The sequence below is a fragment of the Bufo bufo genome, chromosome 5 (genome assembly GCF_905171765.1).
Source record: "Bufo bufo chromosome 5, aBufBuf1.1, whole genome shotgun sequence".
NCBI classification, from domain to species: Eukaryota; Metazoa; Chordata; class Amphibia; order Anura; family Bufonidae; genus Bufo; species Bufo bufo.
This window is the reverse complement of record NC_053393.1, coordinates 191,452,254-191,524,342: the sequence shown is the minus strand read 5'-3', so window position 1 is coordinate 191,524,342 and position 72,089 is coordinate 191,452,254. Positions and strand designations below refer to the sequence as shown.

General features: G+C 45.3%; 1 protein-coding gene across 1 annotated transcript; it reads left to right on the top strand.

The window, feature by feature from the left end:
- Positions 1-62,576: 62,576 nt before the first annotated feature.
- Positions 62,577-67,103, top strand: CBLN2 (cerebellin 2 precursor). The gene is made up of 4 exons (XM_040432396.1): positions 62,577-62,654; positions 63,118-63,575; positions 64,928-65,047; positions 65,368-67,103. Exons 2-4 carry the CDS (start codon positions 63,234-63,236, stop codon positions 65,563-65,565), a joined length of 660 nt encoding a protein of 219 aa, XP_040288330.1. The 5' UTR covers positions 62,577-62,654; positions 63,118-63,233; the 3' UTR covers positions 65,566-67,103.
- Positions 67,104-72,089: the final 4,986 nt, after the last annotated feature.

The window sequence follows — 72,089 nt, the reverse complement described above, 5'->3', positions numbered from 1 at the left end:
GGCCTACAGAGTGTACTGTGCCCACTGCCAGTGCCCACCACTCATATCTGGTGGCACAGTAGCTTGCAGATAAAACAGTAAAACAATTTTTTCTCTGTAATATAATTGCAGTTGCCTGCCAGTGTGTGTCAGGCCCACAGAGTGTACTGTGCCCACTGCCAGTGCCCACCACTCATATCTGGTGGCACAGTAGCTTGCAGATAAAACAGTAAGACATTTTTTCTCTGTAATATAATTGCAGTTGCCTGCCAGTGTGTGTCAGGCTCACAGAGTGTACTGTGCCCACTGCCAGTGCCCACCACTCATATCTGGTGGCACAGTAGCTTACAGATAAAACAGTAAAACAATTTTTTCTCTGTAATATAATTGCAGTTGCCTGCCAGTGTGTGTCAGGTCCACACACTGTACTGTGCCCACTGCCCACCACTCATATCGGGTGGCACAGTACCTTGCACGCATAGTACCACTAATCTAAAAAAAAAATGACAGGCAGAGGCAGGCCACCCCGCAGGGGCCGTCGTGGTGCTGTGATTTCCTTTGGCCCTAGAATAATGCCCAGTGTTCAGAGGCCACCCACCCTGAACTCGAAAAGTTCTGAGGACATAGTTGACTGGCTAACACAGGACACCCAATCTTCTACAGTTTCCGCTCGGAACCTTGATGCACCATCCTCCTCCAGCTCAGCTTCGGGCACCTCTCAAGTTACGACTCGCCAGCCTGCCGCCACCACCAACACTAGCACCACAGCCATTTCACTTGATCTGTCAGAGGAGTTATTTACACATCAGTTGGAAGAAATGAGTGATGCGCAACCATTATTGCCAGAGGATGTAGATAACAGGGATATGTCTCAGTCAGGCAGCATTACACACATGGACGTACGGTGTGATGATGATGATGATGTTGTACCCGCTGCTGCTTCCTTTGCTGAGTTGTCAGATACAAGTGAAGCGGTTGATGATGACGATGTGTCCGTGGATGTCACGTGGGTGCCCGCTCGAAGAGAAGAAGAACAGGGGGAAAGTTCAGATGGGGAGACAAAGAAGAGGAGATAACGAGTTGGAAGCAGGGGGTGGTCGTCGCAAGGAGCTAGTGCCACAGTCAGACAGCATGTATCGGCACCCGGGGTAAGCCAGACAGCACGCCAATCAACGCATGCTGTTGCCACCACCAGAATGCCGTCATTGCAAATCTCAGCAGTGTGGCATTTTTTTTGTGTCTGCCTCTGATAACAGCGATACCATTTGCAACCTGTGCCAAAAGAAACTGAGTCGTGGGAAGTCCAACACCCACCTAGGTACAACTGCTTTGCGAAGGCACATGATCTCACATCACAAACAGATGATGAGTACAAGCAGCACACAAACTCAAAGCCACCATCCTCCTCCTGGTCCAGCATCTTCAGCCACGTCAACCACTGCTGTCCTCCTTGCTCCCTCTCAACCACCCGCCACTCCGCCTCTCACCTTCAGCAGTTCCTGCTCATCTGCCCACAGTCAGGTGTCTGTCAAGGAAATGTTTGAGCGTAAGAAGCCAATGTCACAGAGTCACCCCCTTGCCCGGCGTCTGACAGCTGGCTTGTCGGAACTCTTAGCCTGCCAGCTTTTACCATACAAGCTGGTGGAGTCTGAGGCCTTCAAAAAATTTGTAGCAATTGGGACACGCAGTGGAATGGTGCCCGGCCGAATTTTTTTTTCACAAAAGGCAATCCCTAACCTGTACTCTATTGTGGAAAAGGAAGTCATGGCATGTCTGGCACACAGTGTTGGGGCAAAGGTCCATCTGACCACTGATACCTGGTCTTCAAAGCACGGTCAGGGCAGGTATATCACGTACACTGCACATTGGGTAAACCTGCTGACGGCTGCCAAGCATGGAATGCGTGGCTCTGCAGAGGAGTTGGTGACACCGCCACGACTTGCAGGCAGGCCTGCTGCCACCTCCTCTACTCCTCCTACTCCATCCTCTTCGCTAACCTCCTCGGCTGAGTTGCTGCTGCGTCTTGCTTCACATCAACTGCACCCCCCCCAGCTCCCCAGGGGCATATTCCACATCCCGGATACGACAGTGTCACGCCGTCTTGGGGTTGACTTGCCTGAAAGCAGAGAGTCACACCGGACCAGCACTCCTGTCCGCCCTGAACGCACAGGTGGATCAGTGGATGACCTTGCACCAACTGGAGATCAGCAAAGTGGTGTGTGACAATGGAAGAAATTTGTTGGCGGCATTGAATTTGGGCAAGTTGACACATGTGCCGTGCATGGCACATGTGTTGAATGTGATCGTACAACGCTTTGTGCATAAGTACCCAGGCTTACAGGACGTCCTCAAGCAGGCCAGGGAGGTGTGTGGCCATTTCAGGCATTCCTACACAGCCATGGCGCACATTTCCGATATTCAGCGGCGAAACAACATGCCGGTGAGGCGCTTGATTTGCGACAGCCCGACACGTTGGAATTCAACACTCCTAATGTTCGACCGCCTGCTCCAACAAGAAAAAGCCATCAACGAGTATTTGTATGACCGGGGTGCTAGGACAACCTCTGCGGAGCTGGGTATTTTTTTGCCACGTTACTGGACGCTCATGCGCAATGCCTGTAGCCTCATGCGTCCTTTTGAGGAGGTGACAAACCTAGTCAGTCGCACCGAGGGCACCATCAGCGACATCATCCCATTTGTTTTCTTCCTGGAGCGTGCCCTGAGAAGAGTGCTGGATCAGGCCGTATATGAGCGTGAAGAGGAAAAGGAAGAGTTGTGGTCACCATCACCACCAGAAACAGCCTTATCAGCATCGCTTGCTGGATCTGCGGCAACGCTGGAAGAGGAGTCTGATGAAGAGGAGTCAGAGGAGGAATGTGGCTTTGCGGAGGAGGAAGACCAACCACAGCAGGCATCCCAGGGTGCTCGTTGTCACCTATCTGGTACCCGTGGTGTTGTACGTGGCTGTGGGGAAGAACAGACCTTCAATAAGATCAGTGAGGACAAGGAACGGGACATGAGTAGCTTGGCATCCAACCTTGTGCAAATGGGGTCTTTCATGCTGTCATGCCTGTTGAGGGACCCTCGTATAAAAAGGCTGAAGGAGAACGACCTGTACTGGGTGGCCACACTACTAGACCCCCGGTATAAGCAGAAGGTGGCTGAAATGTTATCGAATTAACGGAAGTCGGAAAGGATGCAGCAGTTACAAAACAAGTTAATAAGTATGCTTTACACAGCGTATAAGGGTGATGTCACAGCACAACGGGAATCTAACAGGGGAAGAGGTGAAATTAACCTCCTCCTACCATGACCACGCCGGCAAGGACAGGACGCTTTACAGACGTGTTGTTGATGGAGGACATACAGAGTTTTTTAAGTCCTACGCATCGCCACAGCCCTTCGGGGTCCACCCTCAGAGAACGACTCGACCGACAGGTAGCAGACTTCCTCGCCTTAACTGCAGATATCGACACTCTGAGGAGCGATGAACCCCTTGACTACTGGGTGTGCAGGCTTGACCTGTGGCCTGAGCTATCCCAATTTGCGAAAGAACTTCTGGCCTGCCCCGCTTCAAGTGTCCTGTCAGAAAGGACCTTCAGCAAAGCAGGGGGTATTGTCACTGAGAAGAGAAGTCCCCTAGGTCAAAAAAGTCTAGATTACCTCACCTTTATTAAGATGAATGAGGCATGGATCCCGAAGGGACTGACAGTGGGGGATGCATTTGACTAAAAAAGGCCTGATGAGATGCCTTGGGCTAAGAATTTTTTACACGCTGCTGTATTTAATCTCTGCATGCCGGATGACTTGCGTGACTTCTCCGCCACCAACTAGGGTTCAAGCCTCAATGTTTTAGTGCACTTTCTGCCTGGAAAACATCAACAATACCTAATTTTTCAGGCATGTGTGCATGCCTAACTTTTTCTGGCCTCTGGTGCTGCACTGTGGCTGCAAAAACAAAACAAAAAAAAAGGCACATACATGTGTCAATTCCCCTTCGTGATCGTTACCTTGTTGTGATGAAGGGGCTTGCGTATTACAATGAAGCGATCACCTCTATGAGTGTGTTGGCAATGGCAATGTTGGCACACCCCAGATGATAAGATCGTTGCTTCATTGTGAACAGACCAAAAGCGGCTGGATAATTTTGCATAGAAAAAACATAAATTTTCTTTGTGATCATCTAAGGTGATCATTAAAGCCTACTAGGCCAACCATGGGCCCACACTGCAGAATCATTGTTTTCTGTCACTGAACTACCTCAGCACGACCATAGGCTTTGAAAAACCGCCATCGCCTGCAATCTCCCAAACGTGCGCACGAGCACAGTCATAACTACACCAAGATTGACGCATAGAGGAATAAAATTTATGTCATGAGTGTGTCAACTATTGACAACTCTTTGCGGTTGTCTAAACTCTATTCGAAACACGTCCCCTGATAGGGGACATAACAGGGATTAAACTGATAAGAATAGTACTACTTAACACACCACTCATATAGGGTGGCACAGTACATTGCACGGCGCACGCACAGTGCCCCAAATTGGAAGTAAGAGGACCAACCAAGCATCTTTTTCCATCTCCCGGTTCCAAAAATCTATTCCATACACCGGCCCCTGATAGGGGACGTAACAGGGATTACACTGATCGGAATAGTACTACTTAACATACCACTCATATAGGATGGCACAGTACATTGCACGGCACACGCGCAGTGCCCCAAATTGGAAGTAAGAGGACCAACCAAGCATCTTTTTCCATCTCCCGGTTCCTAAAATCTATTCCATACACCGGCCCCTGATAGGGGACGTAACAGGGATTAAACTGATAGGAATAGTACTACTTAACATACCACTCATATAGGGTAGCACAGTAAATTGCATGGCGCACGCGCAGTGCCCCAAATTGGAAGTAAGAGGACCGACCAAGCATCTTTTTCCATCTCCCACTTCCTAAAATCTATTCCATACACCGGCCCCTGATAGGGGACAAAACAGATATTAAACTGGTAAGTACAGATTTTTTTAATAAAAAAAAAAGAGGTCGACCTCTGCGGAGCTGGGTATTTTTTGGGCGCGTTACTGAACGCTCATGCACAATGGCTGTAGGCTCATGCGTCCTTTTGCGGAGGTGACAAACCTGGTCAGTCAAACCCAAGGCAACATCATCGACTTAATCCCATATGCGTTTTTTCTGGAGCGTGCCCTGCGAAGAGTGCTGGATCAGGCCGTAGATGAGCATGAAGAGAAAGAGTTGTGGTCACCATCACAACCAGAAGCAGCCTTGTCGTCGTTGATTGCTGGACCTGCGGCAACGCAGAGAGAGGATTCTGGTGTTGTTTGTGGCTGGGTGGAGGAAGAGACCTTCAATGATGTCAGTGAGGACAAGGAACGGGACATGGCTAGCTTGGTATCCAACCTTGTGCAAATGGGGAGTTTGCAGTTGTGCAAATGGACTGTTTGCGGTTGTTTGCGGTGCGCTAACCCTTACCTTAACTGTCCCTGGAAGTAGAATGCAAGCTTGATTGATTTCTGACTGTCCCATTCTCACTAACTCCATAAGATCGTTTTTCTGGCAGACTCTCTAAGACCATTCACAGCCCAGCACAGAATGATGATCTCATTCTGCTAGGTCACCTCGCTGCCGGCTCATCCAGGCTGTCTGTCGGCCTGGGGGCCAATCAGGGCACGCCTTTCCTCTCAACTCCTTCTCAGGGTCCTATGGGATCTTCTCATTGTCTACTTCCTCCCTAGTTCTTTTTTCCTACTGACATGTGCATTAAAATGTCCAAGAAGGGAAATACCGCAAGCCAAGGCCGCACCTCTTAAAAAATATATAATTTATTGGAAACACAAAAAGTCCAAGATATTTAAAAACAATTGTATACAATTATGCATTCATGTATGGACCAAAAATATGTCCAACACACAAACCCACACAATTCATAGATAGGGTATCCACATCAAAGTGCCACTTAAATATGATAAAATGTGTACATGATTATGGCATCAAAAAACATATATGTGCACTAGATACTTATCTAATTCGGTATTAAACAAACATGATTGTGCAGGTAAGGTTTTTGGTTTTCACTACTACCCGGAAAGTTTAGTTAGTGACTAGAGTTGAGCGGACACCTGGATGTTCGGGTTCGGCCGAACTTCGGAAAAAAGTTCGAGTTCGGGACCCGAACTTGACCCGAACTTGACCCCGAACCCAGAGCCCATTGAAGTTAATGGGGACCCAAACTTTTGAGCACTAAAATGGCTGTAAAAATGTCATGGAAAGGGCTAGAGGGCTGAAAATGGCATCAAAATGTGGTTAAGAGCATGGCAAACGCTCTGCAAACAAATGTGGATAGGGAAATTACTTTAAATAAAATACGTAAAAATTTAAAATAATAATCTTGATCTAGGAGGACGAGGTCCATATGGAGTAGGAGGTTGAGGAGGCGGTGGATGTGGCGGTGTAGGTTGAGGAGGCGGTGGACGAGAAGGAGGTAGCCTACACTGCTTTTTGGTTTTAAATTATTATTTATTTTTTTAAATTAGGGTACACCCCAAAACATTGTGAAATATAACCTGTGATAACCCCCTGCAGTCGTGCTAAACACGCGTTCAGACAATACACTGGCTGCAGGGCAGGCCAGCACCTCCAAGGGGTAAAGGGCAAGCTCAGACCATGTGCCCAATTTGGAGACCCAGAAGTTGCAGGGGCTGACCCCTGTAAGTCAGTTCGTGTAGGCATGTGCAAACTTACAATGTTGCACATCCCCGTGATGTTCACGATCCAATTTAATATCTGCTCTATTAACTTTCGATGTTCTTTTCTGCGCCTACCATGGTGATCACGGGTGGCGGGGAATCAGGGTTCCATGCCGGAGAGGGAGCGTGAGAAATAGAGACCACATCCAAGGGAGGATTAATTTTTTCAAATTTAAAATTATAGAGTCGAATTATGGGACAAATTATTAAAGCGTAAAAGTGGGACAACTTTTTAAAGTTTAAGCATTGAATGAAAGGATGTGCTGCGCATTAATTAATGAAGAATTTATACAATTTTATTCCCTGTCAACTATGCAGAGCAGGGGTTTCTATCCGGCAAAATTTGAAAAATGTCACCTGACAATGTAATTGACGATTTTTTTTAATTTATGTTCCTGTCACCTATGTAGAGGTGCCCCAGTGACATCCACCATCCATTTCGAAATCTTCTCTATCAACTTTCGATGTTCTTTTCTGAGCCTACCATGTTGATCACGGTTATCGGCGAATCAGGGTTCCACGCCAGAGAGGGAGCATGAGAAAAAGAGATAGAATTTAAGGGAGATAAATTTATAATTTTTTTTTGTGATCGAGCGGAAATGTGGGAAAAGCTGTTAAATAACAAATACGGGACAAATTACAGAAGCCCAAATGTGGGCCAGAAGAGTAAAGCGGAATTATGGGAAAAGTTATTGAGGTGAAAATTTGGGACAAATTACAGAAGCCCAAATGTGGGCCAAAAGAGTAAAGCGGAATTATGGGAAAAGTTATTGAGGCGCAATTGTGGGACAAATTACAGAAGCCAAAATGTGGGCCAAAAGAGTAAAGCGGAAATATGGGAAAAGCTGTTAAAGCGCAAATGTGGTACAAATTGCAATGGGCCAAAAGAGTAAAGCGGAAATGTGGGACAAAGTATTGAAGCACAAATGTTGGCCAAAAGAGTAAAGCAGCAATTTGGGACAAATTATTGAAGCGCAAATGTGGTACAACTTGCTAAAGTTTAAGCATTGAATCAAAGGAGGTGGCGCGCATCAATTAAAGAAGAATTTCTGAAATTTTATTCCCTGTCAGCTATGCAGAGCAGGGGTTTATTCACGTCTAAAATTGTATAATGTCAACCCAAGGATGTAACAGAAAAATTAGTGAAATTTAATAACCTGTCTACTTGGTAGAGCAGGGGTCTATGACAGAAAAAAATTGTTTATTGTCACCCGAAAATGTTAAAGAAAAATTATTGAAATTTATTAAGCTGTCAACTAGGTAGAGGAGGGGTATATTACACGCAAAAATTAGTGAATTTCACCCAAAAATGTAACAGATAAAGCTGTCTACTTGGTATAGCAGTGGTACATCACACCCAAAAATTGTTGAATTTCAACTGAAAATCTAACTGACAATTTTTTTTTTACCGGTCTACTAGGTATAGCAGTGGTACATCACACCCAAAGGGGTTAATTGTGCGGATCTAAGCCCCCTGTAAGAGATCGGGTGCTGCCAGGCAGCAGGGGCCAGACCCCCTTCCCTCCCCAGTATTAAAATCAATGGTGGCCAGTGCGGCCCTCCCATCCCTCCCTCCCTAATATTAAAATTATTGGTGGCCAGTGCGGCCCCCCCACCCCCCTACTAAAATCATTGGTGTTTAGTGCGGCCCCCCCATATTAAAATCATTGGTGTCCAGTGCGGCCTCCCCCCACCCCTAATTAAAATCATTGGTGGCAGTGGCCACAGGTTAAAAAAAAAACTCCCCCCCATCATTGGTGGCAGCGGAGCGGCAGTTCCGATCGGAGTCACACTACAGATCGCTACTGCAGACCTGGCTGCCATGGTTACTTAGCACTTTTAGCAGCATTTTACTTACGTGCGCTGTCTGTGGCCGGCCGGGCGCTCCTCCTACTGGTAAGTGACAGGTCTGTGCTATAAGCAATGCACCGCACAGACCTTTCACTTACCAGTAGGAGGAGCGCGGGCCGGCCACAGACAGCGCATGTAAGTATAATGCTGCTAAAAGTGCTAAGTAACCATGGCAGCCAGGACTGCAGTAGCGTCCTGGCTGCCATGGTAACCGATCGGAGCCCAACGATTAAACTGGGACTCCGATCGGAACTGCCGCTCCGCTGCCACCAATGATGGGGGGGAGGAGGGTTGTTAACCAATGATTTTAATTAGGGGGGGGAGAGGGGAGACCGCACTGGACACCAATGATTTTAATAGGTGGTGGGTGGGGGGGCTGCATCTAGCCACCAATGATTTTAATAGGGGGTGGGGGGGGGCAGCACTAGCCACCAATGATTTCAATAGGGAGGGGGGGCCGCACTGGCACCTGAGGGGTTAATTGTGCGGATCACAGCCCCCTGTAAGATCCTCCTGGTCCAGCATCTACAGCCACGTCAACCACTGCTGTCTTCCTTGCTCCCTCTCAACCACCCGCCACTCCGCCTCTCACCTTCAGCAGTTCCTGCTCATCTGCCCACAGTCAGGTGTCTGTCAAGGAAATGTTTGAGCGTAAGAAGCCAATGTCACAGAGTCACCCCCTTGCCCGGCGTCTGACAGCTGGCTTGTCGGAACTCTTAGCCTGCCAGCTTTTACCATACAAGCTGGTGGAGTCTGAGGCCTTCAAAAAATTTGTAGCTATTGGGACACGCAGTGGAATGGTGCCCGGCCGAATTTTTTTTTCACAAAAGGCAATCCCCAACCTGTACTCTATTGTGGAAAAGGAAGTCATGGCATGTCTGGCACACAGTGTTGGGGCAAAGGTCCATCTGACCACTGATACCTGGTCTTCAAAGCACGGTCAGGGCAGGTATATCACGTACACTGCACATTGGGTAAACCTGCTGACGGCTGCCAAGCATGGAATGCGTGGCTCTGCAGAGGAGTTGGTGACACCGCCACGACTTGCAGGCAGGCCTGCTGCCACCTCCTCTACTCCTCCTACTCCATCCTCTTCGCTAACCTCTTCGGCTGAGTCCTCTTCTGCTGCTGCGTCTTGCTTCACATCAACTGCACCCCCCCCCCAGCTCCCCAGGGGCATATTCCACATCCCGGATACGACAGTGTCACGCCGTCTTGGGGTTGACTTGCCTGAAAGCAGAGAGTCACACCGGACCAGCAGTCCTGTCCGCCCTGAACGCACAGGTGGATCAGTGGATGACCTTGCACCAACTGGAGATCAGCAAAGTGGTGTGTGACAACGGAAGAAATTTGTTGGCGGCATTGAATTTGGGCAAGTTGACACATGTGCCGTGCATGGCACATGTGTTGAATGTGATCGTACAACGCTTTGTGCATAAGTACCCAGGCTTACAGGACGTCCTCAAGCAGGCCAGGGAGGTGTGTGGCCATTTCAGGCATTCCTACACAGCCATGGCGCACATTTCCGATATTCAGCGGCGAAACAACATGCCGGTGAGGCGCTTGATTTGCGACAGCCCGACACGTTGGAATTCAACACTCCTAATGTTCGACCGCCTGCTCCAACAAGAAAAAGCCATCAACGAGTATTTGTATGACCGGGGTGCTAGGACAACCTCTGCGGAGCTGGGTATTTTTTTGCCACGTTACTGGACGCTCATGCGCAATGCCTGTAGCCTCATGCGTCCTTTTGAGGAGGTGACAAACCTAGTCAGTCGCACCGAGGGCACCATCAGCGACATCATCCCATTTGTTTTCTTCCTGGAGCGTGCCCTGAGAAGAGTGCTGGATCAGGCCGTATATGAGCGTGAAGAGGAAAAGGAAGAGTTGTGGTCACCATCACCACCAGAAACAGCCTTATCAGCATCGCTTGCTGGATCTGCGGCAACGCTGGAAGAGGAGTCTGATGAAGAGGAGTCAGAGGAGGAATGTGGCTTTGCGGAGGAGGAAGACCAACCACAGCAGGCATCCCAGGGTGCTCGTTGTCACCTATCTGGTACCCGTGGTGTTGTACGTGGCTGTGGGGAAGAACAGACCTTCAATAAGATCAGTGAGGACGAGGAACGGGACATGAGTAGCTTGGCATCCAACCTTGTGCAAATGGGGTCTTTCATGCTGTCATGCCTGTTGAGGGACCCTCGTATAAAAAGGCTGAAGGAGAACGACCTGTACTGGGTGGCCACACTACTAGACCCCCGGTATAAGCAGAAGGTGGCTGAAATGTTACCGAATTAACGGAAGTCGGAAAGGATGCAGCAGTTACAAAACAAGTTAATAAGTATGCTTTACACAGCGTATAAGGGTGATGTCACAGCACAACGGGAATCTAACAGGGGAAGAGGTGAAATTAACCTCCTCCTACCATGACCACGCCGGCAAGGACAGGACGCTTTACAGACGTGTTGTTGATGGAGGACATACAGAGCTTTTTAAGTCCTACGCATCGCCACAGCCCTTCGGGGTCCACCCTCAGAGAACGACTCGACCGACAGGTAGCAGACTTCCTCGCCTTAACTGCAGATATCGACACTCTGAGGAGCGATGAACCCCTTGACTACTGGGTGTGCAGGCTTGACCTGTGGCCTGAGCTATCCCAATTTGCGAAAGAACTTCTGGCCTGCCCCGCTTCAAGTGTCCTGTCAGAAAGGACCTTCAGCAAAGCAGGGGGTATTGTCACTGAGAAGAGAAGTCACCTAGGTCAAAAAAGTCTAGATTACCTCACCTTTATTAAGATGAATGAGGCATGGATCCCGAAGGGACTGACAGTGGGGGATGCATTTGACTAAAAAAGGCCTGATAAGATGCCTTGGGCTAAGAATTTTTTACACGCTGCTGTATTTAATCTCTGCATGCCGGATGACTTGCGTGACTTCTCCGCCACCAACTAGGGTTCAAGCCTCAATGTTTTAGTGCACTTTCTGCCTGGAAAACATCAACAATACCTAATTTTTCAGGCATGTGTGCATGCCTAACTTTTTCTGGCCTCTGGTGCTGCACTGTGGCTGCAAAAACAAAACAAAAAAAAAGGCACATACATGTGTCAATTCCCCTTCGTGATCGTTACCTTGTTGTGATGAAGGGGCTTGCGTATCACAATGAAGCGATCACCTCTATGAGTGTGTTGGCAATGGCAATGTTGGCACACCCCAGATGATAAGATCGTTGCTTCATTGTGAACAGACCAAAAGCGGCTGGATAATTTTGCATAGAAAAAACATAAATTTTCTTTGTGATCATCTAAGGTGATCATTAAAGCCTACTAGGCCAACCATGGGCCCACACTGCAGAATCATTGTTTTCTGTCACTGAACTACCTCAGCACGACCATAGGCTTTGAAAAACCGCCATCGCCTGCAATCTCCCAAACGTGCGCACGAGCACAGTCATAACTACACCAAGATTGACGCATAGAGGAATAAAATTTATGTCATGAGTGTGTCAACTATTGACAACTCTTTGCGGTTGTCTAAACTCTATTCGAAACACGTCCCCTGATAGGGGACATAACAGGGATTAAACTGATAAGAATAGTACTACTTAACACACCACTCATATAGGGTGGCACAGTACATTGCACGGCGCACGCACAGTGCCCCAAATTGGAAGTAAGAGGACCAACCAAGCATCTTTTTCCATCTCCCGGTTCCAAAAATCTATTCCTTACACCGGCCCCTGATAGGGGACGTAACAGGGATTACACTGATCGGAATAGTACTACTTAACATACCACTCATATAGGATGGCACAGTACATTGCACGGCACACACGCAGTGCCCCAAATTGGAAGTAAGAGGACCAACCAAGCATCTTTTTCCATCTCCCGGTTCCTAAAATCTATTCCATACACCGGCCCCTGATAGGGGACGTAACAGGGATTAAACTGATAGGAATAGTACTACTTAACATACCACTCATATAGGGTAGCACAGTAAATTGCACGGCGCACGCGCAGTGCCCCAAATTGGAAGTAAGAGGACCGACCAAGCATCTTTTTCCATCTCCCACTTCCTAAAATCTATTCCATACACCGGCCCCTGATAGGGGACAAAACAGATATTAAACTGGTAAGTACAGATTTTTTTAATAAAAAAAAAGAGGTCGACCTCTGCGGAGCTGGGTATTTTTTGGGCGCGTTACTGAACGCTCATGCACAATGGCTGTAGGCTCATGCGTCCTTTTGCGGAGGTGACAAACCTGGTCAGTCAAACCCAAGGCAACATCATCGACTTAATCCCTTATGCGTTTTTTCTGGAGCGTGCCCTGCGAAGAGTGTTGGATCAGGCCGTAGATGAGCATGAAGAGAAAGAGTTGTGGTCACCATCACAACCAGAAGCAGCCTTGTCGTCGTTGATTGCTGGACCTGCGGCAACGCAGAGAGAGGATTCTGGTGTTGTTTGTGGCTGGGTGGAGGAAGAGACCTTCAATGATGTCAGTGAGGACAAGGAACGGGACATGGCTAGCTTGGTATCCAACCTTGTGCAAATGGGGAGTTTGCAGTTGTGCAAATGGACTGTTTGCGGTTGTTTGCGGTGCGCTAACCCTTACCTTAACTGTCCCTGGAAGTAGAATGCAAGCTTGATTGATTTCTGACTGTCCCATTCTCACTAACTCCATAAGATCGTTTTTCTGGCAGACTCTCTAAGACCATTCACAGCCCAGCACAGAATGATGATCTCATTCTGCTAGGTCACCTCGCTGCCGGCTCATCCAGGCTGTCTGTCGGCCTGGGGGCCAATCAGGGCACGCCTTTCCTCTCAACTCCTTCTCAGGGTCCTATGGGATCTTCTCATTGTCTACTTCCTCCCTAGTTCTTTTTTCCTACTGACATGTGCATTAAAATGTCCAAGAAGGGAAATACCGCAAGCCAAGGCCGCACCTCTTAAAAAATATATAATTTATTGGAAACACAAAAAGTCCAAGATATTTAAAAACAATTGTATACAATTATGCATTCATGTATTGACCAAAAATATGTCCAACACACAAACCCACACAATTCATAGATAGGGTATCCACATCAAAGTGCCACTTAAATATGATAAAATGTGTATATGATTATGGCATCAAAAAACATATATGTGCACTAGATACTTATCTAATTCGGTATTAAACAAACATGATTGTGCAGGTAAGGTTTTTGGTTTTCACTACTACCCGGAAAGTTTAGTTAGTGACTAGAGTTGAGCGGACACCTGGATGTTCGGGTTCGGCCGAACTTCGGAAAAAAGTTCGAGTTCGGGACCCGAACTTGACCCGAACTTGACCCCGAACCCAAAGCCCATTGAAGTTAATGGGGACCCAAACTTTGGAGCACTAAAATGGCTGTAAAAATGTCATGGAAAGGGCTAGAGGGCTGAAAATGGCATCAAAATGTGGTTAAGAGCATGGCAAACGCTCTGCAAACAAATGTGGATAGGGAAATTACTTTAAATAAAATAAAATACGTAAAAATTTAAAATAATAATCTTGATCTAGGAGGACGAGGTCCATATGGAGTAGGAGGTTGAGGAGGCGGTGGATGTGGCGGTGTAGGTTGAGGAGGCGGTGGAGGAGAAGGAGGTAGCCTACACTGCTTTTTGGTTTTAAATTATTATTTATTTTTTTAAATTAGGGTACACCCCAAAACATTGTGAAATATAACCTGTGATAACCCCCTGCAGTCGTGCTAAACAAGCGTTCAGACAATACACTGGCTGCAGGGCAGGCCAGCACCTCCAAGGGGTAAAGGGCAAGCTCAGACCATGTGCCCAATTTGGAGACCCAGAAGTTGCAGGGGCTGACCCCTGTAAGTCAGTTCGTGTAGGCATGTGCAAACTTACAATGTTGCACATCCCCGTGATGTTCACGATCCAATTTAATATCTGCTCTATTAACTTTCGATGTTCTTTTCTGCGCCTACCATGGTGATCACGGGTGGCGGGGAATCAGGGTTCCATGCCGGAGAGGGAGCGTGAGAAATAGAGACCACATCCAAGGGAGGATTAATTTTTTCAAATTTAAAATTATAGAGTCGAATTATGGGACAAATTATTAAAGCGTAAAAGTGGGACAACTTTTTAAAGTTTAAGCATTGAATGAAAGCATGTGCTGCGCATTAATTAATGAAGAATTTATACAATTTTATTCCCTGTCAACTATGCAGAGCAGGGGTTTCTATCCGGCAAAATTTGAAAAATGTCACCTGACAATGTAATTGACGATTTTTTTTAATTTATGTTCCTGTCACCTATGTAGAGGTGCCCCAGTGACATCCACCATCCATTTCGAAATCTTCTCTATCAACTTTCGATGTTCTTTTCTGAGCCTACCATGTTGATCACGGTTATCGGCGAATCAGGGTTCCACGCCAGAGAGGGAGCATGAGAAAAAGAGATAGAATTTAAGGGAGATAAATTTATAATTTTTTTTTGTGATCGAGCGGAAATGTGGGAAAAGCTGTTAAATAACAAATACGGGACAAATTACAGAAGCCCAAATGTGGGCCAGAAGAGTAAAGCGGAATTATGGGAAAAGTTATTGAGGTGAAAATTTGGGACAAATTACAGAAGCCCAAATGTGGGCCAAAAGAGTAAAGCGGAATTATGGGAAAAGTTATTGAGGCGCAATTGTGGGACAAATTACAGAAGCCAAAATGTGGGCCAAAAGAGTAAAGCGGAAATATGGGAAAAGCTGTTAAAGCGCAAATGTGGTACAAATTGCAATGGGCCAAAAGAGTAAAGCGGAAATGTGGGACAAAGTATTGAAGCACAAATGTTGGCCAAAAGAGTAAAGCAGCAATTTGGGACAAATTATTGAAGCGCAAATGTGGTACAACTTGCTAAAGTTTAAGCATTGAATCAAAGGAGGTGGCGCGCATCAATTAAAGAAGAATTTCTGAAATTTTATTCCCTGTCAGCTATGCAGAGCAGGGGTTTATTCACGTCTAAAATTGTATAATGTCAACCCAAGGATGTAACAGAAAAATTAGTGAAATTTAATAACCTGTCTACTTGGTAGAGCAGGGGTCTATGACAGAAAAAAATTGTTTATTGTCACCCGAAAATGTTAAAGAAAAATTATTGAAATTTATTAAGCTGTCAACTAGGTAGAGGAGGGGTATATTACACGCAAAAATTAGTGAATTTCACCCAAAAATGTAACAGACAAAGCTGTCTACTTGGTATAGCAGTGGTACATCACACCCAAAAATTGTTGAATTTCAACTGAAAATCTAACTGACAATTTTTTTTTTACCGGTCTACTAGGTATAGCAGTGGTACATCACACCCAAAGGGGTTAATTGTGCGGATCTAAGCCCCCTGTAAGAGATCGGGTGCTGCCAGGCAGCAGGGGCCAGACCCCCTTCCCTCCCCAGTATTAAAATCAATGGTGGCCAGTGCGGCCCTCCCATCCCTCCCTCCCTAATATTAAAATTATTGGTGGCCAGTGCGGCCCCCCCACCCCCCTACTAAAATCATTGGTGTTTAGTGCGGCCCCCCCATATTAAAATCATTGGTGTCCAGTGCGGCCTCCCCCCACCCCTAATTAAAATCATTGGTGGCAGTGGCCACAGGTTAAAAAAAAAACTCCCCCCCATCATTGGTGGCAGCGGAGCGGCAGTTCCGATCGGAGTCACACTACAGATCGCTACTGCAGACCTGGCTGCCATGGTTACTTAGCACTTTTAGCAGCATTTTACTTACGTGCGCTGTCTGTGGCCGGCCGGGCGCTCCTCCTACTGGTAAGTGACAGGTCTGTGCTATAAGCAATGCACCGCACAGACCTTTCACTTACCAGTAGGAGGAGCGCGGGCCGGCCACAGACAGCGCATGTAAGTATAATGCTGCTAAAAGTGCTAAGTAACCATGGCAGCCAGGACTGCAGTAGCGTCCTGGCTGCCATGGTAACCGATCGGAGCCCAACGATTAAACTGGGACTCCGATCGGAACTGCCGCTCCGCTGCCACCAATGATGGGGGGGGGGAGGGTTGTTAACCAATGATTTTAATTAGGGGGGGAGAGGGGAGACCGCACTGGACACCAATGATTTTAATAGGTGGTGGGTGGGGGGGCTGCATCTAGCCACCAATGATTTTAATAGGGGGTGGGGGGGGCAGCACTAGCCACCAATGATTTCAATAGGGAGGGGGGGCCGCACTGGCACCTGAGGGGTTAATTGTGCGGATCACAGCCCCCTGTAAGATCCTCCTGGTCCAGCATCTTCAGCCACGTCAACCACTGCTGTCCTCCTTGCTCCCTCTCAACCACCCGCCACTCCGCCTCTCACCTTCAGCAGTTCCTGCTCATCTGCCCACAGTCAGGTGTCTGTCAAGGAAATGTTTGAGCGTAAGAAGCCAATGTCACAGAGTCACCCCCTTGCCCGGCGTCTGACAGCTGGCTTGTCGGAACTCTTAGCCTGCCAGCTTTTACCATACAAGCTGGTGGAGTCTGAGGCCTTCAAAAAATTTGTAGCTATTGGGACACGCAGTGGAATGGTGCCCGGCCGAATTTTTTTTTCACAAAAGGCAATCCCCAACCTGTACTCTATTGTGGAAAAGGAAGTCATGGCATGTCTGGCACACAGTGTTGGGGCAAAGGTCCATCTGACCACTGATACCTGGTCTTCAAAGCACGGTCAGGGCAGGTATATCACGTACACTGCACATTGGGTAAACCTGCTGACGGCTGCCAAGCATGGAATGCGTGGCTCTGCAGAGGAGTTGGTGACACCGCCACGACTTGCAGGCAGGCCTGCTGCCACCTCCTCTACTCCTCCTACTCCATCCTCTTCGCTAACCTCTTCGGCTGAGTCCTCTTCTGCTGCTGCGTCTTGCTTCACATCAACTGCACCCCCCCCCCCAGCTCCCCAGGGGCATATTCCACATCCCGGATACGACAGTGTCACGCCGTCTTGGGGTTGACTTGCCTGAAAGCAGAGAGTCACACCGGACCAGCAGTCCTGTCCGCCCTGAATGCACAGGTGGATCAGTGGATGACCTTGCACCAACTGGAGATCAGCAAAGTGGTGTGTGACAACGGAAGAAATTTGTTGGCGGCATTGAATTTGGGCAAGTTGACACATGTGCCGTGCATGGCACATGTGTTGAATGTGATCGTACAACGCTTTGTGCATAAGTACCCAGGCTTACAGGACGTCCTCAAGCAGGCCAGGGAGGTGTGTGGCCATTTCAGGCATTCCTACACAGCCATGGCGCACATTTCCGATATTCAGCGGCGAAACAACATGCCGGTGAGGCGCTTGATTTGCGACAGCCCGACACGTTGGAATTCAACACTCCTAATGTTCGACCGCCTGCTCCAACAAGAAAAAGCCATCAACGAGTATTTGTATGACCGGGGTGCTAGGACAACCTCTGCGGAGCTGGGTATTTTTTTGCCACGTTACTGGACGCTCATGCGCAATGCCTGTAGCCTCATGCGTCCTTTTGAGGAGGTGACAAACCTAGTCAGTCGCACCGAGGGCACCATCAGCGACATCATCCCATTTGTTTTCTTCCTGGAGCGTGCCCTGAGAAGAGTGCTGGATCAGGCCGTATATGAGCGTGAAGAGGAAAAGGAAGAGTTGTGGTCACCATCACCACCAGAAACAGCCTTATCAGCATCGCTTGCTGGATCTGCGGCAACGCTGGAAGAGGAGTCTGATGAAGAGGAGTCAGAGGAGGAATGTGGCTTTGCGGAGGAGGAAGACCAACCACAGCAGGCATCCCAGGGTGCTCGTTGTCACCTATCTGGTACCCGTGGTGTTGTACGTGGCTGTGGGGAAGAACAGACCTTCAATAAGATCAGTGAGGACGAGGAACGGGACATGAGTAGCTTGGCATCCAACCTTGTGCAAATGGGGTCTTTCATGCTGTCATGCCTGTTGAGGGACCCTCGTATAAAAAGGCTGAAGGAGAACGACCTGTACTGGGTGGCCACACTACTAGACCCCCGGTATAAGCAGAAGGTGGCTGAAATGTTACCGAATTAACGGAAGTCGGAAAGGATGCAGCAGTTACAAAACAAGTTAATAAGTATGCTTTACACAGCGTATAAGGGTGATGTCACAGCACAACGGGAATCTAACAGGGGAAGAGGTGAAATTAACCTCCTCCTACCATGACCACGCCGGCAAGGACAGGACGCTTTACAGACGTGTTGTTGATGGAGGACATACAGAGCTTTTTAAGTCCTACGCATCGCCACAGCCCTTCGGGGTCCACCCTCAGAGAACGACTCGACCGACAGGTAGCAGACTTCCTCGCCTTAACTGCAGATATCGACACTCTGAGGAGCGATGAACCCCTTGACTACTGGGTGTGCAGGCTTGACCTGTGGCCTGAGCTATCCCAATTTGCGAAAGAACTTCTGGCCTGCCCCGCTTCAAGTGTCCTGTCAGAAAGGACCTTCAGCAAAGCAGGGGGTATTGTCACTGAGAAGAGAAGTCACCTAGGTCAAAAAAGTCTAGATTACCTCACCTTTATTAAGATGAATGAGGCATGGATCCCGAAGGGACTGACAGTGGGGGATGCATTTGACTAAAAAAGGCCTGATGAGATGCCTTGGGCTAAGAATTTTTTACACGCTGCTGTATTTAATCTCTGCATGCCGGATGACTTGCGTGACTTCTCCGCCACCAACTAGGGTTCAAGCCTCAATGTTTTAGTGCACTTTCTGCCTGGAAAACATCAACAATACCTAATTTTTCAGGCATGTGTACATGCCTAACTTTTTCTGGCCTCTGGTGCTGCACTGTGGCTGCAAAAACAAAACAAAAAAAAAGGCACATACATGTGTCAATTCCCCTTCGTGATCGTTACCTTGTTGTGATGAAGGGGCTTGCGTATCACGATGAAGCGATCACCTCTATGAGTGTGTTGGCAATGGCAATGTTAGCACACCCCAGATGATAAGATCGTTGCTTCATTGTGAACAGACCAAAAGCGGCTGGATAATTTTGCATAGAAAAAACATAAATTTTCTTTGTGATCATCTAAGGTGATCATTAAAGCCTACTAGGCCAACCATGGGCCCACACTGCAGAATCATTGTTTTCTGTCACTGAACTACCTCAGCACGACCATAGGCTTTGAAAAACCGCCATCGCCTGCAATCTCCCAAACGTGCGCACGAGCACAGTCATAACTACACCAAGATTGACGCATAGAGGAATAAAATTTATGTCATGAGTGTGTCAACTATTGACAACTCTTTGCGGTTGTCTAAACTCTATTCGAAACACGTCCCCTGATAGGGGACATAACAGGGATTAAACTGATAAGAATAGTACTACTTAACACACCACTCATATAGGGTGGCACAGTACATTGCACGGCGCACGCACAGTGCCCCAAATTGGAAGTAAGAGGACCAACAAAGCATCTTTTTCCATCTCCCGGTTCCAAAAATCTATTCCATACACCGGCCCCTGATAGGGGACGTAACAGGGATTACACTGATCGGAATAGTACTACTTAACATACCACTCATATAGGATGGCACAGTACATTGCACGGCACACGCGCAGTGCCCCAAATTGGAAGTAAGAGGACCAACCAAGCATCTTTTTCCATCTCCCGGTTCCTAAAATCTATTCCATACACCGGCCCCTGATAGGGGACGTAACAGGGATTAAACTGATAGGAATAGTACTACTTAACAAACCACTCATATAGGGTAGCACAGTAAATTGCACGGCGCACGCGCAGTGCCCCAAATTGGAAGTAAGAGGACCGACCAAGCATCTTTTTCCATCTCCCACTTCCTAAAATCTATTCCATACACCGGCCCCTGATAGGGGACAAAACAGATATTAAACTGGTAAGTACAGATTTTTTTAATAAAAAAAAAAGAGGTCGACCTCTGCGGAGCTGGGTATTTTTTGGGCGCGTTACTGAACGCTCATGCACAATGGCTGTAGGCTCATGCGTCCTTTTGCGGAGGTGACAAACCTGGTCAGTCAAACCCAAGGCAACATCATCGACTTAATCCCATATGCGTTTTTTCTGGAGCGTGCCCTGCGAAGAGTGCTGGATCAGGCCATAGATGAGCATGAAGAGAAAGAGTTGTGGTCACCATCACAACCAGAAGCAGCCTTGTTGTCGTTGATTGCTGGACCTGCGGCAACGCAGAGAGAGGATTCTGGTGTTGTTTGTGGCTGGGTGGAGGAAGAGACCTTCAATGATGTCAGTGAGGACAAGGAACGGGACATGGCTAGCTTGGTATCCAACCTTGTGCAAATGGGGAGTTTGCAGTTGTGCAAATGGACTGTTTGCGGTTGTTTGCGGTGCGCTAACCCTTACCTTAACTGTCCCTGGAAGTAGAATGCAAGCTTGATTGATTTCTGACTGTCCCATTCTCACTAACTCCATAAGATCGTTTTTCTGGCAGACTCTCTAAGACCATTCACAGCCCAGCACAGAATGATGATCTCATTCTGCTAGGTCACCTCGCTGCCGGCTCATCCAGGCTGTCTGTCGGCCTGGGGGCCAATCAGGGCACGCCTTTCCTCTCAACTCCTTCTCAGGGTCCTATGGGATCTTCTCATTGTCTACTTCCTCCCTAGTTCTTTTTTCCTACTGACATGTGCATTAAAATGTCCAAGAAGGGAAATACCGCAAGCCAAGGCCGCACCTCTTAAAAAATATATAATTTATTGGAAACACAAAAAGTCCAAGATATTTAAAAACAATTGTATACAATTATGCATTCATGTATGGACCAAAAATATGTCCAACACACAAACCCACACAATTCATAGATAGGGTATCCACATCAAAGTGCCACTTAAATATGATAAAATGTGTACATGATTATGGCATCAAAAAACATATATGTGCACTAGATACTTATCTAATTCGGTATTAAACAAACATGATTGTGCAGGTAAGGTTTTTGGTTTTCACTACTACCCGGAAAGTTTAGTTAGTGACTAGAGTTGAGCGGACACCTGGATGTTCGGGTTCGGCCGAACTTCGGAAAAAAGTTCGAGTTCGGGACCCGAACTTGACCCGAACTTGACCCCGAACCCAAAGCCCATTGAAGTTAATGGGGACCCAAACTTTGGAGCACTAAAATGGCTGTAAAAATGTCATGGAAAGGGCTAGAGGGCTGAAAATGGCATCAAAATGTGGTTAAGAGCATGGCAAACGCTCTGCAAACAAATGTGGATAGGGAAATTACTTTAAATAAAATAAAATACGTAAAAATTTAAAATAATAATCTTGATCTAGGAGGACGAGGTCCATATGGAGTAGGAGGTTGAGGAGGCGGTGGATGTGGCGGTGTAGGTTGAGGAGGCGGTGGAGGAGAAGGAGGTAGCCTACACTGCTTTTTGGTTTTAAATTATTATTTATTTTTTTAAATTAGGGTACACCCCAAAACATTGTGAAATATAACCTGTGATAACCCCCTGCAGTCGTGATAAACACGCGTTCAGATAATACACTGGCTGCAGGGCAGGCCAGCACCTCCAAGGCATAAAGGGCAAGCTCAGGCCATGTGCCCAATTTGGAGACCCAGAAGTTGAAGGGGCAGACCCATCATTCAGTACGTGTAGGCGTGTGCACACATACTGCTCTACCATGTTGGTGAAAAGCTGCCTCCTGCTAAGACGTTCCATATCAGCTGGTGGTGCTGGTTGTTGTGGCGTGCTGACAAAGCTTTTCCACATTTCGGCCATGCTAACCCTGCCTTCTGAAGTGCTGGCGATGCCCCAGCTGCGTTGGTGACCTCTTCCTTGTCCTCTGCCTTCGCCTTGTGCTTTCACTGTGCCCCCGCTGTCAGGTGGGAATGCCACCAGCAGCACGTCTACCAGCGTGCGCTTGTACTCACGCATCTTACGATCACGCTCCAGTGACGGAATTAAGGGTGGTACGTTGTCCTTGTAACAGGGTTCCAGTAGCGTGGCCACCCAGTAATCAGCACAAGTTAGATTGTGGGCAACTCGGCGGTCATTGCAGAGACACTGCAACATGTAATCGCTCATGTGTGCCAGGCTGCCCAGAGGCATCGAAAAGCTGTCCTCTGTGGGAGGTGTATCGTCTGTGTCCTCTGTATCCCCCCAGCCACGCACCAGTAATGGCCATGAGCTGGTCTGGGTGCCACCCTGCTGTGAACATGGTTCCTCCTCATCCTCCACCTCGTCATCCTCCAGAACTGTGCCCTGGCTGGACAATTGTGTACCTTGGGTTTGTGGGTGCAGGAACCCACCCTCGGAGCCACTTGGGAAAGACTGGCCGGAAACCCTACGAAATAATCCCTCCTCCTCCTCCTCCTGTGGCCCATCCTCTTCCATCATCGCCAGAAGTGATTTTTCAAGGAGGCATAGAAGTGGGATAGCTACGCTGAGAACGGCGTTATCGGCACTGGCCATGTTGGGGGAGTACTTGAAACAGCGCAACAAGGAACACAGGTCTCGCATGGAGGCCCAGTCATTGGTGGTGAAGTGGTGCTATTCCACCGAGCGACTCACCCGTGCGTGCTGCAGCTGAAAATCCACTATCGTCTGCACAGTCTGGCCAGCATGTGCAAGGTGGAGTTCCTTGTGGGCACGTCGCATATGAGGCGGTGAGCGGGAAGGCCAAAGTTACGCTGCAGTGCTGACAGGCGAGCAGCAGCAGGGTGAGAACGCCAAAAGCGCGCACAGACAGCCTGCACTTTATGCAGTAGCTCTGACATATCGGGGTGATTTTTAAGAAATCTCTGCACCACCAAATACAGCACATGCGCCAGGCAAGGGATGTGCGTCAAACCGGCTGGTCCCAGAGCTGCTACGAGATTTCGCCCATTATCGCACACCACCAGGCCGTGCTTGAGGCTGACTGGCACAAACCACTCATCGGTCTGTTGTTCAAGGCCCGTCCACAGCTCCTGCGTGGTGTGGGGTTTGTCCCCCAAACAGATACGTTTTAAAACTGCCTGCTGTCGTTTACCCCTTGCTGTGCTGAAGTTGGTGGTGAAGGTGTTACGCTGACCGGATGAGGAGCTGGTAGAGGATGAGGAAGCAGAGTAGGAGGAGGAAGCAACAGGAGGCAAACTGAAGCGCCCTGCAATCCTCAGTGGTGGAAAGACATGCGCCAAACTGCTATCCGCCTCAGGCCCAGCCGCCACTGCCTTTACCCAGTGTGCTGTTATGGAGATATAACGTCCCTGACCGTGCTTACTGGTCCACGTATCCGTAGTGAGGTGCACCTTGCCACAGATGGCGTTGCGCAGTGCACACCTGATTTTGTCCCCTACTAGGTTGCGCAGGGAAGGGATGGCTCGTCTGGAAAAGTAGTGGCGGCTGGGCACGACGTACTGTGGGATAGCCACCGCCATAAGGCCTTTAAAACTCTCCGTCTCCACCAGACGGAATGACAGCATTTCAAAGGCTAGTAATTTAGAAATACTGGCATTCAGGGCTAGTAATCGCGGGTGGGTTGGGGGGTACTTCCTCTTTCTCTCCAGCGTTTGGGAGATGGAGAGCTGAACGCTTCCGTGGGACATTGTGGAAATGCTTGGTGACCCAGGTGGTGGTGTTGCTGGAAGATCCTCTGTTTGCAGGGTGGCAGGTGGCACTGTCACTCCAGAGGTGGATGAAGAGGCGGAGACTGCAGCAGAAGAGGAAGCAGGAGGAGCCAGACACCTTTCTTGGTTTTTAAGGTGTCTATTCCACTGCAGCTCATGCTTTGCACTTAAATGCCTGGTCATGCAGGTTGTGCTCAGGTTTGTGAACTTTTATGCGTCGCTCCAGGCTCTGATTGCACAGCGTGCAAACCACTCGTGTCTTGTCGTCAGCACATTGTGGAACTCCTTGGAGCTGGCTTTGGTGTGCTCGGTCCTTTGCTGTGGTGGGCTGTAGCAGGCGTATTGTCTAGAGGACAGCCGCTCCGCTTTTGCACCCTGCTCCCTCTTCTGCTGTGCTGGTGGCTCTGTGCGACCACTGCCTCTACTTCCGAACTACATATGACCTTGATTCCATGTGGGGTCGAGGACCTCATCGTCCTCCACATCATCTTCCACCCAGTCTTCACCCCTGCCCTCCTTGTCGGTCTGCACACTGCAGAAAGCCACAGCAGTTGGCACCTGTGTTTCGTCATCATCCGAGACGTGCTGCGATGGTCCTCCCATGTACTCATCTTGAAAGATAAGTGGTTGGACATCGGTGCATTTAATCTCTTCCACTTCTGGGGCAGGGCTAGGTGGATGGCCCTGGGAAACCCTGCTAACAGAGTCATCAAAAAGCAGAAGAGACTGCTGCATGACTTGGGGCTCAGACTGCTTGGCTGATTTGCAAGGGGGTGAGGTGAAAGACTGATGGACATGGGCTGCAGGTGCCAACTGTGGTCTTTCAGCATGAGACTGGGTGGGAGACAATGTGAAGGAACTGGATCCACTGTCAGCAACCCAATCTACTATCGCCTGTACTTGTTCAGGCCTCACCATTCGTAGAGCCGCATTAGGCCCGACCAAATACCGCAGTTTCTTTCGCTTACTCGCACCTGAGGAAGGGGTTTCACTTGTGCGTGTAGCTGACACAGATCGACCATGTCCTCTCCCTGCAAAAGGAGCTACACCGGCAGCACCACGACCTGGGCCAAGTCCCTTTTTTGACGCTCTCCTCATATTTCTTGAATTTAGGATCTTGCCCAAAATGGGTGTTTAATTAATAGTAGAATAGAACAACAGTATGTACAGGGTGTATCTCACACGCCCTGAACCAGACTTGGCCTCAATTTAATTTATTTGCCCAAAATGGCTGTATTTCAAAATACCTGAATAGAATCCCTGTATTTAAAGGGTGTATCTCACACGTCCTGAACCAGACTAGGCCTCAATTAAATTTGTTTGCCAAAAATGGCTGTATTTCAAATACTTGAATAAAACCCCTGTATTTAAAGGGAATTTCAAACGCCTTGATGATGTAAGGGCACAACAATTGTGTATTTTGCCCCAAAAAGGGTGTTTTATTAATAGAAGAATATAAGCACTGTATATATAGGGTGTATCTCACACGCTCTGACCCACACTAGGCCGCAATTAAAGATTTGTGCACAAAATGGCGGTATTTCAAATATCTGAATAGAACCCCTGTATTTAAAAGGTGTATCTCACAATGACATCTGCCGCAAAGACTGCCAAATTATTTTTTTTTGCCCAAACGGGTGTTAGTTTAATAACTGAATATGACAGCAGTATATAACCCTGGAATTTCAAATGTCTTGATACCGCAAGGGCGCAACAACTGTGTTTTTTGCCCAAAAAAGGGTGTTTTATTAATGGAACAATATAACCCCTGTATTTAAAGGGTGTATCTCACATGCCCTGATCCAAAATAGGCCTCAATTAAAGATTTGTGCCCAAAATGTATTTCAAATATCTGAATATAACCCAAATATATTAAGGGTGTATCTCACAATGACATCTGCAGCAAAGGCTGCCAAAAATATCTCACACGCCCTGAACCAAACTAGGCTGCAATTAAAGATTTGTGCCCAAAATGGCTGTATTTCAAATACCTGAATAGAACCCCTGTATTTTAAGGGTGTATCTCACACGCCCTGACCAACACTAGGCCTCAATTAAAGATTTGTGCACCAAATGGCGGTATTTCAAATATCTGAATATAACCCAAATATATAAAGGGTGTATCTCACAATGACATCTGCAGCGAAGGCTGCCCCAAATTTTTTTTTTGCCCAAACGGGTGTTTGTTTAATAACTGAATATGACAGCAGTATATAACCCTGGAATTTCAAATGTCTTGATACTGCAAGGGCGCAACAATTATGTATTTTGCCAAAAAAAAGTGTTTTATTAATAGAAGACTATAACCACAAGGGTGTATCTCACAATGACATATGCAGCAAAGGCTGCCAAATAAACTTTTTTTGCCCTAACGGGTGTTTGTTTAATAACTGAATATGACAGAAGTATATAACCCTTGAATTTCATACGTGCTGATGCTGCAAGGGCTGTAAAATTGTGTATTTTGGCCAAAAAGTGTTTTTAAAAACCCAGAAAATGATGGCTGTATTTCTAGCTTAAATTGCACACTGACTGAATATGAAAGCTGTATATATTAAACTTGAATTTCACACTTGCTGTAAAATAGTGGTTTTTGGCAAAAAAAAAGTGTGTTTTTAAAAACCCAGAAAATTATTGCTATATTTCTAGCTTAAATTGCACTGACTAATTTAGATGTTGTATATTGCCCAAAAAAGTTTTTTTTTTCTACTAACAGAATATGAAAGCTGTATATAACGTTTGAATTTCACATGTCCAGATGCAGCTAGGGATGTAAAATGGTGTATTTTGCACAAAAAGGGTGTTTTAAATAAAAAACAGAAAATTATGGCTGTATTTCTAGCTTAAATTGCACACTGACTAATCCAGATGTTGTATATTGCCAAAAAAGTGGTTTTTTTTACTCACAGAATATGAAAGCTGTATATAACATTTGAATTTCACACGTCCAGATGCAGCTAGGGATGTAAAATGGTGTATTTTGCACAAAAAGGGTGTTTTAAAAAACCCAGAAAATTATGGCTGCATTTCTAGCAAAAATTGCACACTGACTAATCCTGCAAATGCACCAGATGTTGTATATAGCCAAAAAAGGGTAATTTTTCTACAACCAGATTATTAGTTCAGTTTTTCAAGCTTGGATTAGAATGTCACAAAAGCTCAGATGCAGTGCTGGTGCACTGAGCTTGCATAAAATGGCCGCCGCCACCGCCCACCTAACTAACAGACGGATAAAAGTTCTTTTTTTTTGGTCAATGGGCTCAGGGCAGGGTAAAAAGATTGTGCCCTGCACCCACTCAACTAATTGTATGTAGATCGCTGAGTTAGATTCTCTCCTATTCTCTCCCTGAAATCACCAGTCCAGCAGCATCCTCACCCTACACTTGTAACAGCATAGTGACGTGCAGCGCTACGTGACTCAAGCTTATATAGAGCCTGGGTCACATGCTGCACTGGACAATCACAGCCATGCCATTAGTAGGCATAGCTGTGATGGCTTCTAAGGTCAGACAGTTAAACGCTTGTTGATTGGCTGCTCTGCAGCCTTTCAAAAAGCGCAGAGAAAGCGCCGAACACCGAACCCGAACCCAAACTTTTACTGAAATGTTCGGGTTCGGGGTCCAAAAATCCTAAAGTTCGGTACGAACCCGAACTTTACAGTTCGGGTTCGCTCAAACCTAATAAAGACAATTCTGCGCATTAACTGTCCATTTGTGTCCAGGTACTCGGAAAGTTGCTCTCAGGCACTTGTGCTAATGAGGTTCATAAGCTGAGTTTAGCTGTTACTCTCACTAGTCTCTCCCCATATCCAGACATAGACTTACTGTCTTGTGCTTTGCTGCTGTAGATAAATGTTAGGTGTACTCCCTTAGCCTGGCCATAACCAAGGAGTAGAAATAGCAGACTACATGTTGGACGATGCCTGTTTCTCTCCTCCATGAACTTGCTTCTTCTCCTCTCACTAACTACTAACTAACTCCAACTTCCTGTCTAGACACACCCAAGCTATATGTATTATGTGGTGCCAGCACTACCTAGGGGCTCATGGGTGAAAATGACATTGCCAGTCAAAGAAAAGGAAATACCATACAATGCAAATAAACACATGCATATATAAATATATATATATATATATATATATATACACTGCGTGCAGAATTATTAGGCAAATGAGTATTTTGACCACATCATCCTCTTTATGCATGTTGTCTTACTCCAAGCTGTATAGGCTCGAAAGCCTACTACCAATTAAGCATATTAGGTGATGTGCATCTCTGTAATGAGAAGGGGTGTGGTCTAATGACATCAACACCCTATATTAGGTGTGCATAATTATTTCCTTTGGCAAAATGGGTCAAAAGAAGGACTTGACAGGCTCAGAAAAGTCATAAATAGTGAGATATCTTGCAGAGGGATGCAGCACTCTTAAAATTGCAAAGCTTCTGAAGCGTGATCATCGAACAATCAAGCGTTTCATTCAAAATAGTCAACAGGGTCGCAAGAAGCGTGTGGAAAAACCAAGGCGCAAAATAACTGCCCATGAACTGAGAAAAGTCAAGCGTGCAGCTGCCAAGATGCCACTTGCCACCAGTTTGGCCATATTTCAGAGCTGCAACATCACTGGAGTGCCCAAAAGCACAAGGTGTGCAATACTCAGAGACATGGCCAAGGTAAGAAAGGCTGAAAGACGACCACCACTGAACAAGACACACAAGCTGAAACGTCAAGACTGGGCCAAGAAATATCTCAAGACTGATTTTTCTAAGGTTTTATGGACTGATGAAATGAGAGTGAGTCTTGATGGGCCTGTGGCTGGATTGGTAAAGGGCAGAGAGCTCCAGTCCGACTCAGACGCCAGCAAGGTGGAGGTGGAGTACTGTTTTGGGCTGGTATCATCAAAAGATGAGCTTGTGGGGCCTTTTCGGGTTGAGGATGGAGTCAAGCTCAACTCCCAGTCCTACTGAGAGTTTCTGGAAGACACCTTCTTCAAGCAGTGGTACAGGAAGAAGTCTGCATCCTTCAAGAAAAACATGATTTTCATGCAGGACAATGCTCCATCACACGCGTCCAAGTACTCCACAGCGTGGCTGGCAAGAAAGGGTATAAAAGAAGAAAATCTAATGACATGGCCTCCTTGTTCACTTGATCTGAACCCCGTTGAGAACCTGTGGTCCATCATCAAATGTGAGATTTACAAGGAGGGAAAACAGTACACCTCTCTGAACAGTGTCTGGGAGGCTGTGGTTGCTGCTGCACGCAATGTTGATGGTGAACAGATCAAAATACTGACAGAATCCATGGATGGCAGGCTTTTGAGTGTCCTTGCAAAGAAAGGTGGCTATATTGGTCACTGATTTGTTTTTGTTTTGTTTTTGAATGTCTGAATGTAGTATTGCACACCTTGTGCTTTTGGGCACTCCAGTGATGTTGCAGCTCTGAAATATGGCCAAACTAGTGGCAAGTGGCATCTTGGCAGCTGCACGCTTGACTTTTCTCAGTTCCTGGGCAGTTATTTTGCGCCTTGGTTTTTCCACACGCTTCTTGCGACCCTGTTGACTATTTTAAATGAAACGCTTGATTGTTCGATGATCACGCTTCAGAAGCTTTGCAATTTTAAGAGTGCTGCATCCCTCTGCAAGATATCTCACTATTTTTGACTTTTCTGAGCCTGTCAAGTCCTTCTTTTGACCAATTTTGCCTAATAATTATGCACACCTGATATAGGGTGTTGATGTCATTAGACCACACCCCTTCTCATTACAGAGATGCACATCACCTAATATGCTTAATTGGTAGTAGGCTTTCGAGCCTATACAGCTTGGAGTAAGACAACATGCATAAAGAGGATGATGTGGTCAAAACACTCATTTGCCTAATAATTCTGTACAGGGTGTATATATATAGATACAGTACAGACCAAAAGTTTGGACACACCTTCTCATTCAAAGAGTTTTCTTTATTTTCATGACTATGAAAATTGTAGATTCACACTGAAGGCATCAAAACTATGAATTAACACATGTGGAATTATATACATAACAAACAAGTGTGAAACAACTGAAAATATGTCATATTCTAGGTTCTTCAAAGTAGCCACCTTTTGCTTTGATTACTGCTTTGCACACTCTTGGCATTCTCTTGATGAGCTTCAAGAGGTAGTCCCCTGAAATGGTTTTCACTTCACAGGTGTGCCCTGTCAGGTTTAATAAGTGGGATTTCTTGCCTTATAAATGGGGTTGGGACCATCAGTTGCATTGAGGAGAAGTCAGGTGGATACACAGCTCATAGTCCTACTGAATAGACTGTTAGAATTTGTATTATGGCATGAAAAAAGCAGCTAAGTAAAGAAAAACGAGTGGCCATCATTACTTTAAGAAATGAAGGTCAGTCAGTCAGCCGAAAAATTGGGAGAACTTTGAAAGTAAGGGCTATTTGACCATGAAGGAGAGTGATGGGGTGCTGCGCCAGATGACCTGGCTTCCACAGTCACCGTACCTGAACCCAATCGAGATGGTTTGGGGTGAGCTGGACCGCAGAGTGAAGGCAAAAGGGCCAACAAGTGCTAAGCATCTCTGGGAACTCCTTCAAGACTGTTGGAAGACCATTTCAGGGGACTACCTCTTGAAGCTCATCAAGAGAATGCCAAGAGTGTGCAAAGCAGTAATCAAAGCAAAAGGTAGCTACTTTGAAGAACCTAGAATGACATATTTTCTGTTGTTTCACACTTGTTTGTTTTGTATATAATTCCACATGTGTTAATTCATAGTTTTGATGCCTTCATAGTCATGAAAATAAAGAAAACTCTTTGAATGAGGTGTGTCCAAACTTTTGGTCTGTACTGTATATATACAGTATATATATATATTTATTAAGATGTTTGAAGTGTCCCATTTACACACAGATGTGGGACGCTGCAATACTACTACTATTAATAAAGCTCATTTGAGCAACTTCTGTCATGGCAGCAATAAGGCATTTGCCTCACAAAGCATATTTCAACAGGGCTGTTGTGAATGTAATTCTAATGTAAACTGGGATTCAAAATCCATAACACAATCCACAGCCACGGCACCCCCGCTGGTCAGCTAAATAAGGTGACAGCGGGTGTGTGTGCACGTGCCGTCTCCCTTCTGTCTTCCTGCTCTGCTGCTATGTCTATGGCAAAACAACTGCAGAGCAGGAAGAGAGAAGGGAGATGGCACGTCCTCATACAGCTGATCGGTGGGGGTGCTGGGTGTTGGACCCCTGTCGATCTGATATTGATGACTTATCCTGAGGATAGGTCATCAATATTATAAGCCAGGACAACCCCTTAAAAGATCGGACTTCCGCCATACATATATGACAAGCGTCTAAGCCAGAAAGGAAGCTGGCTTACATTTAGACTGGCAGTGGATGCACGGAAGTTATGTAGAGGGCGCCTCTTCATAAATTCGGCGGATCCACTGCCAGCGTAGGGGTTACTAAGACCGGCGTCTAAAACACTGATCTTAATGAATGACCACCCTGTTTTTTTTGTTTTTGTTTGCTGGAGTGCTTCTTCAACCTTGCCTAGTTGGAGTCCCCGGGATGACAGCCAACGGAATGTTGGCTGTTTGATGTACTTTAGCTGCAACTACTTGCCGATGTGGCTTACTTACGCCCAGGCCAATCAGCTGCACCAAAACGTGGCAAGGCTTGACTTGACACATCTGATAGGAAGGAGGGGTAATGCGAACACCGCTGTTCCCTGCTGTTGTTGGGGATGGGACCGTGTTTATGGAGGAAGAGGCGGAGGAAGCAGATAAGTGTCTGATGTTGGAGCCAGGCTAATTTTATTGTGGGAGAGGTCAAAAGGACCTGCCCATATTGCTGGGGTGCTGCCTCTCCACTGCCACAAAAAACATTGTCCCTGCCCTTAACAGCTGCTCCAAGAGTCCACCAGCTTGCACCTTGCCACACAGCGAGCATCGCAAGAAGTGGCCCACATTCTCTGCTAAGTGAAAGTACAAGGCACTACAATGGTACTACAGCAACTGCACTTCCAGCAACGATGCCAAACATTCCATTATAGATGTCTTACGATGGAGCCGCGGAGAAGGAGGAGTCTTAGCAGGAGAAAATGAAGGTGATGATGAGGACAAAGATTCCATATTGCTTGGGGTTGGGGGTTATCTGCCGAAAAGAAGACCAGGAGAAGAAGGGCAGATATTCTGACTGGGAATGCTGTCCAGTTGCATTTTCCCAAAAGATCTGGTGATGCCCACCTCATGTGCTGCAATAGACCTTTGGTACCTATAATTGTGTTTGAATGGCCATAGCTTATTTTATACCTACAGATTTTGCACACTACTGTGGTTTTGTGTGCCCACCTTGTTGGTAAAAGGCGCCATATGGGAGCTGCTCGCACAGAGCTAAAGGCAGCCAAGCTAGGCGTAACTGTGGCACGTTTTGGGCCTAACCCACCCACCCACAGTGTCGGCGGCATCACCAGATACTGAATCAGATGTTGGCCTGGCTGCGTTTTGGGAGGTACATGGTTTCTGCTCTTTATTGCTGCCACCACCCTTCTCCACTGATGTTGGCTCCTCCAAATCATCATCCGCAATCATCATCGGAGTCCTTACTCCCCCTTCTGCTTTTATCTGACTATAAGATATCATGGTGGGCTCCTGGGCCCCCCTTCCTCGGCTCTCCCCTACTGCTACTGTTGCTGTCCCAATGCCAATGCTGTGGATATAGACGCCACTATTACCACCACCATCAACACAGGTATGAATAGGTTTCACAGTCTCCTATGCAAACTCCTATTCAAGCAGCCCAAACACTGATGGCTTTCACTCAAGTCATCAACATGGAGACTCTCTTGACTATCTGCCGTACGGTGTGGTGAGATTTTCTTGCCACTTGTTAGGAAAGGCTCCCCTGCAGAATGGGCAGTGAAGACTGAGAGGGCTCCACTGAAAGCCCTCTCTGGAGCTGCAAGGAGGAGCAGGAGGAATGCGGTGACCCCTGGCTCCACAGAACGGTGTCGGACTCCAGAGTTACGTCCATGTCATCCTGCTGCAAATGAGAGGAGGAGTGAGCCATCCAATCCACAATCTCATCCTCTTTCTCCTCAACAATAATGTTGCATCTTTTTGAAGCCAGTAGAGACAACTGCGGCCTACTACTACTTCTGGCCGAATAGCTCGTGCTTCTACTACCTACATTCTGGCTCAGGGTCTTTCGTAGCCTTGACATTTTTGGGTCTCTCAGATAATTTTGCGCACTACCCTGTGTATTGGTCTAGTAATCACATATATATGCTGGTTGGAATATAATCAACAACAATCCCCCCAAAAAATTGAATGGAAAAGTGTGGAGACAGAAATAAAGGGAAATGGATTTAGGCCTAAATACATTATCACTTCATGATACTTTTGTGTGCCACCCTGTGCATTGGTGTAGTATTTACATATATACAGTACAGACCAAAAGTTTGGACACACCTTCTCATTCCAAGAGTTTTCTTTATTTTCATGACTATGAAAATTGTAGATTCACACTGAAGGCATAAAAACTATGAATTAACACATGTGGAATTATATACATAACAAACAAGTGTGAAACAACTGAAAATATGTCATATTCTAGGTTCTTCAAAGTAGCCCATTTTGCTTTGATTACTGCTTTGCACACTCTTGGCATTCTCTTGATGAGCTTCAAGAGGTAGTCCCCTGAAATGGTTTTCACTTCACAGGTGTGCCCTGTCAGGTTTAATAAGTGGGATTTCTTGCCTTATAAATGGGGTTGGGACCATCAGTTGCGTTGAGGAGAAGTCAGGTGGATACACAGCTGAAAGTCCTACTGAATAGACTGTTAGAATTTGCATTATGGCAAGAAAAAAGCAGCTAAGTAAAGAAAAACGAGTGGCCATCATTACTTTAAGAAATTAAGGTCAGTCAGTCAGCCGAAAAAATTGGGAAAACTTTGAAAGTAAGGGTTATTTGACCATGAAGGAGTGTGATGGGGTGCTGCGCCAGATGACCTGGCCTCCACAGTCACCGGACCTGAACCCAATCGAGATGGTTTGGGGTGAGCTGGACTGCAGAGTGAAGGCAAAAGGGCCAACAAGTGCTAAGCATCTCTGGGAACTCCTTCAAGACTGTTGGAAGACCATTTCAGGGGACTACCTCTTGAAGCTCATCAAGAGAATGCCAAGAGTGTGCAAAGCTGTAATCAAAGCAAAAGGTGGCTACTTTGAAGAACCTAGAATATGACATATTTTCAGTTGTTTCACACTTGTTTGTTATGTATATAATTCCACATGTGTTAATTCATAGTTTTGATGCCTTCATAGTCATGAAAATAAAGAAAACTCTTTGAATGAGAAGGTGTGTCCAAACTTTTGGTCTGTACTGTATATATGCTGGTTTGAAAATAATCAATATCCTCCCTCCCTCCAAAAAAAATTAAAAATAAAATTGATTGGAAACGTATGGAGACAGAAATAAAGGGAAACTGATTAAGGCCTAAATTCATTGTCACTCACAGATAATTTTGTGTGCAGTAATTATGTAGTAATCATTTATATATGTTGGTTTTATTAAACTGAACAATCGGCAAAAAAAAAAAAAATTCCAACCGTGTGGATATAAAATAAACGAAAACAGATGATTAAGAGCAAGGCCTGACATTCTCTTTCACGTTAACACTCAAAGGTAAATTGCTGCCCTAGCTGATGAATTGGTGTACTGATCATCTATTTGCTGGTTTCATTAAATTGGAAAATCCCAAAAAATAACATTCCCAATTGTCTGGACATAGAATAAACAGAAACGGACGATTGAGGCCTGACCCTTAATATTATGTTAACACTCACAGGTAAATTATTGCCCTAGCCTTTGTATTGCTGTATTGATCACCTATATGCTGGATTAATTAAATTCCATCCATGTGAATACAGTATAAGCGGAAAAGGGATGATTGAGGCCTGACATTCAAATTCACGTTAACACTCACAGGAAAATTGCTGTCTTAGCCTGTATATTGGTGTGCTGATAACAAGCAGGAAAACACAGCATCATAAATCATTATAATGCAGTGAGTTCATGTCACAGGAACATTGTTGACTCCCAGAAATACTGCTCTTACACAGAGCGTGCTAACCAAACTAAATATTCTCATGTGAAATTGCACTTGCTATTTATTTTTATTTCCAACAGCTTATATATTGAAAACAATTTGAATCAGGCCTGGTATTTTTTTCAGTCCAGTCCAGTGGATGGGTGGACAGAGAAAGTTAAAGTTACGGTGAAAAAAGTGAGTGGATTTAGTATAGTTTGGAGGATTATACTTGGACACTCACTGTTTAGAGCATTACCAACAAGTACTGCCTATTTCACATTGAGCAATATGTTCTCTTGCACTCTGAATGTTTCAGGTTAGTGGTATTACACTACCCCAGAGCAGGGGATAATTGCAAACTGTTTTGTTCATTTATATCCTTTTAAACTTTGTATCCCCATTATGGTAATGTATGGGACTGACAGAGTTAAGCAACTCTGGCATGGCCCCTAGGGAGGTTCAGGTGTGGACTGTTAGCTCCATTCCTAGCTCAGTCTAGTAGGAGTTTCTAGTGTGCAAAGAAAGTGAAATATTGTGTTTTGCCTCCTTCCTCAGTACTCGCCCTGAAGCTACAGAGACTAACAATCTCTGCATGATCTCCCAAGAGAGAACCATATTTTTAATGAAATACTCCTGGAGAGAGTGAAAGAATGAGAAAGCAAATTCCAGAATCTGTGACTGCCGTGTAAACAGAGTCAGTAAGATACCTTGCTATAAAAAGCTAAAGTCATTACTGCTGTGAGTAGAATTTTGCTAAGACACCTTCCACACTTAGACACAATCTGGTCAGTCATTTCCCTATATTTTTTTGCTGAAGTAGTATATTATTAGTATCTTACCAAAATAGTTATTCTCGGCTTCAGATTCTGCAGAGGAAGAATGAAGGAGTACCATGGATCTAAACCTGATTTATACCCATACAAAACCACCTGGGAAAGATTTGCACTGTATATTGTTGGAACTGTGTTCTTAGACTGTTGGAAGTGCTACAACCCTCATTTTTTACTACAGTAAAGAGAGACATTTATTCTGTGAAGTCTGGCCTGGTTACTGACTCCTGCACATATGCCAGCCATTGCACATCCTACATGCCCTAACTTGCACACATACAAATGTTAACACTAAAGACACTCAAACTACCAAGAGCTGCCTATCAGACAGGAGCCCTAACACCAGGAGTGTCCCTAGGGAAGAAAGAGGGTGCCCTTATTTTACTACACTGGCCCTAGGTAGCAATGGTGTGAGGAAAGCCACCGTGATAGACTTTCTGCAGCCAGAGCCACTACCGTTCTCCTCCCTGCTCCTCAGGAGCATGCTACAATATCATATATCACTGTGCATAATAGAAAAGATGTAAAATATACGAGTATCATCTTGACTAGAGATGAGCGAATCGACGTGGACGAAGTGGAATTCAATCAGAATTTCAGGAAAAATTTGATTCGCACCTAATCCGAATTTCCTCACGCTTCGTGGTAACGAATCACATTTTTTCCTAAAATGGCTGCTGCACGTGTTAGGACATGGAGCAAGGAACTTTGGAAATGAGGGATCAACCACAATGTCATGCATGCAGCCATTTAGCAGCCAGCCCTGTGATGTCACAGCCCTATAAATAGCCTCAGCCATCTTGGATTCAGCTATTTTCCAGTATACTTTGTGCAGGGAGAGATGTCAGCAGGCGCTAGGGACAGTGCTAGAAAAGACTTTTCAACTTTTATTTTGCTGTATAGATGTTCAGGGAAAGGATAGGGAGGAATCATTCCACAGTATTGAAGCTTTGAACAGTATTGAACAGCGGTTCTTTAATGGTTGACTCAATCATCCACTTCGTCCCAAGTGACATCAGACATGCCCAGCCAAGAGTCGGTGGGTTCATCAGACATAACCCTTAGTTGGCATGGCCAGGGAGCACGTCCTGTGCCCTCACCTGTTCTCAACCTGCCTCTGTCCTTTTACAGTATGTTTCCTCAGCCAGAGAAGTATTATATGCTGTGGGCTCAGCTCCACTATACAGCGAGGACAAGCTACTAGAGGACAGTCAGCAGCTACTGCCCAGCCAAGATGTGGAGGAGACATCAGCCGCTTCATCCGTTAGGCGTGCAAGTAGTGATGAGGAGAGTGGCGTGGGAGTTGGTGTTGCGAGCGGTCAGGCTCCTGACCCAGAGACTGTTGAGGAGGACATCAGTGACGTGCAGACAGTACTCGATGAATTAGTGGCTTCATCATTATCGGGAGAAGAGGGTGGCAGCTTTCCCCTGAGGCAGCGGCGGAGCCAGCAAGTCGATAGCGTGGCCTGGAGTCAGCAGAATGGCAGCAGTGGGAGGTCGGGAGCCAAACGTGACCGAGTAGACCACTCATTTCACAGGAGCCTACCTGCCCAAAAAGTTGAGGTGCAGGGGTTCACGGAAGCAGTGGTGGCAGCATTCAGACAGTGCAGAGTGTTGCTGGTAAAATCACCTACTCAGCGATGTGTCAGTTTTTGGATAAGCCGCCGGAGGAGGTGAACATGGCCATTTGTAGAATCTGTGGGCAGAAGGTGAAGCGCGGCCAGGGTGCCAATGTTGGCACCATGGCCCTGCGTCAACATTGTGCAGCGTTACCATAAAAAGTGGCCTGGTAAAACCGTGGCTCCGATGTGGTGGTCCAGTCTGCTGCAGCAACCGCTGCATCACCCAGTGGCACTCACCCGATTTCAGGCAGTCAAGCCTCCACCACCTCAGCCAAAGGGAGCTGTCTGTCCTTTCCATCATCTGCTGGTCAGTCATTCCGTCAGCAATCGACCACCGAAACGATTGCCAAGAGACAACAGTATGCATGCAGTCATCCAACGGCGCAGAAGCTGAATGTACTCCTGGCCAAGTTGCTGGTCCTGCTGTCTCTCCCTTACAAGTGGTGGACTCTGCACCTTTCAGAGAACTGATGGCTTGTGCCGAGCTGAAGTGGAGAGTCCCAAGCCGTCATTTCTTTGCCAAAAAGGCAGTACCAGCCCTGCACACATACTGTATGTACAACAGAAGGTGGGCCAGTCCTTGAGCCTCTGAGTGTCTGCCAAAGTGCACGGCAGCGCAGACTTGTGAAGCTGTAACTACGGTCAGGGACAATACAGGGACAATACAGGTCCTTTACGGCCTACTGGGTGAATGTGGTTCCTGCACAGCCACACCAGCAACTCGGCCAGGTAATGCCGCTTCCGCCCCCACGTCCTCACGCCGTTGGTCCTGCGACAATATCTGCCTCCTCATCCTCCACCGTTTCCTCAGCTTCCACTGCAGGGATAATTCACAGTGCCCCTCCAGCATACCGCATGTGCAGGACAAGGTGGTGTCACGCTGTTCTGCACCTCATTTGCCTGGGCGAACTGAGTCACACAGGGGAGGAACTGCTCAGTGTCCTTCATCAAGAAATCGAATCCTGGCTTTCTCCGTGACAACTGAAAATCAGAACCATGGTGACCGACAATGGGAAGAACATGGTGTCGGCGCTGCGTCAAGGACGGCTGAGCCATGTGCCCTGCATAGCACACGTGTTCAATATGGCTGTCAAGTGGTTCCTGAAGTCTTCCATCCATCTGCAAGACATCCTAAAAATGGGCAGGAAACTTTGCGTGCACTTCAGCCACTCGTATACCGCAAAGCACACACTTCTTGAGCTGCAGTGGCAGAACAGCATCCCCCAACATAGGCTGATATGCGACGCTTCCACCCATTGGAATTCCACCCTCCATATGTTGGACCGACTATATGAACAGAGAAAGGCCATCAACGATTTTTTGATGATCCAAGCGGACAGGAGTACTCCCCTGTGTAACTTTGATGTCAGCCAGTGGCAGCTCATGCATGACACCTGCCATTTGCTCAGGCCCTTTGAGAGGGCCACGTTATTTGTAAGTCGCCAGGACTACGGGATGAACAACGTCATTCCACTGCTTCATGTCCTGGAGCAGATGCTGGTAAATCTGGCTGATCAGGGGACTGTAGACGTGGCGCCTAGATCTCATGGCCACATGAGCCCTGTGGGGGCTGAACTGGAGGAGGAGGAGGAGGACATTGTAACACAAGCAATGTGTAGCGAAATGGGTGGTTTTTATACTCAGGTGACAGGAGAGGAGGAGCAGGGGGGGGCCCTCTGCTCTCACATTTCTCTGCCATGGCTGCTGTGGCAGAGTAGGAGGGGGTAGAAGCAGATCCAGCTCCATCAGCAGCAGCAACTTGAGTCTAGAAACGCCTAGTGAAGAAACTACTCACCAGCAGAAGCAGCAGCTAGACCTGGAGCTGGACCTGAACTAGCAGGTGGTGGCATACTTGGACAGCACCCTTCCACCACACATTGAAGATCACTAGACTACTGGGCAGCCAAAATGGATTTGTGGCCGAAACTGGCAGAGTTTTCCCTGGAAAAAGCTGTCCTGCCCAGCCAGTAGTGTGGCATCAGAGCAGGTGTTTAGTGCAGCGGGGGCCATAGTTACCCCAAGAAGTGTCTGTCCAAAATGTGGATATACTGACCTTTGTCAAGATGAATCATCCATGGTGCCACACCAACACTTTGACAAAAGAGACCGGTTTCTTCTGGCTACCTGCCTGAGCTACTATTCTGAAGCTGCCACCCCCCTGATGCCACACATCTGATGCCAAGTGCTCCTTCATTCGCCCATTATATTCAGCTTCTCCTAGTATTGCCACCCACCTCCCTACTCTGTCACCTTGCCACTCTGTGGTCTCCTGATGCTGCTGCCATCTCCACACTATGTCACCTTGCCACTCTATGGTCTCCTGATGCTGCCACCTCCACACTATGTCACCTTGCCACTCTGTGGTCTCCTGATGCTGCTGCTACCACCTCCACATTGTCATTGTTCCACCCAGTGGCCTTCTTCTGATGCTGCCGAAACCTCCACACTCTGTCATTGTACCACTCTGTGGCCTCCTCCTGATGCTGCTGCCAATTCCACACTCTGTCATTGTGCCACCCTGTGGCTTCCTCCTGATGCTGCTTCCAATTCCACACTCTGTCATTGTGCCACTCTGTGGCCTCCTGATGCTGCTGCCATCTGAACACTCTTATTGTGCCACCCTGTGGCCTCCTCCTGATGCTGCTGCTGCCGCCACCTCCACACTCTGTCGTTGTGACACCCTGTGGCCTCCTCCTGAAGGCTGCTTCTGATGCCACCTCCACACTGTCATTGTGCCACTCTGTGGCCTCCTGATGATGCTGCTGCCAGCTCCACACGTTGTCATTGTGCCACCCTATGGCCTTCTTCTGATGCTTCTGCCACCTCCAAACTCTATCATTGTGCCACTTTGTGGTCTCCTCATGCTGCTGCTGCTAAATCCACACTGTCATTGTGCCTCCCTGTGGCCTCCTCCTGATGCTGCTACTGCCACCACCTCCACACTCTGTCGTTGTGACACCCTGTGGCCTTCTCCTGAAGGCTGCTTCTGATGCCACCTCCACACTGTCATTGTGCCACTCTGTGGCCTCCTGATGATGCTGCTGCCAGCTCCACACGTTGTCATTGTGCCACCCTATGGCCTTCTTCTGATGCTTCTGCCACCTCCAAACTCTATCATTGTGCCCCTCTGTGGTCTCCTCATGCTGCTGCTGCTAAATCCACACTGTCATTGTGCCTCCCTGTGGCCACCTCCTGATACTGCCACCACCTCCACACTGTCATATCTCGGTCAAATGCCAACTTTGTATAAAAAAATGTGAAAAGTTGTCTTTTGCCGAGATATTTCTCTCACCCAGCATGGGTATATGTAAAAAGACACGCCAAAACACATTGCCCAACCTCTCCAGAGTGTGGCGATACCACATGTGTGACTTTTTTTGCAGCCTAGGTGGGCAAAGGGGCCCACATTCCAAAGAGCACCTTTCGGATTTCACAGGGCATTTTTTACACATTTTGATTTCAAACTACTTTTCACGCATTAGGGCCCCTAAAATGCCAGGGCAGTATAACTACCCTACAAGTGACCCCATTTTGGAAAGAAGACACCCCAAGGTATTTCGTGATGGGCATAGTGAGTTCATGGAAGTTTTTATTTTTTGTCACAAGTTAGTGGAATATGAGACTTTGTAAGGAAAAAATAAATAAAAATAAATCATCATTTTCCGCTAACTTGTGACAAAAAATAAAAAGTTCTATGAACTCACTATGCCCATCAGCCAATACCTTAGGGTGTCTACTTTCCGAAATTGGGTCATTTGTGGGGTTTTTCTACTGTCTGGGCATTGTAGAACCTCAGGAAACATGACAGGTGCTCAGAAAGTCAGAGCTGCTTCAAAAAGCGGAAATTCACATTTTTGTACCATAGTATGTAAACGCTATAACTTTTACCCAAACCATTTTTTTTTACCCCAAATTTTTTTTTTATCAAAGACATGTAGAACAATAAATTTAGAGAAAATTTTAAATAGAAATGTAGTTTTATTTGAAAAATTTTACAACTGAAAGTGAAAAATGTCATTTTTTTGCAAAAAAATCAGTAAATTTCGATTAATAACAAAAAAAGTAAAAATATCAGCAGCAATGAAATACCACCAAATGAAAGCTCTATTAGTGAGAAGAAAAGGAGGTAAAATCAATTTGGGTGGTAAGTTGCATGACCGAGCAATAAACCGTGAAAGTAGTGTAGAGCAGAATTGTAAAAAGTGGTCTGGTCATTAAGGGTGTTTAAGCTAGGGGAGCTGAGGTGGTTAAAGTGTGCGCATCCCTAAAATATCAGTGACATCCAGTGCACTTTTCCGTAGATGTTGTCCGCTGCGGACAGTAAAATTATCCATGCCACATCTCCTGTTTAAGGTGTTCGCATCCCTAAAATATCAGTGACATCCAGTACACTTTTTCCGTAGACGGTGTTTGCTGTGGACAGTTAAATTATCCGCACCACATCTCCTGTTTAAAGTGTGCGCATCCCTAAAATATCAGTGACATACAGTGCACTTTTTCGGTAGATGGTGTCCCCTGCGGACAGTTAAATTATCCATGCCATATCTCTTGTTTAAAGTGTGCGCATCCCTAAAATATCAGTGACATCCATTACACTTTTGTCCGTAGACGGTGTCACCTGCGGACAGTAAAATTATCCGCACCACATCTCCTGTTTATAGTGTGCGCATCCCTAAAATATCAGTAACATCCAGTGCACTTTTTCCATAGACACTGCGAACTGTGACATTACCTGTGTTACCTGTCCTGTATAATGTTTCCTCATAACAAATACCTTTGTATATTTTTTTGCACAAATCCTACGCTACTGTATGTGTGACATACATTACTTTCAAGAATATATCACATTAAAAAATGAAGAATACAAGCAGCAATGGACGGGAAAGTGGCCGTGATGCTGATGGTGCACGCATAGGCCATGGTCCTGGGCGTGGAGAAACAGTGCCTGCCGCCAGAGCACAAGAAAAACAATCATCCAAGATACCTAGCTTCATGTCCCAGTTTGCAGGGTGGCGCAGGACACCAATCTTGAAGTCAGACCAGTGCAACCAGGTGGTCGGTTGGATTGCAGCAGATAATGCTTCCAGTCGGTTATGCACCACACTGTATTCCACCAAGTCCAGTCTCCGTAGCCAGGAGTCTGGTCAACACAATCCTCACCCTAATCCTCCTTCCTCCCACCATTTAGAGTCTGGCCAAACAAGTGATCCCACACTTGGATATTCCGAGGACCTCAATTTCATCGCCATTACTTGATTTGGCCCTCTCACCAAGCACGCTTGGAGAGGGACATGAGATCCTGTGCCCTGATTCCCAACCTCTTGAACATCCACAGTAACAAGAAAATGATGGTGGGGAACGGCAATTAGTGTTTAATGAGGTGGATGATGATGAGACACAGTTGCCAATGAGTCAACAGCAATTACTGTCTCAAGAGGTTGATGAAGAGGATGAGACACAGTTGTCAATCACTGAGATTGTGGTTAGGTTAACAAATCAGGAGGATGATCAGTGTGAGGAAGTGGAAGAGGAGGTGGTGGACGATGAGGTCACTGACCCAACCTGGGAAGGTGGAAAGCCGAGCGAGGTCAGCAGTACAGAGGGGGAGGGATTTGCAGCACTGCAACCGTCTCAAAGAGGCAGTGATGTGGCAAAAGTGAGAAGGTGGGCCACACCACACAGGCCTGAAACTGTTCCACTGAGCACCCCCTTGCGGAAATCTTCCTTGCCAAGGAGTTGATGTTCCGCAGTATGGCGCTTTTTAAAGGAAAGTGTGGACGACAAAAGAATAGTAGTTTGCAACCTGTTCCATACGAAAATGAGCCAGGGCGTGAACACTAGCAACTTTACCACCACCATCATGATATGCCACATGGCATCTGTAACGGATCTTCTGGCACCCAGACCGGGTACCTCCGTTGATAAATTCTCCCAGTGCCTCCCGAGGACTCCAAGCACTCCACTCGACACTGATACCACCACAGGAACCAGGAACAGAAACAGCTCTTACAAGAGCTAGGAGTAATAGACAGGGGAGTATACACGTATAGCAATCCCCACACACATGAGACGAGGCTCTATGTTGAGTGTAAAACAGGAACACTTTATTGAGGGCTACCCGCCCGTATTTATGCAGGTCCCCATCTAGTGGACACTCCCCTAGGGGACCAGATGGAAGACTGTGACACAGGACAGATATGCAGCAATTCAGGATACACAGACTCAATACATCCCCACAATGCATCATGGTTTCCTCCTCTCTGCCCTGAAGACACCCAAGGAGCAATTCAATTATCTCTCAGGACAAAGGGAAATCGCCAATACACATGTGGGGACAACAGGACAGAAATCACCATTTAAACATACAATGTCACAACCCTTACAGTAACCACAGACATTTAACATATCCCCAGATAGCTCAAGTCTGAGTGCATATTATTAGGTGAATGGCACTCAGACTACACGAATACAATAAAATTTGCTATCTGGGTACCCTCACATAAAATACAATACAATTCCACAGACAGATGATTCTGTCACACACCTCAAAACCCCACATATCCCCATAATGTATACATCCATGGATAGCTCTGATCTGGATGAACAACATATCCAAAAATCCCCCAGATCCGAGCAGGGGTTCCCGAATTCCATGGAAGTCCCATTTGGCCGGTCTGTCTTCTCCTTTAAAGTTAATATGGGCCATAATCCTGAGGCAAGAGGCTGGCAAACAGGCCCCTCCAAAACCCAGTGGCGAGGTTATTTTCGCCACAGCATCAAAGCACCGTAATAAGTTGGACGAACGCCTGAGTCCACAATCTGTGTCTGCGGTCAGACCACTGCCTCCTCTTCCCCTGTGTTACGTGCTGGCCAATCCCCTGTCAAAGGCGCAGGCCCGGATGCCTCCCACCCTGCTCCTGGACCTTCGCAAGCACCATCAGCGACCACATCCACTTCCGCGTCCCAGAGCAGCGTACAAATGTCCTTACCCCAGGCATTTGAACCCAAGCGCAAGTACCAAGCCACCCACCCATAGGCCATAGCACTAAATGTGCAAATTTCCAAATTACTGGCCTTGGAAATGTTGCCATTTCTGCTGGTGGACACTGAGGCCTTCCCCAGCCTGATGCCGGTGGCCGTCCCTCGTTACTCAGTCCCTAACCGCCTCTATTTTTAACGGTGTGCCATGCCTTACACCAACATGTGTAACATGTGGTTGTTCACCCTTTTCGACCCCCACTACAAAGAGAACTTCTGATCTCTCATTCCTCTGGTGGATAGGATGAGCAAAACGGTGCAATACCAGAAGATCCTTGTTGAAAAATTGCTCCAAATATTTCCATCTGACAACTCTGGCGGCAGAGTCCGTAGTTCCTTGGCCAACCGGGGAGGGGGGACAAGGGGAACACACAGCAGTTCCAACAGAGAAAGGCCAACACTCTATAAAGCCTGGGACAGTTTCATGACACCCCGCCAGCACCCTCACCCTGATGCGTGGCCTAGTGTCAAAAGGAGGGAAAAATTTTGAAAGATGGTGAAGGAGTACATAGCAGACCGTGTCAGCATCCCAAATGATCCCTCAGTGCCTTACAAGTACTGGGTGTCCAAGCTGGACATGTGGCACAAACTGGCGCTCTACGCCTTAGAGGTGCTGGCCTGCCCTGCTGCCAGTATTTTGTCTAAGCGGGTATTTAGTGCTGCTGGTGGCATTATAACATATAAGCGTATCCGTCTGTCAACAGGGTATATGGTTGAATCCTCCTCCATTTCCAACATATCAACATGCTTATTCGTCACATATAATGCCCTCACATATATGCGTTTTTGCCTTTAATGTTTTATAGGGTCAGCTCACATGCAGGCCCTCACATATAATTTTTTAGAGTGTCAGCTCACCAGCAGGCCCTGACCTACAATTTTTTACTGGGTCAGCTCACCAGCAGGCTTGCACATAAAATCTTTTACAGGGTCAGCTCACCAGCAGGCACGCACCTCAAATCTTTTACAGGATAAGCTCACCAGAAGGCCCTCGCATTTAATTTTTTAGAGGGTTAGCTCACGTGCATGCCCTTGCATGTAATGTTTTACAGGGTCAGCTCACCTGAAGGCCCTCGTATATAATGTTTTAGAGGGTCAGCTCACCAGCAGGCCCACACCTAAAATCTTTTACACAGTCAGCTCACCAGCAGGCCCGCATCTAAAATCTTTTACAGGGTCAGCTCACCAGCAGGTCCTCGCATATAATTTTTTACAGGGTCAGCTCACCAGCAGACCTTCACCTACAATCTTTTATAGGATAAGCTCACCAGCAGGTCTGCACCTAAAATCTTTTACAGGGTCATTTCACCTGCAGGCCCTCACCTAATTACACCTAATAGGTAATTTGCGCACATGCTGCCTTGCTTGGATGTGGTAGCCGTAGCTGTTTCTCAGGCTTCCTCTCCGGAATTGAACCATGATTCCCCCGTTATACATGGTCTACATACATTGAAAGTTGATAGAGCAGACATCCGAATATATTGTCACCATCACGGGGACATGTGATCGTCCCCAGGTTATCTAGAGTCACCAATGCGGCAGAAGGCCCTCGCCCATAATGTTTTAGATGGTCTGATCAGCAGGCCCTTGCTCCAAATATTTTTGTGGGTCACCAGCAGGCCATCAATCATAATTTTTCAAGGCTATGTATTATGCCCTCCTTTATGTGTAACAAAGGGTGCATTGGAGTGCCGGTTCCTTGTAATTTTTGGCAGCCCTTTCACTTAGTGCATAGGCTTTATAAGTGTAGGAGTTCCACTACATGGACCATTGTACCACAATGTGAATGAGGCCCTCCATTATGTGATCTACAGGTTGTATCAGAGTGCCTCTGATTTGTAATTTTTGACAGCACTTGCACATTATATACAAGTAAATATATAGGAAAGAATGTTTTCTATCAATTTTTCCTCTAAAATCGATTTTCTTTCCTTCAGTTTTGTGCGTAATATTGTCATTCTGTAAAAGTGGCGTACTATTCAGACAACATCGTTCCCAGCAGTGACCTGCGAGTACAAGATGCATCCAGACACCCTCCCCTTGCTGTTCCAGAACCATTTCAGTGGTGTTTCCATCAATTTCTGACATTTTCCTATGAACCAGGCATTTTCAGAGCAGAGGGTACTTGGTTAAATGCTTGGGTTCTCCTATTGACTTCCATTATACTCGACCGAACACCCCATTCAGTACCCCATAATCACAAAGTGAAAACTGAATGATTAAACTCTTGCTAATTTGTTGAAAAGGAAAATGTACATAATTATTCAGACCTTTTACTAAGTACTTAGTTGAAGCACCTGCAACAGCGATTACAGCTTCTAATCTTCTTGAGTATGATGTCAGAAGTTTTGTATACCGTATCTAGTTTGGGGAGTTTCTGCTTTTCTTCTTTGCATATCCTCTCAAGCTCTGTCGGACTGAATGGGGACTGTTGGTAGACAACCATTTTCAGGTCTCTCCAGACATATTTGATTGCATTCAAGCCAGGGCTCTGACTAGGCCACTCAAGGACATTCACAGAGCGGCCCCTAAATCACTGCAGTGTTGCCTTGGCTGTGTGCTTAGGGTCATTGTCTTGCTGGAAGGTAAACCTTTGTCCCAACTTTGCGCCATTCAGCTTTTTTTTATTTCTGATCAGGTTCCCTGTCCCAGCTGCTGAAAAATAATACCCCACAACATGATACTACCACCACCATGCTTCATCGTAGGAATGGTATTGGGTACTGCCTGGTTTCCTCCAAACAAGAGCCTTAGAATTGAAGCCAAAAAGTTCAACTTTGGTTTCATCAGACCAGAGAATCTTGGTTCTTCCAGTCTGAAAGTGCTTTATGTACTTTTTGAAAAACTTTAATGTCTCTTTTAATGATGAGAGGCTTATGGGCATAAAGCCCAGATTGATGGAATATTGCAGTGATGGCTGACCTTTGGGAAATTTCTCCCATCTGCACACAGGATCTTTGGAGCTCAGTCAGAGTGACCATTGGGATCTTACTGCCCTTTTTACCAAAGGCCCTTTTCCCCTGATTACTTAGTTTGGTAGTAGAAGCCAGCTTTAGGAAGAGTTCTGATTATAGAGGTTACTGTGCTCTTGAGAACTTTCAGTGCCACAGAAATGTTTTGTACTCTTCTCAACTTACTCCTGTCTCTGAGCTCTACAGGCAGTTCTTTCCTCCTCATGGCTTGGTTTTTGCTCTGAAATGCATTGTCAGCTGTGAAACCTTATATAGAAAGGGGTTTATCTCTCCAAATCATGTCCAGCTGAATTTACCACAAGTGGACTCCAATCAAGAAACATTAAAAAAATTATCAAGAGAAATAGGAGGCCCCCAGAGCTAAATTTCAAGTGTCATAGTAAAGGGTCTGAATAATGATGTCCAGGCAAAATTTTGTCTTCACATTTTCATTACAAAAAATAGTGGTAGGTTGTGGTGGCTCACTAGCAAGTAGTTAAGGTATGGTGCTGCAAGCTCATATAGAGGGAATCACCCCACCCTCTCTTAAAAGGCAAATGTAGTAATAGGAAAATGAGCGAGCACTCATACACTTGGCAACCAGATTGACATATGCAGAAAATATTCATTAAATCCCCATAAAATACAAGTAATAAAATTTATAACAATGTAGCAATAATATACAACTGTCACGGATGGTGTACAGGAAACAAGACAATACCATATAAACAATGTCTCTCTGGATCCACAACTAAGGAACAAACGGAGACCCCTGCAATAGACCTGCCGCTCTCCCTCACTGCTCAGCCTATGCGAACACCCCAAAGGTGGATGGGCACATATCCACGTTCCTCGGCTATCTATTACCTGAAGACCCTACAATAGTGAGGGGACACGACCACCGGCTCCCTACACTGACACGGAGGGAGTCAGGGTCACCTGGATCCAGAAAAGACAAAATCATAAATACATAAACAGCACTTATCTTGCAGACGAGTGACGACTGAGAACTGGGAACAGCATGCACACACACTCCAGGAAGTTGTATCAGCCGCACACTACTGCATTATGGGGAGGAATTTAAAGGGTAGCAATCAGTCCAACAGCATGACAGCTGAGATAGACTAACGAGATGAGAAACTAAACCAAAACAAAGAAATTCAAGGAGGAGGATCTGAGAAGCTCCTGTGAGCGCTTCTCAGCTGTCTGGCTGTGACAGTACCCCTCCCTCTAGGAGTGGACTCCGGACACTCAGAGCCCACCTTCTCAGGATGGGACCTATGGAAGGCCCTGATGAGACGAGAGGCCTTAATGTCCGTCACTGGGACCCACATCCTCTCCTCAGGACCATAACCCTCCCAATGAACGAGGTATTGGAGGGAACCGCGGACAAGACGAGAATCCACAATCCTAGAGACCTGAAATTCAAGATTCCCATCAACCATAATCGGAGGAGGAGGCAAAGGCGAGGGTACAATAGGTTGAACATAAGGTTTCAATAAGGACTTATGAAAAACATTATGGATCTTCCAAGTCTGAGGAAGATCAAGACGGTAGGCAACAGGATTGATGACAGACAGGATCTTGTAAGGCCCAATAAACCTAGGACCCAACTTCCAGGAGGGAACCTTCAATTTGATATTCTTGGTAGAAAACCACACCAGATCACCAACATTCAGGTCCGGACCAGGCACACGTCTCTTATCCGCCACACGCTTATATCTCTCACTCATGCTCTTTAGATTATCCTGAATCTTTTGCCAAATAGATGACAAAGACGAGGAGAATCTGTCCTCATCAGGCAAACCAGAAGAGCACTCTCCCGAGAAAGTCCCAAACTGCGGATGGAACCCATATGCACCAAAAAATGGTGACTTATCAGAGGACTCCTGACGATGGTTATTTAAAGCAAACTCAGCAAGGGACAAAAAAGAACACCAATCCTCCTGATTCTCTGCCACAAAACAGCGCAGATATGTCTCCAGATTCTGATTGACGCGCTCTGTCTGGCCATTCGACTGCGGATGGAAAGCAGAAGAGAATGACAACCGAACCCCCAAGCGAGAACAGAAAGCCTTCCAGAATCTGGAAACAAACTGCGTGCCCCTATCAGAGACTATGTCTGAAGGAATCCCATGCAATTTGACAATGTGGTCAATAAATGCCTGCGCCAGCGTCTTAGCATTGGGCAAACCAGGAAAAGGGATAAAATGCACCATTTTGCTAAAACGGTCCACCGCCACCAGAATCACAGACTTCCCCGAGGAACGAGGCAAGTCCGTTATGAAGTCCATGGACAGATGTGTCCAAGAACGGGAAGGAATGGGCAAAGGAAGGAGAGGACCTGATGGCCGTGAATGAGGGACCTTGGCACGAGCGCAAGTCTCGCAAGCTGCCACAAAACCCTCAACCGACTTACGAAGCGCAGGCCACCAGAATCTCCGAGCGATGAGATCCAGTGTGGCTCTTGCCCCCGGGTGCCCAGCAAGGACCGTGTCGTGGTGTTCTTTAAAAATCTTGTGTCTCAAAGCGAGAGGCACAAACAACCTCCCAGGAGGACAAAGATCAGGAGCTTCTGACTGGGCTGCCTGCACCCCTGCCTCCAATTCAGGAAAAAGAGCAGAGACCACCACACCTTCAGCCAAAATGGGACCCGGGTCTTCAAAATTCCCACCTCCCGGAAAACAACGTGACAGGGCATCGGCCTTCACATTCTTAACCCCAGGGCGGAACGTAACAACAAAATTAAACCTTGAAAAGAACAAAGACCATCTGGCCTGTCTCGGGTTCAGACGCTTGGCTGACTCCAAGTAGGCCAGATTTTTATGGTCAGTAAACACGGTAATAGGGTGTCTGGCTCCCTCTAGCCAATGGCGCCATTCCTCAAAAGCCAACTTGATGGCCAACAATTCCCTATCTCCCACATCATAATTTCTCTCTGCGGAGGAGAGTTTCTTTGAGAAAAAGGCACACGGTTGCCATTTGGCAGGAGAGGAACCCTGAGACAAGACCGCACCCACCCCTACCTCAGAAGCATCAACCTCAACTATGAAGGGTAAAGAAATATCAGGTTGTACTAGGATGGGAGCGGAAGCAAAACTCTCCTTGATATTAGAAAAGGCCTTACGCGCCTCTACCGACCAGGAAGAAAAATCTACCCCCTTTCTGGTCATATCAGTGAGTGGTTTAACAACAGAGGAATAATTCAAAATAAATTTCCTGTAATAATTGGCAAAGCCCAAAAAATGCATCAGCGCCTTCTGATTCTCAGGAAGCTCCCACTTAAGCACAGCGCGGACCTTCTCGGGGTCCATGCGAAAACCAGAAGCGGAGACAAGAAACCCCAGAAATTGGATTTCTGGAACCGCAAACACACATTTTTCCAGTTTCGCGTATAATTTATTCTCCCGCAGGATGAGCAAGACCTGACGTAAGTGTTCCTTATGAGTCTTGAAATCAGGAGAAAAAATCTAAATGTCATCCAAATACACTAATACAAATTTTCCCATTAAATGATAAAAAATGCTGTTGACGAAATGCTGAAAAACGGCTGGGGCATTCATCAAACCAAAAGGCATAACTAAATTCTCAAAATGGCCCTCAGGGGTATTGAAAGCCGTCTTCCATTCGTCTCCTTCTCTGACCCTAACCAGGTTGTATGCCCCTCTTAGGTCTAATTTGGAAAAGACTTTAGCCCCAACAACCTGGTTAAACAGGTCCGGGATCAGAGGAAGCGGATAAGGATCACGAATAGTGATACTGTTCAGCTCCCTGAAATCCAGACAAGGTCTTAAAGAACCATCTTTTTTCTTAACAAAGAAAAAAACAGCGGCTACAGGTGACTTCGAGGATCGTATGTGTCCTTTTCTCAGACTCTCAGAGATATAAGCACGCATAGCGACCCTCTCAGGTTGGGAGAGATTGTATAAACGAGATTTAGGCAGCTTGGCGCCTGGGATGAGATTAATAGGGCAATCATACTCCCTGTGCGGAGGCAAACCCTGAACTCCACTCTCAGAGAAGACATCCAAAAATTCAGAGAGGAAAGGTGGTACAGTCTTAGTAGAAACCTCAGAAACAGATGTTATGAGGCAATTCTCTCTGCAAAAGTTATTCCAACCATTTATTTGCCTCGCTTGCCAATCAATGGTGGGGTTATGTTTAGTGAGCCAGGGTAGCCCCAACACTAGAGGAGTAGGCAAACCGCTAAGGACGAAACATGACACATCATCAACATGAGTATCACTCACAATTAAACGGATATTGTGAACTATGCCCTTTAATGATTTCTGAGAAAGTGGAGCTGAATCAATAGCAAAAACAGGAATATCTTTTCCCAAAGTGCATACCTGGAAACCATGAGTTATTGCAAATTGATTATCAATGAGGTTGACAGCTGCTCCACTATCCACAAAAATCTCACAAAAAATGCTCTTGCTCTCTAGCGCCACCCTAGCAGGCAGGACAAAACGGGAACTACAAGCAAACGGAAAACCTTCAATTTCCGCCTCAACCCTGCCAATAGTAACAGACTGAACATTTTTTTAAGATTTTTTCCTTTTTGTCTCTTTATTACTCCCAGAAAACTGCCTGAATCTCTTAGAGGGACAAACATTTGCCAGATGATTTATACCTCCACAACAAAAACAAACCCTCCCCTGCGGGCTGAATCTTCTATTGTCAGAGGCAATCAACCCCAGCTGCATGGACTCCTGCTCAGAAGGGGCTGACAGCGACTGAGACCCCTGTGCACAGAATGAGACCGCTGCACTGTCCCGGGACTGAGTATGACAGGAAGGAGAGATCTCTCCTCTCTCTCTAAGACGCCTGTCAATACGAACAGCCTGAGACATAGCAGAATCCAAGGAGGTAGGTCTTTCATGAAAGGCAAATGCATCTTTCAATCCCTCTGAAAGACCATAGCAAAATTGACTTCGGAGTGCAGCATCATTCCAACCCATATCTGCTGCCCATATCCGAAATTCTGAACAGTATATCTCTGCGGATTGTTTACCCTGGCATAACAGACGTAGTCTAGACTCAGCCAGAGCAATACGATCCGGATCATCATATATCTGACCCAGGGCTAAGAAGAATTCATCCACTGAACAAAGGGGCCGTGCCCCCTCCGGCAGCGAAAAGGCCCAGGACTGAGCGTTACCCCTGAGCAGCGATAGAATGATCCCCACCCTCCGTTCTTCATCACCAGAAGAATGGGGAAGAAGGCGAAAATGGAGTTTGCAAGCCTCTCTAAAACGCAAAAAATTCTCACTACCCCCGGAGAACGTATCCGGGAGCGATTTCTTAGGCTCAGCACAAACTCCATGAACGCAAGCTGAACCGGTCACTTGAAACTGAGAAAAAGTCTTACGGAGATCAGCTACCTCCAAAGAAAGACCCTGAAAGCGTTCAGCCAAAAGTGAAACCGGATCCATGCTTGAGACGGTTTTGGCGGCTGATAATGTCACGGATGGTGTACAGGAAACAAGACAATACCATATAAACAATGTCTCTCTGGATCCACAACTAAGGAACAAAGGGAGACCCCTGCAATAGACCTGCCGCTCTCCCTCACTGCTCAGCCTATGCGAACACCCCAAAGGTGGATGGGCGCATATCCACGTTCCTCGGCTATCTATTACCTGAAGACCCTACAATAGTGAGGGGACACGACCACCGGCTCCCTACACTGACACGGAGGGAGTCAGGGTCACCTGGATCCAGAAAAGACAAAATCATAAATACATAAACAGCACTTATCTTGCAGACGAGTGACGACTGAGTACTGGGAACAGCATGCACACACACTCCAGGAAGTTGTATCAGCCGCACACTACTGCATTATGGGGAGGAATTTAAAGGGTAGCAATCAGTCCAACAGCATGACAGCTGAGATAGACTAACGAGATGAGAAACTAAACCAAAACAAAGAAATTCAAGGAGGAGGATCTGAGAAGCTCCTGTGAGCGCTTCTCAGCTGTCTGGCTGTGACAACAACATTACAGTCACATACACTCACCTAAAGAATTATTAGGAACACCTGTTCTATTTCTCATTAATGCAATTATCTAGTCAACCAATCACATCACAGTTGCTTCAATGCATTTAGGCGGGTGGTCCTGGTCAAGGCAATCTCCTGAACTCCAAACTGAAAGTCAGAATGGGAAAGAAAGGTGATTTAAGCAATTTTGAGCGTGGCATGGTTGTTGGTGCCAGACGGGCCGGTCTGACTATTTCACAATCTGCTCAGTTACTGGGATTTTCATGCACAATCATTTCTAGGGTTTACAAAGAATGGTGTGAAAAGGGAAAAACATCCAGTATGTGGCAGTCCTGTGGGCAAAAATGCCTTGTGGATGCTAGAGGTCAGAGGAGAATGGGCCGACTGATTCAAGCTGATAGAAGAGCAACGTTGACTGAAATAACCACTCGTTACAACCGAGGTATGCAGCAAAGCATTTGTGAAGCCACAACACGCACAACCTTGAGGCGGATGGGCTACAACAGCAGAAGACCCCACCGGGTACCACTCATCTCCACTACAAATAGGAAAAAGAGGCTACAATTTGCACGAGCTCACCAAAATTGGACTGTTGAAGACTGGAAAAATGTTGCCTGGTCTGATGAGTCTCGATTTCTGTTGAGACATTCAAATGGTAGAGTCCGAATTTGGCGTAAACAGAATGAGAACATGTATCCATCCTCTGATGGCTACTTCCAGCAGGATAATGCACCATGTCACAAAGCTCGAATCATTTCAAATTGGTTTCTTGAACATGACAATGAGTTTACTGTACTAAAATGGCCCCCACAGTCACCAGATCTCAACCCATTAGAGCATCTTTGGGATGTGGTGGAACGGGATCTTTGTGCCCTGGATGTGCATCCCTCAAATCTTCATCAACTGCAAGATGCTATCCTATTAATATGGGCCAACATTTCTAAAGAATGCTATCAGCACCTTGTTGAATCAATGCCACGTAGAATTAAGGCAGTTCTGAAGGCAAAAGGGGGTCCAACACCGTATTAGTATGGTGTTCCTAATAATTCTTTAGGTGAGTTTATATATTCAATAGAAATATTCGATAAATTGAATGGTAGAAAATTCAATGTTGAAATATTCGATAGAATATTCAATACCACTCAATAGTGTCGATAAATTCAATAATATATATCACACCAAAAAACTTCAAGTATATGCTGTTATTTGGGAAAGAGGGAGTATTATCTTCTAGCACTCTATCCCAATTTGGGAAACTGAATGTCACTGAAAATGTTGTAGGTGTATTCACTGGGAGCGCAATATGTTCATAAAGTGTCCACAGGAATCCTGATAATGTGAAAAGTCTCTTATAGCATATCCTTTTAAGGTCGATATGAGCTTTGAATCGAAGAAAACTTTAAATCGATATTTGGCTTACCGTCTAGCGTCTGCTGTCTCCCTATTGCTTCAATGGAGCTTTAAATATTTGCCGGCTTATTCAGTCGCTCCATACAGCAAGCTGGTTTAAATTTCGCGGGAGTTCCAAAGATCGTGGGAGTTGCCACTCTGTTCCGCAATTTCCTTTGTTGCACCTTTTGATGATAAGAATAGTTAATCCTTTACTGTAGAAATTTTCTTCTGTATGGCCATACAGTATTATCGGAGGCTTTTCAATGCAGGTACATCACTTGTTTCACCATACGCGTTACGGGTAGATTCACTCTCCCTTCCTCAGTGGACCACTTGCTGTCTTTTTGCTAACTACTTCTATATGTACATTACATCTACTATGATTTTAGTAGCGGCACTGTTGCTGTCTATACTGCCTACTAGCTATTCAGTGTCTATTTCTTCTGACACATTTGTATAACATTGTTGCCCTTGATTGTTGCTGTTATTGGTAGCTGTTCAATTGCTGCACTTGCTGCCTTCTAACTGTCTCCTTTAACTCATTCTGTTCACGTGCTTCGCAGATGCTTAGCACTTGTTGGCCCTTTTGCCTTCACTCTGCGGTCAAGCTCACCCCAAACCATCTCGATTGGGTTCAGGTCCGGTGACTGTGGAGGCCAGGTCATCTGGCGCAGCACCCCATGGTCAAATAGCCCTTACTTTCAAAGTTTTCCCAATTTTTCAGCTGACTGACTGACCTTCATTTCTTAAAGTAATGATGGCCACTCGATTTTCTTTACTTAGCTGCTTTTTTCTTGCCATAATACAAATTCTAACAGTCTATTCAGTAGGACTATCAGCTGTGTATCCACCTGACTTCTCCTCAACGCAACTGATGGTCCCAACCCCATTTATAAGGCAAGAAATCCCACTTATTAAACCTAACAGGGCACACCTGTGAAGTGAAAACCATTTCAGGGGTCTACCTCTTGAAGCTCATCAAGAGAATGCCAAGAGTGTGCAAAGCAGTAATCAAAGCAAAAGGTGGCTACTTTGAAGAACCTAGAATATGACATATTTTCAGTTGTTTCACAGTTGTTTGTTATGTATATAATTCCACATGTGTTAATTCGTAGTTTTGATGCCTTCAGTGTGAATCTACAATTTTCATAGTCATGAAAATAAAGAAAACTCTTTGAATGAGAAGTTGTGTCCAAACTTTTGGTCTGTACTGTATATATACACTAGTGGAAGGACCCGGCTTTGCACGGGTATATTTAATCTATTTAATTTAATGTTTGTGTGTGTCGTTAAAAGATATCGACGGTATCCACTATAACAGTGACATCTACAGCACCCCGTCCCCTTAACAGCAACCTCCACAGCCCCTACTCTTAACACTGACCCCCCCCCCACAGTGCCCCGTCTCCTTAAAATGGGACCTCCACAGCAGCCCACCCCCTTATCTTTGACCTTTACAGCAGCCTGCTTCTTTAACAGTGAGTTCCACAGCCCCCCACCCCCTTGACAGTGACCTCCACAGGGACCTGCCCCCTTAAGGCCTCATGCACACGACAGTATTTTTTCACGGTCCGCAAAACGGGGTTCCGTTGGTCCGTGATCTATGACCGTGTTTTCGTCCGTGGGTCTTCCTTGATTTTTGGAGGATCCACGGACATGAAAAGTGAAGAAAAAAACTAAGACAAGTTTGCATTGAAAATGATAGGGAAAACGGACACGGATCACGGACACGGATCACGGACGCGGCTGATAATCTTGTGTGCATCCGTGATTTTTCACGGCCCCTTTGACTTGAATGGGTCCGCGAACCGTTGACCGTGAAAAAAATAGGACAGGTTATATTTTTTTCACGGCAGGAAACACGGGTCACGGGCACGGGTGACAAAACGGTGCAGTAGCCGAGTTTTCAACGGACCCATTGAAAGTCAATGGGACCGCAGAAAATCACGTCAAACGGAACAACGGCCACGGGGGCACACAACGGTCGTGTGCATGAGGCCTAACAGTGATCTCTACAGCACCTGTCCCTTAACACTGACCATAGGTTACAGTCACCTTTACTGACCTACACCATTCCCGGCCCCCTTAACAGATACCTCCACAGCGATTTCCCCTTTAACAGTGACTGCCACAGTACCCCGCTCCCTTAACAGTTACCTCCACTGTACCACGCTCCTTTAAAAGTGACCTCACAGTACCCCGCTGCCTTAACAGTGAACTTACAGTACCCCTTTGCCCCTTTAATAGTGGCCTTCACAGTCCCCTCCTCCCTTAACAGTGACCTCCACAGTGACCTGCCCCGTTAACAGTAACATCCACAGTTCCCTCCCCTTTAACATTGACCGCTACTTTATTAGTGACCTCCACAGTACCCTGTCTCGTTAACACTGATTTCCACAATAACCCGCCCCTTTAACAGTGACCTCCACAGAGCTCCATTCCCTTAAAATGTGACTTCCACAACACCCCACCCCCTTAACAGTGACCTCTACAGCACCCTTCCCCTTAACACTGACCTCCATAGCGGACCGTCCCCTTAACTGTGATCTCCAGCGTTCCCTGCCCCCTTAACAGAGACCTCCACAATGCCCGCCTCTTTAACAGTGACCCCCATAGCATCCCGCCCCCCTCACAGTGACCTCCATAGCGTCTGACCCTTTATTAGTGACCTCCACAGTACGCCCCCTTAACAGTAGCCTCTACAGCAATCTGCCCCTTAACACTGACCTCCATAACGGATCATCCCCTTAACTGTGACCTCCACAGCAGCCTGTCCCTAGGGTAGCCAGAAGTCTGTTTTTAGGCCAGACACTCCGGCTTTCAGGCTCCCTGTCCTCCGTCTGGCGCAGGGACAGACACAGGGATGTCCTTTTGAACAGCTCACTCTCAGACAGCAGCACTGTGCTGTCTGAGCATGAGCTGCAGTGAAAAAGTCACCCTCCCTCCCACCCCTGCAGCTGACAGAAGTTGATTTTTCCCTTCATTTTTTCAATACCCGTCGGCTGCGGAGTGGGAGGGGGACGTGGCCTAAGTGGATCAGGGGCGTGGTTTAGTGAGACCTAGGGGTGGGGTTTTTAAGTCTGTCTTTTGAGGGTGGCCACCCTACCTGCCACCTTAACTATGGCCTCCATAGCACTCCGATCCCTTAACAATGTCATCAACAGCGCCCTGACCTACAGCAGTGAAGAAAAATGGCTGGGTTGTTATGGAAACTTGGTGTAAAACTGTGTGTATGTGGAGACTAAGGACCTGCGAGCTTCTTTTAGCTTATAAGGGACACGTCACCGTGTGTATGGCAGTTGGGATATGAAGAGAAAGACTTGCAGGCTTCTATTGGCTAATGTAGGTCATGTACCGTAATGCACCATATTTGCATTTTTTGGGAAAATCTCAGGAACGGTATGTCCTAGAGAGCTGAGACCTGGTCTAAAACCTTCCCGGACACCTGATGTACCTGTGTGCCAAATTCCGTGATTGTAAATGCAACGGTGCGGATTCCTTTAGCGGACACACACACACATACACTCAGCTTTACATATATATACATATATATATATATATATATATATAAACAAAACTGTTCCTGTGCACTGCATCATAATAATGTCCTCTACAAGCTGGAACCGCCCATTCAAGTCACAATTATTCAACACAGTTGACAATGCTTCTGTTTGCCTGGGAAAATAAGTTTATGATTTGTATGCTGAGAACCTTTCTGTGAATACATCTCCAAGACCATAGCTCATTGAGTACAATTTAAATAAAATATCTAGATGCACTGATGCACAAGCACCAAAGAATTCATCTTATTTGGTTTTGGTTTTCCTTGCAAAACCGCCTTGCTACATCTACTTTGAGATGTTTTCTTTAGAAACCATTAATCCATGCAAATTGATGCCGAGTTAGACATAACCCATCCATGAAACATGTCTGTGTGATCACATCAAAAATCCCCCAGGGTTTCCTACAGGACGTTTCCATGAAAACCAATTGTCAAGAGGCCAGTGAAATATCATCACACAGGTACATACTGTAATAAAACCAAGTTGACATCTCATCCAGCTATGCATGACTTTATCGGATTTATTGTAAATGTTTTCAATGTGTTTTTTTTCCAAGTGTCCCATATGAGGAAGGGGTGTCATGAAGAATCTATCCGTAAAATGTCACTCTAAGTTGCATCAAAAGGGTGACTGAAAGCTTTCATTTTTTATTTAGCATCATCAATGAGAAGTGAGGTCCTGTATACCCAACACTAAAGAAGATCTTCTTTCTTTTTAATCCACATTAAAGGACAACACTCGGTCAGGAATAAAACAAACTCATAATGGCAGAATGAAGTAGCTAGACTGAAATGAAAGGGAATGTGTCATCAGAAAATGACCTATTGTTTAAATCACATTTTTGTGTTTCTTTTATTTTTTTACATTTTCCAGGTCACTATCTATTTTTTTAGTTTTTATGATATAATCCTGCAATTTTCACACTGGCCACTAGGTCTAATAATAGGTCATAATTTCCTGTTCTGTGCAGGTAACTTTTCAGTAGCTATTACCATTATCACCACAGACAGCATTAGGCCTCATGCACACGACCGTTGTTGTGTTCCGTTCCGCAAAATGGGGTTCCGTTGTTCCGTGATCCGTTTCCGTTTTTGTTTCCGTGTGTCTTCCTTTATTTTTGGAGGATCACCAGACATAAAGGAATGTAAAAAAAAGTCTAAGACAGGTTTGCCATGCAAATAATAGGAAAAAAATCGGACGCGGACGGGCGGACGCAGATGACAATCTTGTGTGCCTCCGCATTTTTTTGCGGTCCCATTTACTTGAATGGGTCCGCAAACCGTTTTTTTTTTGACGGACTGGAACCACGGATCACGAACACGGATGGCAAACGGTGCACTATCCGCATTTTCAACGGCTCCATAGAAATGAATGGGTCAGCACCTGAAACGCCGCTAAAATCGGCGGAAAGGACACGGAAGCAAACAACGGTCTTGTGCATGAGGCCTTACAATGACAGATATCACCTTTGTGTAGTTAACACAGGATCCACAATTCACAATAGGTGATATCACAGCTTACCTTCTCCCTCCTGACCTCTGCACAGGTCACAAAGCATGCCTAGAAAGCTCTCCCATAGAGGTCAATGGAAGTCTCAAAAGACCGGAAGCCTTAAAGGGGTTGTGTCATTTCAGCTAGTGGCATTTATTAAGTAGAGAAGGTTAATACAAGGCACTTACTAATGTATTGTCCATATTGCTTCCTTTGCTGGCTGGATTAATTTTTCCATCACATTATACAATGCTGGTTTCCATGGTTACGACGACACTGCAATCCATCAGCGGTGGCCGTGCTTGCACACTATAGGAACCAGTGCCAGCCTCTCTGGTGGCCGAGACCATGGAATCGCAAATAGGCTGTCGCTTTTTTCTACAGTGTGCAAGCACGGCCACCACTGATGGATTGCAGGGTGGTCGTAACCATGGAAACGAGCAGTGTATAATGTGGTAAAAAAATTAATCCAGCCAGCAAAGGAGGCAATATGCATACCGTAATAACAACACACTAGTAAGTGCCTTATATTAACTTTTTCTACATATATGCTATTTTCTGAAGTGACAAAACCCCATTAAGCATTTAGGTCTAGTGTGAAAACTGCAAGGTTTTTATTTTCAGTGTAAATATTGACATAAACATTTTTTTCTTAAATCACCAAATATTCTTAAAGATGCGTTTAACCTAAAATGTGATTTAAATGACAGGTCGTTCTCTGATGAGATATTCCTTTTAAGGCTCCATTCACACGTCCGCAATTGTGGTCCGCATCCGTTCCGCAATTGTGCGGAACGGGTGTTGACCCAGTCATTCTCTATGGGGACGGAATGGATGCGGACAGCACACCGTCTGCTGTCCGCCTCCGCATTTCCGGAGCCCGCCGCCGATCTTCCGGTCCGGCGCTCCTGAAAAAAATAGAGCATGTCCTATTCTTCTCCGCAATTCGCGGACAAGAATAGGCATTTTTATGGGGGCGCCGGCCGGGTGTATTGCGGATATGCAATACATCAGTGTTTCTCAACCAGCGTGCCTCCAGCTGTTGCAAAACTACAACTCCCAGCATGCCCGACTGCATTTGGCTGTGCGGGCATGCTGGGAGATGTAGTTTTGCAACAGCTGGAGGCACACTGGTTGGGAAACACTGCAATACACTACGGACGTGTGAATGGACCCTTAAAAGTGAGAGAGTTCAGTGAAGGGTATACTACAACTTCAAATAATTCATTTTAAAGGGGATGTCCCTCTGCTGATCCATCCGATTAGGAGATGGGTCAGAGCCACGATCTATTGAAAATAGTGACTTGTTTTTACCAAATCGAATGTTTTCATTGGAAAATGCTATCTCCTTGCATTCATGTGTCCCTACAATCACAATGTTTAGCAGAACACCTGGCAAAGTTAGTGTTAAATGGGGAACAGTTTCAGGCAATCCTTCCTTCTGATTGAAGTATAAATGTTCAGATGCATAAGGCTTTCCAGACCATGGCCAAATCCTTGTGCCCATCATGTCCCCTTCTTCCAAGTCTCCTATTTCTCCTTGTTTGCAGCAGCTAGTAAGAGTGATGAGGATTTTCTGAAGATGACTGCTGGGCTGTTTACTCAAGGACTGACAGCCTCTCCTAGGTCTGTTGTTCCAGCTCTTAAATACTATATGGGCTGACATTCATTTGGCACAGAGCAGCTGATACTTCCTGCTGTGGTAGGTGAGACCTACAGACTCTTCTAACTGCTGGCAGGACTGACTGCAGCATACATCAGAATGGCAGGGGCTCGCTTCGCAATGGGGATAAGACTTAATTAAGGATTAGAGCTGCCCCACACAAATACCAAGAGGAACATTAAACGGGGCTTACCCCTTTCTACCACTAGGTGTCGCCACTAAACCGCCAATGAGTCAGCCTTACGCAGCTTTTCCATTTAATTGGGAAGTAACAGAAGGTTCAATAGTCTTTATAAATAAGTCATTTGCCAAAACGAACAATGAAGCATTGTGCTTGTGAACAACAGCATTTCCTAAACCTTGCCAGAGTGGGGAAAAAAGCTGGACATGTCCCCAAAGCACTGATATTCCCTGTCTATAATTGCCATGATGACCCTTTATTTGATCAGTAACCTTCTAATGCTAGTGGTGGGCTAAACAATAGGACTGGTGCTGCTCACACCACAGTGACTAGCTCCCTACTGGAAATTGGATGATAATAAGTGACCATGTGAATGTGAGGAGGATAAGATAAGATGTGCAAGGCAGAAAAAGAGAAAAAAAAATTAAAAAGCATGAACTCCTGCAATGAGGGGGGAAAAGAGTGGGAGAAGAAATGACAGCTATGTAAAGTAAGTCTAGGGAGGGAGAAGGAGATAGAGAGAGAGGAGGGAGACAGAGACTATTAGCGATGGGCGGGCGAGAATGAGGCGACTCCTGTTTTCCTGTGTGTTTGCCAGCACAAGCTCAGCTCCTTGTGTCTAAGCAATACAAGTTCATAGGCAAGCAAGGAGCCAGCCTGATTGCTGCTGTCACACCATGGACCTTCCAGGTAATTGTTCTCTTCATTATTACATTTGGGGACAACCCCCTGAAGTTCAAAATGTGACATATTAAGGATGTCCTAGACCTAGGCAGCCTTTTGGAAGCTTCAGAGATAGGTTTCTTCACAAGGGATGGATGGGTGTTAGTTTGGGACAGTGATTCTTTGGAGTTATTGATTTGCCTTCCTGGTCATAGACAGCAGAGGACATCTAGTGTCACCGGTCTTTAAATCAGGTCACTGGAGCAAGGATCTGGAAAGTTAATCAGCTAGGAAAGGGTCTGGTGTGTCCGTTATCTTTTATGAGACTCTTGCACCTTCTGTAAGCTCATGAAAGCTGGAGTGTGCTCCTACTGACCAGGGATGTCTCCTAGAAAAGCTGATGTCACCTGGCAAGCAGGATAGGGATAGGGAACACCTGACATTGAAACAAGTTTTCTGTATTGAAAAGAAAATGTACTTTTATTTCAAGGTTCAGCGCAAAAAGAAATCTGAAGAGGAGAACTGAAGCAAGGAGGGGCAGTAGGAACATCAAGAACGCCTGAGACAAGAGCATCTTCTGGAGTGCCAGCTGATTGCTGTGGCAGGATGGATCTATGGGGCAATGCCGCAGGAGAGAGAAGAGCTGCGGCGAAACCTCTGATGTGGGAACAGGGCTTCCTGAGAGTTGCTAAAGTGCTGCTGTCCATGGTGCTGATGCTGCTGGCGCCACCTACAGTCAGCGCCCAGAATGACACGGAACCCATCGTGCTGGAAGGAAAGTGCCTGGTGGTCTGTGATTCCAACCCGTCTTCAGATGGAGCAATTACTTCGTCTCTGGGTATATCAGTGCGTTCTGGAAGTGCCAAGGTGGCTTTTTCTGCTATTAGGAACACCAACCATGAGCCCTCTGAGATGAGTAACCGCACCATGACGATCTATTTTGATCAGGTATATCATATTATAATATATATATATAGAGTACTGTGATCCTGTCTCGAGAGTTTATATCTTTAGACTGTGCTATGAGTAGGTCAGACGCCCGACGCTTGTCCTGTGATTTGGCCATTAATGAATGAGTGTCCCATTGATAAGACATCTTTCATGCCCAGTTCCTCTACAATCTCATGGTGCCTGGGGCACATGGCAGGTTCTGTGCAGTAGATAAGACACTGGAGAGGTGCGGAAAGCCATGACAGGCTACCCAGCCCACAATTTCCATCCTGACAAGTTGATGGCTCATCTATGACTTTCACAAAGTTTACTTGTCTTCCAGCGATGTCTCCTTTGAAATCTGCACTTTACCCCGTGCTCTTCAGGTTGAGGAGGCACGGAATAGATGAGAGCCGATCTGTTCTTGAGATATAATGTGCAGGGAAACCATTGCAGTGAATGACACTGTTATGTGAATTGTCAGTAAATGTCAGTAAATGCGGTTTCTGTAGCATTTGCTTAGCAAATTTGACATCTCCCACCTAAGAGTGTCCTTACTTTCATCTCCAAGCTTGTATGCAGCCATATTCTCCTAAATGCATTTCTTTTATATTAACCATGCATAGGCATCCAGACAATGTTATATACAGCACGATCACTTCTCTATTAAGGAGGATAGGGCATCCTAGAATAATTCATCTTCATATCCAGCTGGACAGTGGAACCAAAGTATCAGAACTATTTAATCTGATGTATGTAATCCGGGTCCAACTAAAATAGAGACCTAAACCTACCTTTCAGAAGACGCATGAGAAACCTACATCCATTGTCTTAAGGTTTACCTTCAAAGTAAGAATTGTCCAACACCTCGAATGTCTTCTTGTGTTTGGGCACATAAGAAATCGAGGGCATAATATAATTTAACTTCATATTCTCAACATTTACTCTATGATTAAGGGTCAGAATGGAATCCATGTCTCAATATAAAATAGCCGAACTTATTCCAAACCCTACAGCCGACCTGTGATGTAGCAGAAATCTTGTAGATGTGGTTTATGCTTTTCAGCTTGTTAATTGATAGATGGGAACTACTAGCCCTGATCCTGCCATCTATCACCCCTTATATCTCTATACGCTTATTTTAGCAACTGTTACTGTAATATACTGCCAATCTGTTGTTTCACCTTGGTTTTCCACTTCATTGTAGACCAGGAGATTGATTGACTTCTACAAAAGCACCATGAAACCTTCCATGAGTAGCCTTCACACCAAGTGTGATTTATAAAGGCGCTAGCTGCTGTCACTGTGTTGTTATTTCACACCATAAGGTACTATGGTGATTTACAACTTATGTCTTCACCTTCTTCTAGGTGCTAGTAAATATTGGGAACCATTTTGACCTTGCATCCAGTGCTTTTGTAGCGCCAAGGAAAGGCATCTATAGCTTCAGTTTTCATGTGGTCAAAGTGTACAACAGACAGACTATCCAGGTGAGTGACCTCATGCTGTACTTACCAGAACCCACCTTTTTATAATGTGCTACCTAGGACATAATAACAAAGTGCCCGAAATCGTCCTCTTTTATTAAGGCTACCTACCCACCTTGATGTAAAAAGGGGGCACAGTTATAGATGTAGTATTTGTATACCAAGTAATGGGGGGTATGCGATACAAGAATAGATATTGCAAATGTCCTCTGATAACCCTATAGTCAAATGGCTGATGATGTGCAATAGATAATAAGTTGATCTTATGTCTCATGACAGATTTCCATAAATTAGGCTGTTTTATCCTTTGTTTTCCCTTCCAGGTAAGTCTAATGCAGAATAACTACCCGGTAATTTCCGCGTTTGCTGGGGATCAGGATGTTACCAGAGAAGCGGCCAGTAATGGGGTGCTTCTGCACATGGAGAGATCTGATAAAGTCCACCTAAGACTGGATAGGGGCAACCTCATGGGAGGCTGGAAATATTCGACCTTCTCTGGCTTTTTAGTATTTCCATTATAAGGAGAGAGCAAGACAGATTGGACAGTTCATCCAACCATTAATGTGGTGGAACAAGACCTTATCTCCAACATCCCTCCCAGATTGTCTCTGTAGAAGAACAGAATTCTCTTCTAGGTAACATATAAACTATGATATTGACATTTCCTTGGGAAACTGCGCCTCTAATTAGTTTTAGACGACAGTGATCTTTAGGATAAATGAAATTATCGACCTGAGCAATTTGTACCTGTGATTGTAAAGTCAATATCGGAATTTATTGTTGGGGACCATTGACTTTTTTTTTGTTGTTGTTCTGAGACAAATACGCGGACCCACAAGAGTTGATAGGAGGCATCACCAAGAGAAGATTCCAAATCCGTGTCCTTGCAATGCTTCTTTTAGTGTTTGTATAGCCTTAAGAAACGAATGGCTTGAGTCTCAGTAATGTATATTTCTTTTGGATTTCTGGACATGACTGTGTCAAGAAGTGCTTTATACAAACAAGCGACATTTGCACGATTGGAATTATCTATTTTGTTTGGTGTTGTTTGTGTATTTCTTGATAGATATATATATATATATATACATATTATTTTTCTTTTCAGGGTGCTGAGATGTAAATTAGGTTCAACAATACAAAAAAAAAAGTATATAGCTGTAAAGAAAAGTAAAGCTTATCCATTAAAGCTGTCTTCTTTCCAAGTCTTTGCTTGAGTGCACACTCTGAGACTTTCTGGAACAGGTGGACAGCGCTTAGGCGCTCCTTTGTCAGGGGTCTCCTCCACACAGAGCTGACTAGTTCAGCACTACCGCAGGGCACCGTCCAGGGGACTGCTATCACCTCCGACTTCTGAGAATTTCAGCCCCGCCAGACTGGACAGCGCACAAGCTGCCCCTCCCGATAATTCCTATTCCTTGGGGAGGCGTAAATCATTCCACACCACTAGAAAGAACATCACTACTTCTTCCTGTCTGACCTCAATTCGCTAGCACCCTTGAATATGTTCAAATTACTGTCCAAAATGACACCCCAAAGGTGCTAGCTGCAGTCATTTGCGATCTAAAAAGATGAGCTAGGGTTAAATGTTAGTCTCCTGTTGGCATGCCTAAGTAGACCCTCCAAGAGTGAGGAGTCAGACTCCCAGAAGTCTTTGCTCCTACTAGAAGATGACAAGGCTTTGCCTTATATATCCTTAAAGGAAAATATGCCCTAGATACAGTACATCTGTATAGCCATTTAATTAAATGGTTACAACTGTATTATTATTGTACTGATCCTATTATATTGAATTATCCTCCTTGCCCTTGTATGGAGCACAAACAGCACCCTATGATGTGACTATATAACCCTTAGCAGGAGAAGAATCCTTAATATACAAAACATATATTAATGGGCTTCATTTGTCATACATATTCAGGACAGCTACTGCTCTGTTTCTTATTTCTATATGACAGCTCATATTCAAATCCTATGAACCACAAAGCTGAAAGCCTCTTGCATATTTCATTGTATAGATTTGGAGATCAATAAAAATGTTGTATCTATGACATTTGTTTTATACAGGATATTACTCTAAAAGCCTTTTTTTTTTTTTTTTTTTTTTTTGGGGGTGGGGGGAGCCAACATTGCAGGGCCTAGAACTATAGGCAGGAGAGGCAATTTCATTTAATCTCTTCTTAACATCTATTTGATGATGTGCTAAATTCATTCACCCTGTTGCAATACTTTAATAATACATTTTAAAATTTATGTTCGCAATTTAGTAAGCTCGTTTAGAAGAACTTGAGAGATTCAGCGAGTAATAATAATACAGTATATGGTCACCCTAAGATTTCTAACCTCATTTTTTAAATAAATGTGTTTTTTCCATCAAATCCGTATTTAAAAAAAAGATGAGATAACTGAATGAACAATTATGCCGAATGTTCATTACATTTTAAAACTGCTGCGCATAAATGATCCAATAAAAGTAATATATATATATATATATATATATATATATATATATATACACACACGCAGGTGAAACTCGAAAAATTAGAATATCGTGCAAAAGTCCATTTATTTCAGTAATGCAAATGAAAAGGAATTGCATTAATGCAACTTGAAATTTGAATTTTGTGAAAAGGTTCAATATTCTAGGCTCAAAGTGTCACACTCTAGTCAGCTAATTAATCCATATCCCCTGAGTAAAGGGTACCTCAAAATTGTGACTTTGGGGTTTCATAAGCTTTAAGCCATAATAATCCAAATTATAACAGATAAAGGCTTGAAATATCTCGCTTTGCATGTAATGAGTCTATCTCATATGTTAGTTTCACCTTTAAAGTTGCATTACTGAAATAAAAATTCAAATTTTTCGAGTTTCACCTGTATATATAATCAGTCATAACCTCCTGATTATTTTTTGGTGAAGAATATAGCCAATCATCTTTTAATGGAAGAAAGTTTTAATATATGAACCATCATGCCATCTTTTTCAATAATGTAATATTTATTTTTAATAATGTAATAATTATGAAATAGTACGCTCTTTAATGAGGGAAATGAAACATGTAATGTTTTACAAATAATATTATTCCCATTGGTTATATTACATTTTCGGAAAATAAATCATTTTATATTCCATGTTTAGAAAACATAAGTAAAAACAAAAACGAAAAAAAAAAACTCATAAAGATGTACTGCAGCGGTTAGAGCAATAATGTTACATGTACATACCCCTTTTGCTAACGCAAACACTACAAATCACTGTTTCCTTTTTTCTATATCTATCTATCTATCTATCTATCTATCTATCTATCTATCTATCTATCTATCTATCTATCATCATTCCATCTATTTTCAATGTCTCTCTATCTATCTGTCTATCTATCTATCTATCTATCTATCTATCTATCTATCTATCCATCCATCCGATTATCTATATACTTATCTATCTGCCTATAGGCTAATAACATTATTCGTGGACATTTTCTAGACTGCAGCTGAATGTTGGCACAATCTCGTTGTGGAAAAGTGGTAAAATATTGTTTTTCAATAGAAATTCTTCCGTAACAGTTATTGCAGGCAGTAATGTGATCAGTATCATCAAACCATTTATCTCAACATAAGAAAATGGGTTCTACTGTATTTTATTGTATTTGGTACATCTCATTGGATTCTTAGTTTCATTTTTATTTTCTAGAAAATCACCACATTTCATCTACATTTTAAGTAAAAACTTCTGCCCATTTTAAAATGGGCCTATTCTTTTGCTCTCAGCCTTAATCTTTTATGCAGAACTCCAGATATATAATTTTGGAGCAAAATGGTTAATACAGGCGTGCAGCTAGGTGGCATCTGGCAGAGCATTTACTCCAGCTTTTCTCCAGTTTCTATTTGCCTGGTTGGGGACATCAGCAAGCCTGTATGCCTTGACCAGGGATTTTAGTCCAGTACACCAGAATTTGTCCAAAATGAGAAAAAGTCTTACTATGGCTCTGGTTTATATTGTTGCTTCTAATATATGCTAACTGGAAAATCGATTTCAAAATGATGATGTAAATTAGATAGGAATTAGGCAGTGAGGTTGTTCCAAACATCTTGGGGAAATAACCACAGATGTTCCATGGACATAGGCTTGCCTGAAAACATAGGAATTACAGTGCAGAAAAGAGGCAGCAGATGCTCTGGAGTGATGTGTCAACATTTTGAAATATGTGGCTGTAACAGGAGGCAATTTGTTCACCGAAAGGCTGGATAGCGATACAATAATGAGTGTCTGCCGGCAACAGTAAAGCATTGCGTTGGTTCCTTGCAAGTTTAGGACTTCATTTCAGTAAATGGACATGTGGATTTGGTCAGGATTAATGGTGTCCACAGTGCTGAGAAATACAGCCAGCTACTTATCCATGATGCAGTACCATCAGGGAGACGTCTGATTGGCTCCGAATTTATTCTGCAGCAGGACAACAACTCCAAACATATAGCCTATGGCATTAACAATTATCTTCAGAGTAAAGAAGAACAAGGAGAACTGGAAGTGATGGAATAGACCCCACAGATCTCAACATCATTGAGTCTTTCTGGGATTATATAAAGAGACAGAAGGATTTGAGCAAGCCTACATCCACAGACGATCTGTGGTTATTTCGCGAAGATCTTTAGGGACAACCTCCCTGCCACATTCCTTTAAAAACTGTGTGCAAGTGTACCTAGAAGAATTGATGATGTCTTGAAAGCAAAGGGTGGTCACACCAAATACTGATTTGATTTAGTTTTCATTCAATGTGCTAATTGATAAAAATAAACTATTAACACTTCTATATTTTGCAGCATTTTTTTCAACACCTGCCTAAAACCTTTGCTTAGTGTGTATGTAGATATATTTACGGTATATACTATATATATTTATACATTTATATACAATTATTATGTAAAACTGGCATAGAAACTCAGTGATTAGCTGGTAGATATATAATTTATATAGGACTTCAGGGAGATCTACTAAGTTACTTAAGGGTGCATTCACACCACCGTATGTTGCGATCCACAAAAAAGTATAGATTATGTCCACCTGACGTCCGTGTTGGATAAGTTTTTTTTTGTGGACCCATTGTAAAAATTCCTATTCTTGTCTGCAAAACGGACAAGAGTAGAACAATTTTTTTTGTGGGACTCAATGTGCTTTCCGCATTTTCTGCGAACCCATTGAAAAGAATGGGTCGGCATCTAATCCACAAAAAATGCAGATTAGATACGGACCAAAAATACGGTGGCGCGAATCAGGTCTAAACCAGAGAGTTATCATAGTTTCATTTCAAATTCAATGGAATTACTTTTGCACATTCTGGCATGTACTACAGTAGCTATTAACATAACTATTTTTTATCACATTTAGGTGACATGTGTATTTTGTTTTATTTGAACCTTCCTATGCTCACTTCAGACATATATAACGCTAACCTATTTTTTACAATACTATTCTGAATCTTAATATTCTAGAATATCACAGATTTTTTTTTTAGCTTCCCACTGCCTTGGCAGAGAATCCTGTTTTGTTTCATAAAAAATAAACTGTCAAAATAGTTATTTAAACACATTCTCCTAATTTTACATTATTGTTATTTTGTTACACTGTTCTATAAACTGCAATAGATTTAGGCAATTACCAATCGAGTACCAAATTTAAACTCACGGTTCTGCATTGTAATGAATCCTAACCTTATGGCCCCATGCACACGACTGTATTCATTTTGCTGTCTACAAATTGCGGATCCGCAAATCACAGATCCCCTCCGTGTTCATGCCGCCATTTTTTAATCCTGTAGAAATGTCCTATCCTTGTCCGCAAAACGGGCTGGCAGTATGGACAAACGGTATGCTGTCCACATCTTTTGCAGCCCGATTAAAATGAATGGTTCGCAAAAAATGCAGATTGGATGCTTACTGAAAATACGGTTGTGTACATGGGGGCCTAATCAATAGTCATGGTTTTTCATTAAACTCAAGAAGTGGTCTAAAGGCTACTCTATCCAATAATTTTTTACCAGGTCAATATCCCCATCCACAGTTCTCTGCGTAAGTGATCACAATTGCTATAAATCAACTCTGAATCTTTATCTTTCCCTTAAACTTTGCAGAAATATTAAGTACTAATCTTACTAATCTTGTGTAATATTTAGACAATGTAATGTGCTAAGAGTGCTGTGCCAGAAAACTGTAGTGACTTTACCTGTTTTGTCGGTGGTAGGCAGCGAATGGATTTGTTTCATCAAGAGGTGTAAACCTGCTAGGGGGTGTCCCGGCAGCTGAAGACGCCCTTCCCCCTTGCAGCTTGATTGACAGGGCCAGACATCTCGGCCAGGCCTGAAAATCTCCATCCAGTGCTGCTGCTCCGAGTAGCGGCACAATCACAGAGGCTCCTCTTCTGCTATTGGAGCAGAGACTGTGCATATGCCATTGCTCTTCTGGGTAGCTGCTCATGAAGAGTCGTTGCTCCAGAATCAGAGCCTCTACACTTGTGCCGTTATTCAGAGCAGTGGCACAGGTGTGTTTCAACTAAACAAGAAGGAGAATGTCTTCAACTGCGAGGACATACCCTTGCAGGTGTACAACTCTGGATGATGATACAAATAGATTCATACCAACAAAAGGAAAGAATCCGGCTCTTGAACAACAGGAGACACTTTATTTAGCGGTAAAACTTCCAATCCTCATAAGCAAAGGTATAGTCAACGCGTTTCGGACCTTCGTGTATCAGTCCTTAATCATGAAGGTCCAAAACGCTGGTGTTACTACAGGTGCAGCAGGTGAGAGCTGCTCAACCTTCTCAAATAGATTCATACAAATTGATTCACTCCTCATTAGCTGGTGGAGTAGGCATTTGTACCAAAACTATGACTTGCGCCATTTTTAGGGTGATTTGCGCCATGCCTGGCAGTTTACATTTACTAAGTGCGGGCAGATGCTTTGTAGGTGGAGCTGCATTGCTAACCAGATTTATAATTATGACTTTAAAAAAAATAATAATGTGGTGCTAGGCATGCACACCAGTTCTTTT

Coding starts and splice junctions, on each gene's coding strand:
- CBLN2 (XM_040432396.1), top strand. CDS start 63,234: ATGGATCTATGGGGCAATGCCGCAGGAGAGAGAAGAGCTGCGGCGAAA. Junction 63,576..64,927: donor TGACGATCTATTTTGATCAG/GTATATCATATT, acceptor ACCTTCTTCTAG/GTGCTAGTAAATATTGGGAA. Junction 65,048..65,367: donor ACAACAGACAGACTATCCAG/GTGAGTGACCTC, acceptor TTTCCCTTCCAG/GTAAGTCTAATGCAGAATAA.